At 42.3% G+C, this 72,089-nt stretch overlaps 2 protein-coding genes across 2 annotated transcripts; one reads left to right on the forward strand and one right to left on the reverse strand.

The window, feature by feature from the left end:
• Positions 1-1,404: 1,404 nt before the first annotated feature.
• Positions 1,405-2,525, reverse strand: LOC133626288 (basic salivary proline-rich protein 1-like). Its single transcript, XM_062004218.1, has 2 exons — positions 2,402-2,525; positions 1,405-2,312 (listed from the first exon to the last, which is right to left on the reverse strand). The coding sequence occupies exons 1-2, from the start codon at positions 2,523-2,525 to the stop codon at positions 1,405-1,407; spliced, it is 1,032 nt and encodes a 343-aa protein (XP_061860202.1).
• A 61-nt stretch (positions 2,526-2,586) lies between these two features.
• On the forward strand, positions 2,587-37,278 carry PTCHD1 (patched domain containing 1). Its single transcript, XM_061988590.1, has 3 exons — positions 2,587-2,952; positions 16,153-16,813; positions 34,943-37,278. The coding sequence occupies exons 1-3, from the start codon at positions 2,602-2,604 to the stop codon at positions 36,595-36,597; spliced, it is 2,667 nt and encodes an 888-aa protein (XP_061844574.1). The 5' UTR covers positions 2,587-2,601; the 3' UTR covers positions 36,598-37,278.
• Positions 37,279-72,089: the final 34,811 nt, after the last annotated feature.

Below are 72,089 nucleotides of genomic sequence, written 5' to 3' on the forward strand. Positions count from 1 at the left end.
GACAAAGGGAGGCAGAATTTTGTGGGGTAGAGCCCCACAGCTGCCTTTGGAAAGACATTTCCACCACAGCTAATGGTGCAGTCTGCTGCCAGTTACCACAGGCAATAAAACAGGTACTGGTCTGGGAAGACAGAGGAGCATCCAGCAGAACTGCTGATACATCGAGTTTCCTTTCTGCCCCCACAAAATGGATATATTCTTCCTGGGGTCACCTATAGCTCACCCAATGTTCACATGCTTAGATCTGAGGTCTGAGATGGATGTCAGGTCCTCAAACTAGCTTTCCTGAGGTACCCTGGAGAACTGTGAATCAGCCACTGGATGGTTACTTGAAATAATTAATAATCCTTTTCATTTTTGATACTTATAAAACACGTTTAATGGAGAGAAAAAGAAGAAAAAACAGCATAGATGATACTGTCAGCAGCAATGACAGAATGATGGTAATGATGTAAAGCGTTAGGCAAATTTTGATGTTCCTCCCTGATATACAACAATGTGACCAAGCCTCTGCTGTGATCTGTGTGCGGCTGGAAATGTGCAGTGAGGAGAGAGCATGGGGCAGGGATATGTGAGGTCTGGTCTCTGAGGCCTGACCTGACACCCAGCTGCACCCAGACTTGGCCAATCCTCTCCCATGCCATTCTATTTCCATGTTTGAGGTTTTCTTCAAATAACTTTTTTTTTCCTTGAACTGATGATAGACTAACATAAGCAGTGGGGACCCAGTTGTATAGGAGTGGAACTGAGCAGGAGCATGATGATGTCTCAAACCCCATCTCCCCGGATCATGGGGACCACAGTGGCTATAACCAGGCACTCCTCAAGCAGCCCGTTCACTGGCTCACTACACTAGAAGCAATGAAACATGCAGGAGTTTCGCATTCAAGCAGAGTGACCTCGCTGTGAGTGAGGAGACAAGAATGATGTCAAAGAGGTTTTGTGCATGAAGTGCTTGTGACAAAACATTAGCTTAGGTCAGACGCTACCAAAATGTAAAAGGGAGGATGACTGGCAGCCTATCAATAACCAAACTAGAGAATTGCTGCTGTTTCATGCAGCAACAGGTGTAACAGCTGTCAAACAGAAACTTCCTTCTTGCCTTTTTGTAAAAGCAGCGGCCTCGGTGGCAACTGGACCAAACGACACATACCAACACCTTCGGTTCAGAAATAACAGCTGGTAGTGCCGGTGGCCAGCGGCAGGAGCCGGCTTGCCAGACATGCCAATAGGCAGCCACAGCTGACACGACAACAGGAGCGTTTCTGCTCGTTTCTGTTCTTTAATCGCATTTCTGTTTAAAGACGAGGTGGCCTCCCCGCTTGCACCCCGCGGCGACAGATGTACCTGCGCGCAGGTGGGCAGAGCGCTCAGCCGCACTTCGCCGGGGCTGCCGGCGTGTGATTACGGGAGGGGATGGGCATCTCCCGGCGCAGCACAGTCCCGGCGGCTGCCGGGCTCCGCGCGCAGGGCGCTGCCGGGGCAGCCCGGGGCGGCTCCGAGGACGGTGTCGGGCGGCAGCGGACCGCGGGGTAGATAGGGGCAACCTCGCCGCCGGCGCCCAGCTTCCCTAATGGGCATGTGCGGCGCGGCTCGCACATGCCCACTCGGGCCGCGCGGTGCCGGCGGGCTGTGCCGCGCTGGCGGAGCAGTCGCGGCGGGTTGCGCGCTGAGACCGCGGGACGCGCCGTCGGACAGCCCGGGTCGCCGCCCGCCCCAACCGCCGGGGGACAGCGCCCAGGCAGTTTTCGGCGGCGGGTTCCCGAGCCAGAGTGCCCCACGAAACACACCCAGCCCCCGCTCCACCGGGGGGCGACCGCTCCGTCCGTCGGGGGAGCGGGCAGCCCGCGCGACACGGGCAGCCCGGGGGCGGCGGCCTGGGTGGGGCGGGGATGTGTCGGTGCGGCGGGGCCGGCGGCGGGCGGAGCCGGGCGGCAGCCGGGCGGGGCGGGGCGCGCCGCGGCGTCCCGAGCGCGGCCCGCGGGGTGGCCCCGGCGGGAGGCGCCGCGTTGCGCCCCGCCGCCCCGTGCTAGGCGGCGCCCGGCGTGGCCCCGCGCCCCTGGGCGGAGGGCGGGGGCGCCGCGGAGGACTTTCCGCGCCCGTGCCGCGTGCCGGGGCCGGGGGATTAGTCAGCAGTCTGCGGGCAGCCCCGCTCCCGCGCAAACTCCGCGGCGGGGGCGGGGAGCGGCGAGCGGCGCCTGCCCCTTCCCTTTCCCGCGGCGAGGGGCGGCGGGGCCGCGGCGGCGGCGGGGCTTCCCCCGCCCCCCGGCGGTCCGCGCCGCCGCTCCGCGGCCGCGGCGAGGGGCGGCGGGCTTGGCAAGTCAGGCAACGAGGCGCCGGGAAACTCCTCTCGGGCACGGCGGCGTTGCAGGAGGACGAGCGCCCGAGCCGCCCCGCGCACGCACACAGTCGGGCAGGCGCACACACACACACACCGCGCACACACCCGCACACGCGCGGCGGCGGCCCCCGGCCCCCCGCAGCCGCGGCCGGCGGGGAGGCGGCGCCCGGCGGGGCTGCCCCATGGTCTTGCGGGGGCCGTGGGGGAGCTGCGGGGGCTCCGACGCGGCGCTCGCCCTCCTGCGCGCCCTCCGCACTAGGATGTTGCGGCAGGTCTTGCACAGGGGGCTGGGGACGTCCTTCTCCCGGCTCGGCCACTTCGTCGCCAGCCACCCGGTGTTCTTCGCTTCGGCGCCCGTGCTTATCTCCATCCTGCTGGGCGCCAGCTTCAGCCGCTACCAGGTGGAGGAGAGCGTGGAGCACCTCCTGGCCCCCACGCACAGCCTGGCCAAGATCGAGAGGAACCTGGTGGACAGTCTATTCCCGGTGAACCGCTCCAAGCACCGGCTCTACTCCGACCTGCAGACGCCGGGGAGGTACGGCAGGGTGATCATCACCTCCTTCCGTAAGGCCAACATGCTGGACCAGCACCACACCGATCTCATCCTCAAGGTAACCGCGGCGGGTCCCCGGCCCCGGGCACAGCCACCCTGTCCGCCTGGCCCGGCGCCCCGCATCCCGCCCCGCTCCCCGCACCTGCGCGCCCGCCCGGAGCCACTCGTGCCCGCCAGCCTCCGCCCGCACGCCACCCGCGCTGCCACCGCAGCCACCCGGCCACCTCCCTGCAACAGTTGGGATGCCAGCCCGCCGCCGGGAGCCGGCACCGCGCTCCCTGCCAGCGCCGCGGGCTCCGTGGTCTTCCACCGCCGCCGCAACCCCCGCCTTTTTATTTATCACTTCTCCTTTTTTTCCTCCCTCTTTTGGTTTTCTTTGCTTTGGGTGAGCGACAAGAGCAGGATGCTTGCTTAAATATTTTGTCCGTGCCTCTGTACTCGCCTAGCAGTCGTGCTCCCGAGTTAAGGCGACGTGGGCTTTTATAAACTCAAACTTCAAAAACAGTTAGGTACCAATCTGCCAAGCTGCCGGGACCACTTTTGGGGGCTGCCGCTGTGCCTGGACTGCACTTCTGCCTAGAGAGGGGTAGCACAATACCTCCTTCTCACTGCTTATGAAGGCAAATGACATAACTCAGCTGATTATTTTTAGCTGGTAGTATTTTTTCCCCTCCACTCTCAACCCACCATCACAGAAAATGCTGGTTTCATAGATGGAAGAAAAATCCAGCCGAGCTGCAGATTGCAGGCATGGTGCAGCAGCCTGTGCTGCCAGTTCAAGTTAGAGCGGGCAGCATCTTTCCCTGTCACTTCAGGGGCACAGAGCGTGCGAGCCACAATCTAACAGGACATCTCACTGTGCTATATGTCATAACATGTCAGAAATCTGCATTTGTTTAAGCAGGTACTCCTAGTTTACACCTCAGTAGTTTTGAACAATCTCGGAAGGAAAAACAGGGAGGACAGATAGAAAAACTGCATTCTTAGGAGGGTCAAGTTCACCCAAGAAATAAGAAAGGAACATTTGCAAATAACCAGAGGTGTGGCAAGCTCAGTCCTGCACTTTTTCACTGTTGTCTTATGGAAACCCCAGAGACTCAGCATTGCTTTGGGTTTGATTTTTTTTTTGTTTTATTGAATGTCAAACTGTCAGTCTATACAGAAGCCAATGTTAATTCTACTTGATAGCTTCAGGGAGAGTCTTTTTTTAAAATGAGATAGATGTAAATACTTATTGTATTTGGGGAGACCTCACGCTTTCCTGAACAAGGAAAGCACTGTTCCAGTGGATTTCCTTCTATTTCATTTCCACTCTAGCCAAACACAGAACTATATTTCAGAGTCACTCATTTTATGTTTTCCCTTTTTTTTTTGCTGTTGATATATTACCCAATGGTAATCAGCAAACAGATTTAATGAGCATCGACTCACTAAGTACAGTACCAGGAGCGTCACTGGCAAACTCCAGAGAAACGATTTTCATTCCTTCATATTCTTGTTCCGTGAATTGTGTTGGCATCAAGTAGGTGCACATTTACTCAGTCATAGGATAATAATGACAATGGATTTTTTTTTCTATTTACTGCTTTCTCTAGAGATCAGTAGTTTTATCAATACTATTGTGACACACAAATAAATAGTATTCAGAATCTTTCCTCAAGCAAACTTCTGCATAAGATTTATCGCATCAGCGAAAGAGCTATAACTTAGAAAGCTCTGTCAGTATTTAACACTGCCTCATTTTTAATAGCCAGAATTTGCTAACCAAGTGATTATTTTTCATTTACTAAGATAATGAACACCATTGCCATTTGACTTTTTAGTCTTACTGTTAATCTCACATTGTCAGGCATATTTGATGCATTATTTCCAACTCTTTACTTATCTAATTAATTCCGATATGCCTTGTGTAGGATAAATTACATCCTTTGTCCTAATTATTTTTCTGTTTGTGGGCAGAGCCAGGCTCAAGACAACTGCCTGTCCAGCCCTGTGGATGGTCCTGTGGGTCAAAGCACAGCAAAACAGGAGAGAAGGCTCCTAGCTCCCAATATTATTATATCTGTAGTGATACAGGGCTACATCATTTTGTGTCAATAGGACTCAGAAAGTGAAGAAGAAAGGGAAAAGTGGCATTTAGGGTTTTCCTATATAAATAAATAAATATATATATATATATATATATATATATATATATGTAGTTCCATGCAGGGAAGAAGTGAGCAAAGGCAGCCCCAGGCCCAGTCCAGGACCAAACAACTCGAAGTGCTATGCTTGTAAATAAGTGTTCTGGGTGAAACTGTGGAGTAATCCCACCTACGTTCCTGAAAATGCAGCTATGTAGGCACAATCAGGGCAGAGAATCTATACAGCAGCATTTGCTTGTCTTTTCTAGAGAAGGTTGACCTCCCTGAGGGAGCGGTTTTGCTGTAGAAAAGGTGTCTGGATGGCCATTGACTTCTCCTGCATGGTTGTTGCTGCATCTCTACCCACTAGCAGGAGGATGGGAAACCCAGGAGAGTGATTGCCCCGGGCATATGTTGGTTGTTCTTGCAGCATCTCTTCTTGGTTTTCTTAGCTGTCATATCCCACCTTATCAGGCAAAATGGGAAGGGAATGAGCATTGAACAGCTACAGCTACCTTCATCACCTGGCAAGAGCGGAAGGTTTTCTCTGTTTTCAGTAGAGGAGGAGGTCAGTTTCCATTATGGTCCCCTTAGTAAAGGGATACTGAGTTTTGGGGTCTCAGCACTTGAAAGAGAGGTGATATTGTTCAAAAGTTAAATCACTCTAACATCCTAATTAATTAGTTAATGACATAACTTCTCTGGTGGCATCTCTAAAGTACTCTGGTTAGCTTACTGCAATTCCTTATGGGCGTATTAGGAGCCCGAGGGGCTTGCCATTAACCGCTACCGCACGATACCCTGTTGACTGCCTGGCAAGAGACTGAGGGAATGGCTCAGCCTCAACAACTGTCTCGGGCCTAGATCTCAAGCCGCACTCCCAGAGCAGGAGCTGCTGTAGGGCTCCCCGCTGACACTGTGCATCTGCCAGCACAACGCTGGCTGCTCACATGACAGTGCCAGGTCTCACTAAATGTACGAGCTGCTCCACACAAGGTCTCTCCTGTTCATTGGCAGGGAGGTGTGTGGCTGCCTTATAGAACAGTTTTGACTTGGAGATGATGACGAATACCCTTTGTTTTCTTTCCTTTCATTTTTTTAAATATAAATATCCGTCCACGATTCTCATATATCCCTATAAATTCTTAAACCATTCTATGCTTGCCATCCAGATGTTGCATTTCCAGCTGTCATAAAGAAGAAGGGGAGAAATCTAAACATATCCTAAATCTCTGGCCTTGAATAGGTCATCCATCTCAGCAGAGTCTCAGATGTGGAAGAGATTCATTCCAAGTCTGAGATATTGTGGGAAGGCAATAAAGAAATTTTACTTGCTGCTGTACCTGCTGTATAGCTGAGCACAGGGCTCTAGTGTGGTGTGCAGGTGTGCAGGACCTTTCTTCCTTGATATTTCACTCTTTCAAGAGAGACGGAAGTAGGAAGTAAAAATACCTAACTGAAGAAAGTGTGCTTTTTCTTCCTGTATCTCCAAGAAGTTCTAGGAGAAACAAAAGTAATGGAGGATTTGGTGTGGACCATCGTACAGAAGTGCTGATGATTGTGGAAAGTCTGTAAGAATCATGTAAGCCTAGAATTTTGCCGAAAATTAATGCTAAAGCAGACCGCTACCATTTCATGGTGTTATTCCCACTTGATAGCTAAAAACTTGGTAGATTGAAGACATACAGATTCACTGGATGTACAGACCTAACCAGATTTTTGAACACCAGAATTTGAGACATCCATCCTTTTGAGTCTGTTCATTACTCTATACTTACAGTGAGTTACCTGCATTATACTACAAAAGAAGCTGTTTTTTTTAATGAAAAGTTTCCCTTCTTTTTCAGAAGAGTGTCTTCTCTTCCCCTTACATTATTGTGTTTTTAGCAATAATACAGTACTTTTTTTTCCTTTTTTTTGGCAAAATCACCACTTAAGATGACAAGATGCAAAGATGAAAAGAGATCTTACATTTCAACATGCCTTACTGAAAGGGATTGTATTTGCAGATTGCTTCTATGAAAATATGTAGATGAGGGTTTATTTTTTTTTAAAGAAACCTGTCCTAACTACATACTTTCAGATAGTGCTTGTACATCACCCCTCTCATATAAACTGGTCATCAAGAGACATAGATAACCAATTAAATGTCAATTTGAACATGTGAGTAGGAAAATTAGGTATTTCTGTTTAAAGACACATTTATTTAAGAACTGCACAACTTCTGATTACTGCAGAACAAAACAATTTAACTCCAGAATTTTGTAGACCTCATACTTGTTAGGGTTTTATTTCTTCTCTCTGCTGATAATTCATTTGCTACGTCCCTCTTAATGTGTGTGCCTGCACGCTCTGTCTGTGGTCTTCCCAGATTTCCTCACTTATTTTCTACGTATGAGGAAAGTTGTGGAGGAAATAACCGTAGTATTTATGTTCCCACGTGTGTGGTATTTAGAATTGCTTTGCTGTACAAACATGGCACACTTAAGCCATTCTTTTCAGAGTCGGTGGAGGTGTGTTGTGGTTGTTCAGCAGATATTAAAGCTGGGTCTGTGGCAGTCCTGGCTACCGCAAGGTGCCTGGTATTTTAAAACTTCAGCTACTTCTGAATGCCTGGACATAGGCAGTCGGTTGTGGATCTGACAGTGGGTATCATAGGTCTCCACCTTCTCTGGGTAGCTTCAGTACTAAAAATACTTCAGGGAAACAGTCAACAGAACAAATAGTGAATTCTGCTAAAAAAAAATTTAAAAGGATGAAGTCATGTCTTTAGAGCAAGGCTGTAAGATGAGGGGAAGAGTCCTAATACAAGAAAAACAAGGGTGTGAAAGCAGCAGAAGTGCAAGCCTGTTGTCATAGCAGCACAATGCTGCAGGGATAAAATGTATCTTATGCGAAAACAGATGAGAATTAAGATACACAGGTAAGATCTAGGCACAGCCAGGGAAGAGGGAAGATAAATAGCACACTGCAAGGACAGCGTGGATGCGTGTACAGAACCCACCCCCTACCCGCCCCCCCCCCCAAGCTCCTGGTATCGGCAGCAGCAGCTCTTTGGCATAATTCCTGCAGGCAAGAGGGTTTGATCTTTCCGCAGGCACCAGCCAGCAACTGGACCAGAAGTCCTGAAGTTGCCCATTTCTGCAAGGATGACCACATTCTGCTGGTCCCCACCATCCCCTTGTCCTGTTCCAAGCAGCACTGGCTGGGACAGGGCCTGTTTGCTCTCCCTTCAGCCTCATGCCATGGTGCGATGCTCCCTTAATACTGTGTACCTTGAACACCCCATTTGGCATCAGTTTCCCTGCCTTGCAAGTTCAGACCTTGCCTCTTGTCTAACAAACAAAGCACACAGGGGACAGGTTTTCTTAATATGTGCCTGGACATGTGTGATGAGGGACCTCACCCCATTGGGTGACCCTCCAGAGAGCACAGCAAGCAGGCAGGGCAGGTGTTGGAGGCCATGGACCTCTGCCTCACAGCCACCGAGGCTGGGCCACTAGCACCCCAGGCAATGCCACAAGGCTTGAGGAGAGCTGCAGGAACTCCCCAGCTACCACATTTGGGTTTCCCAAAAATCATAACTGGACCCTGCCTTTAAGCCAGGGTTTACAGGCGGAGAACCCCCTCTCTGCTGATGGAAGGGAGAAGGAGGGGCCAGGTCGTGAAATAACATGATGGACTGTGAACTTACAGCTATTGAGGTTTCCCTGCAGTGAGGAAGGGACCATTTGTCACCTTTCTGCCAGAGAAGCCCTTGGCAAGAGCCTGCACCGCTTCTCCAGCCCCCTGAGAAGCAGTGTAAGGACAGAGTGGTGTTTATGGAGAGGTCTGGGGTGCAAAGAGAAGGCCAACAGTGGTGAAGCTGATGCAAGATCAGCTGCAGGGGTGATATTTTCATGTGTTTTTTCCCCCATGTCAGACCCACCCCTCAGGCTGCGCTGAGGGGTTTCTGCTGCACAGACATCCCATCCTCTGGCAGCCGTTGGCCCCAAAACTGGGGTGGGCTTCTCTCAGTGAGACAAATACAGGCAGAATTACCAGGGTAGTTGTCACAGTTTAAGGCGATATTGATGAGAAAAACTTCCCTGCTTCAAATTAGAAAAAAAAAAAATCATATCTGGCAATTTTCTACCAAGAAGGCAGATGGAAATGTAAATGCACGCACATCTGCCACTTCGAGCACTAATAGTTGTCCCTCAGTTGATGACTTGTAGTTTGAACAATTTTTGGAATTTATTTACATGAAAATTGTTTGGAGAAAATAGAATTCACCATGTTTTGGACAGCTGAAAATAGTTGCAAAAATACATAGCTTGCATAATTAGTATCTGAGCATCTCTTCAGGAAACCTGCTTGTATGACTACTAGAAAAAGAGCCCAGCTACTCGAAGCAATAGGTCCTTGCTGCACGCTCTCCAGCTGCAATTTCTAACATTTATCCCGAGCTTTTAGGATCTGTTGGCTTCCTCTGCTGGTTGTGCACATGCTTTCCATCCCTCATCAAGACTGGCTTGGTCAGGAGGCAGCAGCCCACCAGCCTTCTTTAACGCTCTGCCCTGAACCAATGGTCTCTGACAGCAGGACACAGCCCATTTTAGGCTCCTTTGCCTTCTCTAGCTGCACCTTCTGATGAACATAAACTCTTCACAGTTTAATTCTGCCTATATCTTCAAAGCCCACGGTGTTTTCCGTGAATTGAGTTGGGAGCTGTGTAAGTCTTCTCCCTGTCATAACCCTTTTACGTTTTGACTGAGGCCATCTCCTAAAGTGAATAAAAAAGCACTCTGCAAGGATATGAAATGCCAGAGATTACTGAGATCATAGGAAAAGTGGAGAAATTTACAGCTATCCATTAAAGGCTTTTCCTCCTCTTTGTTTTCCTTGACATAAGTTACCTGTAAAAATTACCAAAATAATGAACCAGCTTCACATGAAAATGAAGCCTATATTTAAAATAATTTTCTTCATCCTCCTTTCTAGTTTTTCAATCTTGAACCCAAACCAGTGATGAGATTTTAAGCAGTAGTAGATAATGAGGTCATTCTTCACTTTATTTTTCAGCATTCTCTATAACCATGAGATCACACTTTTCTTTTTTCTTTTCCTTTTTTTTAAATGGAAGCTGAGATTTTTATTTTTTTTTTTTAAATCACAATACTTCAGGCTGCAGAGCTCAGAGTAAAACCAGACTTGGTGAAAATGCCAGTAGAACATGGTAAGAGTCGGCAACACTGTCTGGAGTGAAGCTCATTTTTAATTTGAACCATCAGATGTAGACTGAAAGACTAAGTAGAGTAAAATAATAACAACAACAAAGAAAAACATAGTGTGACATTACAAGGATCTTACTCCTGCGAGTAAAACATGTCTTTCTATGTGCCAGATCATTCACGGTACAGGAGGACATCTGTATAGCTGACTAGTTCTGTCTAGTCAACTATTCATCAAGTGTATATCAAGTAACAAAACACAGTCAAGTCCTTACAATGAGTGATGTCCCCTATGAAACACTGCATTTCACCACTCAGCAGCAAAGCCATACATATTTTTGTGGTATATATGATAAGCAGGACGTAGTTGTACAAATCCTTAGTATTAATAATGGTGTCTGCAACTCTAATCCAGCTCACACAGCAGTTAGACTGTCTTTTCATGAGCTGGGAATGAGCTTGGCAAGACTGAAATGTCCCATTGCATGCATGGTGCTGTTGCTCTCACCATGGAGTTTCCCTGGGAGCAAGGCAAGATCCGTGTGGGACACCAGTAGCTATCATTGGGTCCTTGTGCCTCATCCCCTTTGCCCATAGTTTTGATTGGAGGAGCAGATTATGTAATGTGGGCTTAAAGGATTTCCAGGACTGGACCTTTCTGCAAATGAATCAGTAGTTTCTAACCCTTCCCTGCTGGGATGGGATCTGTTTGCTTCACAGGGAAGCTGCAGACCTTTTTGGTACCTGATTAAATTGACAAAATTCTGGTAACATCTGCTCACTTTTGAATTAAGGAAAGGACTTCTTAGCGAAACAAAAGGGCTAGAGGTTTTCCTCACCCCTTCTTGTAGTTCTCTGCGTGTTTTGCACGGACTGACAAATCAAGCTCTCCTTTCTGTCCGGAATATACATCTCCAAGTACAGCCCCTTTGCCTTCAGGTTCAGCCTTGCTGCCGCTGCTGAAAGTTGTGCCAGGCTCTGTACAGCAAAGAGCATCTCACAGAGCCCAATGCAGGGCTTGGCCATCACAGGACAGGCAAACTGAGCCTGTTGGGGGGGCTCTGGTTCCTGGCGCCTGCCTTTCTCTACTGATGGCAGAGGTAGGATGACCAGCAGCCAAAACCAGCTTGAAGAAATCTTTGCAGCCGTGTCTCTCCAAGACCCTGGAGCAAAGGGTTTAGCCCAGGATAAGTGAAGGAATTTTATGCTTTGCCTCCTGGCATCCCCTCCTGGCTTCACCGCCTCTCATCTGTCAGCTGCGCCACAAGATGAAACATGGCTTGGTGTGGAGGTGTGAGACCAGTACAGCCCTCACCTGGAGGTATTTGCAGAAAGAGATTTGTCTCTCTGATAAAGCCATCTTTTCTCTCTACCTAAAATAAATAACTGAGTGAGCATGAGACTTAGAGTAAACAAAGACCAAGACCAAGATGTTACCAACTGCAGAGGGAAGAAAAAAACTGTTCCAGAAGTCTCTCGCGTGGTATGAGGCACACATACAGAAACACCATTTTCGGAAGGGAGAGGGGAATTTAAAATGATGGTCACCGTTTAAACAACGATGAAAGGGAGAAGTGGAAGTTACTGTATCACGCCTGAGCACTTTCAGGGACAGTGTACCACCATCACAAGGGAGTTTAGGTGGTGCTGTGCAGCTCTCTTGAAGCAGGGAGGGCATCTCAGCAGTAAACTGCTTTTTAGTTCTTTGCACTGTTGGCTAGCTGAAAAAGCTGGGAGCAATGAGAAAGCAGCATATCTCCCTTGAAGAAAAAAACATTCATTCAGCTCTTGTACCTTTAAATCTCCCTTTCTCCTAATAGGATGGGTAAGGATAAGAAAACAGATGGATGAATGAGGATCTGGTGATCAGTTGTTTGTCCCAGTACTAGGTGCCAGGTTTATTCAAAATATAGTTACTTGCTATTAAAATCTACTGCACTGAGGAGCACAATATGCATTGTACGTTAGCATATTGCTAGTAGTGTCCCCACCATAGTACAGCCTTTACCATTTCCTGTTAATGAACAAGCATTCATCAACAAGCATTCATTGGACTAGATGATCTCTAAGGTCCCTTCCAACCCCTAACATTCTATGATTCTATGATTCTAGTATAAGTTTCCTGGGGGTCCTCCTGGTGTACCATAGGCAAGGAAAGTTGCAACGTGTGTCATCCCTTTATCTTGTAGGACGTGCTCTTATAACCTCTTGGACCTTCCATTTTCTGTGGAAACCTGTCACTGAGGGATATAGAGTGGAAAAATCTGCGTGACCACAGTTGAGTCCCCAGCATGACAGCAGAGAGTGCCATGGGGCTGCAGCTCTCAGTGGGGAAGAGGTGGCAGTCCAGGCTGCCACGGGCAAGCAAAAAGAGAAGGACAGCATGCAGCCATGCTGCAGCACACCCCTGCCCTGCGCTGAGGCGACAGAGGGGTTTTTTTTTCCTAGGATCTGGTCCGAAAAAAGCAAAGTGCAGGTGTAAAGTGATGTGTTTGTCATGAGGCTGAAAGTCTGAGTCAGGCTTCCTGGAGCTGAATCCTCGGGCGCACTGGGGCAGTGCTCAGCACACTTTGCTGGAATAGAGGGAATGGCAAGTTTTCCTCCTCTTGGGCTCTTTGCCTCAAATTCAAGACCAAACGTTGTAGCCACTGGCAAAGCTCAGAGTACATCTCATAGCAGCTCCAAACTGCATGAGCTTGCAGCCAGCTCTGGGGGCTGCCTGGCTGCCAGGATGTACCAGAGCTGGCTGCCTGCTCCCCTCTTCTCCCTATCAGCAGGAGGCGTGATGGGTAGGTCCCTGCCATGCAGCGCCTGGCCCAGCCCAGCCCAGCCTCATGGGGAGCACGGGGCCACCACCACATAACCGGCTTCTGAGTCTGAAATGATCATTTCCCAGAATAAATGAGTATTTTAGATATGACATTTAGTTTCTAGCCTTTTGCTAAAGATGAAGTAACAGCTGTGACAAATTAGGTTATTTTGTAACCTAGAGTATTAAAGCATTTTGGCTGTAGAAGGAAGGAAATGCAGCAGCGAGGCAGGGTAGGTAAATACCGACACACACTGAGAAAAGTTGCGTGACTGTTCAGTTTCTTCTGTGTTGTGACAGTCAGTGACTCTTCTCTGGAGCTGTATTGTGAACCTAACACAGGCAGGAAACTCCTTCTGTTCCTCCTGGATGTCCTCATCTGTGCTTCTTCATGTGACATCTGGTTTTACAACTATTGTCAATGAAAACCGTACGGTAACTGCCATTGTAAAAAGTTAAAAATTGGATATCTGTCTTTGATTTGGTACATCAAGGCATTTTCCCCAAAATGTAATGACACACATTTGAATTTCCGGCCCTTGATATTCTATGATTCTGTGATTCGTACCCCAAAAACAGCTCTTGCAAAGTGGAGCTTTGCAAACACAAACAGAAAAAAACAAGAATTCCCTGTAGAGGTTCATTTTTTTTGGCACGTTTCCGCAAATCTTTTGTTTTAGAAGAAAGCTGTGCAAAAGCCTCGAATTGGTTGCAGAGGTGGTTGTTTGTTCTTTCACCACGATGGAAAATTTTGCTTCTCACCATGGCCAGGTACTGTGTTCTCACAGTACTGTGAAAATATTTATTAGTGCAATTCATTTCTCAAACATATGTTTGTCAATATTGAATTGTCGTTCTGTCAAAAATAAAAAAATGCTCAAATATGGAAACTTAAAACCTCAAGCTGCTAGAGAAGCAAGTTGAGAATATAGGAGATTTGTAATCTTTGCCTATATGATGTCATACCATCCTGAGGAACAGAGACAACATAACTGAATTTATACCCATCACAGATTATGCAATGTAATCACAAAACAATTGGATTCACAGTCCCCTTTAAGTGGGAGGGTTTTGTCTGCAGATAGGTCTGAAATACAGTGCAAAAGTCACTATGACTATTTAATTTCAACAGATGCAGGATTTTAGCCATTTTTATTAGACATTTTGTCCATGGCCACCAGATGAGTATATAAGATCTACTGCTCTCAGGTACGCTGTCATCTATTTTTCAATCAGTGTTTTTCTTCAGAAAGGATTCAGTTTGATTAAATATCACCTAGTCCTAGTCTCTTTACTGGGCATAAGAGCCTCCTGCCCTCTTTGGACAGTGGGAAACAGTACAGGCAAGTAGGCAAAGAAAGGAATTGTGTAGAGACAATGGTTCTCTGTCTTGTCTTGCTCATAATCTGAAGGTAGAAAATAACTATTTCCTCCTTACGGAAAAGAAATCCATGTTCTTAATTTGACTCTTCAGCTCCCTGCAAGAGCTGTGGTCTCCCCACTTCATAGGTGGAAAGCTGCTTCTCTTTTATCAGCCCTGCTTTTGTCGCAACAACTTTGCAGTGCTCCTGTGGCCATTTCCCTCAGTGTGAAAGGGTCCAAAGGATAAATCTGTGCTGTTCCTCAGCAGATTTCCTTCCTCCCTGGGAGCAGACATAGCCACCCAAGCAACCAGGCTGTGTGGACTGCCACACCCATGGGGTTGTTGGGACTAGGCAGCACATGGGGTGGACAGCCTTCTGCATTGTCCCTGCTCACACCTCAAGAGAATACCACGTTTCACCGAGCCACGCACAAAGCACATACACAGCATTTGGGATGTTGGATGCACCCTGTACCGCCTAGAAAAGAGCCGAGGGAACCCCCTACTGAACTTTGTAGCTACCCTCCGTGAAGAACATCGCAGCTGCAGGGAAAGTCTGCTTGGACTTCTGACAGTGGGTAACAGTCGTGGCCCCAGCAGCATACCATTCTTACAGAAGGTCTCGGTACTCTCTACACAACTAGAGCAGCAGACAAGGAGTTAAATGTTGATGCTGGTGGGTGAGGCCTACACATTTTGCAAGAAAAAATGTGCAAAAAGCAGCTTGCATTTTTACAAGATTCCCAACATTAGCAAATTCAATATTTTACTTTTGGAAAATACTGCAGCCCCAGCCTATCCAGGCTATTCCCTTGCCATCTTTTAGATTTCGTGCGGCTTCTGTGATGACTAAAATGGATTCAGAAAAAGGTTGCAAGAGTTTTCTGTATTTTTTCAAGAAGAGGAGGTAATTTTCTGCCCTTCACTTTGAGTCAGTGGTCAAGCATGGCAAATTTCAGAAGGATGCAAAACAACTTAGAAATGAGGCTGCACTAGGAGCTGCTAGACCAAACAGTAAGTGGTAATAACTTGCAGGCCCAAAAATTAGAGGGCCTTCCGTGATTAACAGAACCTCTCAGAGAAAGAGAAAGCCGGTGTCAGTCTCTGCCATTGCTTCCTGCTCTCAGACTCACTGAGGGTTTGATGGGGGAAAGAGGGAGGGAAAAAGAGAGCAAATTAGTTAATGCCAGCTATCTTATTCCTGCTATGCTAACAATCTCTACACTTAGGACATACAGCTGTGGCCTGTCCTTTACTCCAAGCAAGTGCTAGTCCCCTGCTGCTGCCAGCTGCCAGGTGCAGGTGGCACCCAGGTCACATTACTCTTCTGCACCTGAAGTTTATCTGTCAAGAGTCATTTGACAATCCCAAGCATGACAGTGTCTGCAGACACAACCAGCTGTAACTCTCTTTCATGTTCACCCAGATCTCTTGAAAGTGGAGGTCCAGGGCCTTTTGAGTTTCTTTATGTAGAGAGGCTGCACGGCAGATGTGCGTGGCACAGGTGCAAGTCACAGCACACCTGAGTTACCAGCGAAGGACGCAGGGGAATAGAACTGCTATTTTAATGCATGTTTCCTTTTTTCTGCAATGAGTGTGTTATTAATGCCGCAGTCACCAGAACTTTTGTTGTCGTTGCTTAGATCAAATAGGAAAGGGACCGAGGTGAGGAGCCGCTGTTGTTCTGGCTGCTACTGTGCGAGATTGAACTGATGAATAACGTCTGTGATTTCTTTTTCCCTTGTAGTTGCACTCTGCTGTGACCAGGATCCAAGTTCAAAGACCTGGTTTCAATTACACGTTTGCCCATATATGTATCCTGAACAATGACAAGACATGCATAGTGGACGACATAGTGCATGTACTGGAGGAATTAAAGGCTGCTCGTTCTTCTAATCGAACTAATTTTGCAATCACTTATCCGATTACTCACTTAAAGGATGGCAGGGAAGTGTATAACGGGCATCAGCTTGGTGGGGTTACTGTGCACAGCAAAGACCGGGTGAAGTCTGCAGAAGCCATTCAGCTCACCTACTACTTGCAGGCAATCAACTCCTTGAATGACATGGTGGCAGAGAAGTGGGAATCCATTTTTTGTGACACTGTTGAACTTTTCCAGAAATCCAACAGGAAAGTCAAAATGTATCCTTTTACTTCTTCTTCGCTGAAGGAGGATTTCCAGAAGACGAGCAGGGTGTCAGAACGCTATCTGATCACAAGCTTGGTCCTTGTGGTCACCTTGGCCATTCTCTGCTGCTCCATGCAGGATTGTGTCCGCAGCAAACCCTGGCTTGGCCTGCTGGGATTGCTGACTGTGACCCTTGCCACCCTGACTGCAGCTGGGATCATCAATCTCACTGGTGGGAAATACAATTCCACCTTCCTGGGAATCCCTTTCGTCATGTTAGGTAACTATCTGCTGTCTCCTCACTCTTTTATGTGTTTGTGCCTTCCTGATGCATTTCCCAGCAAGCAGAGAAGCAGCACTGCATGGCTCCTGGTGCCTCCTCCCTGCAACACTGCCCCATGCCAAATCCACACAGCCTGTTTTCCTAAACTGTACTGTGCCAGGATGTTAAAAGTCACGCCCAGGGCTCCAGTGTGGCACAGCACTCTGCCGTAGGATGCAGCACCCGCGCGCTAGCGAGGAGTGAGGATGTGTGAATGCCATGCCCTGTGTAGAGGGGAAGCCCAGCTGCTTCTTTTCTGTGTATGTTTGATTGTGGTTTTGGTGGCCAGTGTTGGAGGGAAACAGAGGGGACCGTGCACTTTGGGTGTTTAGAGAGCTCTAGCTCCTTTGGAGAGCAGAGCAGTGCTATGCCGGCTTGGCAGGTGCCTGTCTGTGGGATAAGGATGGCTGTCAGTTCTGGGTTGCCTTTCTCCTGAAGCCTCTGTGTTGGCTGAGCAAGCATAGGGAGGGTTTCACAGCCCTGGGATGGAGAGCCTTGCCTCCCGACGTCAGGAACAGACCCGTTCAGTTAGCACCAGCGCATCCCACAGCAGAGGGAAGCGGCATCGGCTGCTCCCTGGCTCTGCTGCATCTTTATCTCCCTGGTTTTCGTAGCGCCTTCACTCGCTGTGCAGTATGGGGTGGTTTTGTTTTGGTTTATTTTCTTCAAGAGTAGGAAAGAGCTTCCAACCTGAAATCAATGCCCTCTCCTATTGGCACCAAGGTGTTTGCGGGGATGCCTCTCATTGTATCCAAACAGGGAGGAGGATTTAATGGGAGACAAAACGAGAGCTCTGGAGAGTTCACAGCCTCTTTGTGTTTGGTTCGTAACCAGTGTGAAAAGCTTTCTGCACTGTAGGTGTTTAATATGTCCTCATTCACACCATTACTCATTTGTGAAGAATAATACATGCATTGATTTGACCACAGCTTCCCTACCTGAAAATCAGTGCTTGGTAATACTTCAGGTCTCAAGTGTAAGAGTGTCTCCTCTGACTTAGTCACATCATGTAGTGATATGACACCTTTCAACACAGCTTTTTTTATATCCAGCACCAGGTTCCTATGCCATGCTCATAGTGTAGCTGTGGTGTTTGTTGTACTTTGTAATTAAAGACCATGCTTCAGTGCATCGCACTACCAGTTAATACACGGATTATATTCAGTGACAAAGGGAATCCAGCTATATAATGTCACCTCTGATTTGCAGATGACATCCATGAAAATTAAATGGTATCATCATCTAGAGGAAATGCAGCACAAGAAGGTCAGGGTCAAAAGAAGGCTAGCATTCTGACCTGAGTCTTCAGTTTCTTCTGTGAGTTTTTATGTCTGTGCATGTCTTACAATATTCAGTTCCTCAAACTAAATAGTATTTTTTACATATAATATTGCACATGAGGGGATTTCCAGATGTGTTGCAAGAGTAGTAGAAAAGCAGTCTAAAATCCAGGCATATGAAGTGAAAGTACCTGGAGAAAGCGACTCAAAAGTATGAAATATTAGCTCTGTTTAGGGATCAAAGCATTTGCTTACTGGGACAACCTTTCAGATCTTTAATTCACTAATAGTGACTATGCTGAGACTTGACATCCTTGAAGACTTACAGATAACTATGAAAAGTTTCACACTTCTATTTTAGTTCTTCTTTAACTGTCGAGCTGTAGAGCCAACTCTGCTCTTTTTTTCCTTTTATTCCCCGGTTTGGTTTTGTGGGGTTTTTTTGGTGTTTCTTAGTTGAAGTATTCCACCCTTACAAGGATCAAGTTTGAAATATACATCTCAGCTCTCACTGTGAACAAGTCAAGACAGAGCAGTCAAGTTCATGTGAATCTTGCATGCTTCCCCAGCTGCATAAAATCTCCCAAGGAACAGGAATATCAACAGGTAAACAGAAGGCACTAAAGGCATTCTGGAGTTCTTAATAAGCACTGATTTAAACCAGCGGATAGCTAGAAGGGCAGGGCTTCCTTTATTTTTTTTTCCTTCCTGCGTCTACAACAGAAGGATTCAGCACGCATTTCAGAATTTATTTCATGCCTATACGGGTTTTTTTGCTTATAAAGGATGATTTAACTCAAGGTAACTGAAGGCTAGAGACACAAACCACCCTCCATTATAGCCTGCTGAACTGCTTCTACTTAATTTCAGTGACCATCAGATTAGATCATAGATTAACTGACCTTTAGAAGGCTAAAGGATTTTTGGCTAACAGTATAGCCCCACAGCTATTACTCATAATCTCATGGCTAAAAGCAAAAATTAGGTAGAAAAAATGATTACAGGGGACACATTTCAGGCAAGGCTCCTTTCCTGGTATAAATCATTAATGAAGTTTCCCTGGTTTATAGCAGCTGAGGATTTGTAACTTTTCATCAGCGTCACAGAGCCAGAGGGAGAACACCACACACTCTCCAGACATCATCTGCCCTCTGCCAGAGGACAAGATTACATCTTTCCTAACGTATACTTCTCGCTCTGCACTTTGTCTCCTGCTTGGGCCACTTCTCCCTGTATTTCACTGCACTACTGCTACAGCATTTGCATCATGTCTAACCTGAATTCCCCTTTTGCAACTCAGCTGTCCTCCTTATTTATCCACTGCATCCGGAAAACAATTTCTTTTCTTTTTCTTTGAATGTTTGGAACCATTCCCACTTGCCCAGTCCTCTTCCCTTTCATCCCAGGTTTCCGCAGACCATGCTTACCAGCAATCTTCTTGCTTTTGGCCACTCCACATTATCTGTGGAGTGCAGTGCCTAAATCCAGGCACAGGATTCAGGCTGAGGCTTTCAGCAGCAAGTAGAGTAGGAGGATGATTTCGCACATCTTGCATATGGCACTCCTGCTCATACATCCCCATATGACATTAGTTTTTTTCTAAGCAGTATGAAATGGTTGGCATTTGGTTAGTGGCACATAGTAATTCACAGATCCTTTGTGTCACTTCTTACCCTGTTTGCACAGTCAGTTATTCCAACCAACACCTAGAAGGTTACTCTCATCCTTGCTGTTAAAGCTTGTTTATCTCGCACCATTTTGTTCATTAATTTCATCTTGATATCATCACTGCCCTTCCAAGATGCATTAAGTAAAGTTAGTCAGCAGTGATTTGCAATTACCTGCTGTATCATGTTTTCAAAAATTACTTTCCAAGTAGTTTAAATATCTTGCTCAGTCATAAGCCCCTTCTAATAGTTCAGGGAATATGTCTGCAAAATACTCTGTTCAATGTGTTCTTTAATACCAGATTTCGTTCATCCTGTTTTCTGTAACATCCCTTCAGCATCAGCCTTTTCCAAGAACAAACAAGCTCTAGTGGAGCATATCAGCCTTTGTAGGTGTTGAAACCTTAGCTTTTGTACTAATTGGACAATTTTAAGTTATTAAATTAACATGTCTTACCAAGTTGCACTTCTAAGCTCAGACTGAGTAAGTGTAGGCAGGAACATCTTTTGACTACCTCACCTGTTAAATATGGCTTCCTGGTTTAAACACTTCATACTGTATTTTCTATCACCTCCGTGGTAGTTTATCCTAATGGTATTTTACTCTTTAATTAAGGTGGGTTACTGTAACCCAGCTCACAAAAGTTAACTCATTAAGTCAGATTAACTCAGTCATTGATGAGGGAGCAATTGAATGGACTGCTCAGACGGGTTGTGGAGTCTCCATCTCTGGAGACATTCAGACCCCACCTAGACAAGTTCCTCTGTGACCTGTTGTAGGAGATCCTGCTCTGGTAGAGAGGTTGGACCAGATGATCTTTCAAGATCCCTTCCAACCCTTAAGATTCTATGAATCTGTGATTGGTGACCGTACGTAGTCTGAGTATGTCACTACAGTGTCAATTTTTCTGTTGTAGCAGCTTTCTTTTTAGCCCTCACTGGTTGCCAACAGAGTGGCAAAAATTGAAGACAGGAGAGATGTTGCCAGAGACCTCTCTCCTCAGTGGATGCCAAAATAGCAGAAGTCCCCTTTGGTCACTAGAGACCCATCTGTGAAAGCAGGGCAGGAGGTAGTGCCTGGGGGTGAGCTAGCAGAGGAGGGCAGGCTGGCTGCAGCTGCTGTCTTCTCTAGAGACAACTTGTCAACTCAAACTCAGAACTTTTCTTCTTCAGCTCTGCATTTATACAGGTACTTCTAGCTTAAAACCTGTTAAACTTGGCAGGCAGCCACCATTCGTCTAGGCATATTTTGAATTAGCATATGCCTCCATGGTTTTTTAAAACTATCATCTGCATTTATCGGTGTGTAAGCAAGGAATTTAAGGACAAGATTACTCACAGGCCTAGTTCTTGTGTAATACTTTTTGACCCTAAGAACCAAAAAAAAAAAATTCTTCCTTTTAGCTCAATTCAAAATAGCTGATTTATAGTGTCAGCTGAAAAGGGAAATTAAAATTCTGATTTCCTATTGCCTGCTCCATTAGAAGCTACAGATGTTTGGTCTGGCACAGATGCTAGTGTATTCATCCTAAGTTTCCTTTACGCAGTAAATGTTGTTCAATAACTGCCAGTCATTTTAAAAATACCACTTCCCTCAAAAAACCCCGCAGTGTTACCAAACAAACCAACAACAAGCAGCACTGGCTGAACAAGTTTTTGGCTTGACCTTTTTTGACTTCCCAGAGGTGGAGCACAGCGTTTAAGTTAGGGACTCAAAAGAAAATTGCAATGTTACCTTTTGCACCAAAGACAACACTAGCAATCTGTTTCCTGTTCCTCTAGAAACTCTTACAGCTTATTTAGGGAGAGGCAGTTCTCTTCATCTGCCAGGTTCGTGAAAAGCATTGGCTCTGTGAAATCACGGTGGAATGCCAGGAGCTGCCAGATATGGGCAGGGACACAGGGCCAGCTCCCTGGGCTTGTACTTTGTCTCCAATGCTGGCAGGAGAAAACCAGTTAGCAGTTATGAGCCTGCAGAGTGTTGTAAACAGAAGAGATAGCCAGCCTTGCGTGAAACTCATCAAAAGAGGGACGCATGCAAATACGTCTTCTTACTCCTTCCCTCCATCTTCCCATCACTTCCCATCGTGGCAGTACGCCCTTTCTGGGAATAGAGAAGGGGATCATAATCAACAGAGTAGACTCAGGGAGGGATGACTGGGAAGGAACAAGGTGGGAGTGTTGAGTAGGGTCCTCCTGAGGTTCGGTCATGGGTAGGAAAGAGGGCAAGGGGAGAATGAGACTGCACAAGGCAAGAGGGGGCACAGAAGGAAGAGAAGTACCAGGGCTTGTAGGAGCACCTCACATATACAGAGAAGTGCCAATCACTTCTCAGAAAAGCAAATTTGTTGGGCACACATCTTCCATGTGCCTGGGGAAAAGTCATGCTAATGGAGGAATGAGCTGAAATATCTGCACAAGAGGCTTTATGGATTCCAAAAGTTCAAGCAGCAAATACGGGATCTGAGGTCAGATCAGAAGATCGGAAAGAAAACAATAGGAAACAGAAGAGGGAAGGTTAGTGTGTTTGATCATGGGACTGAAAGCTCAGGAGGGCAAATGAGAGGACTAATGAAGGTCAGGAAGCATGAATGCAACAGGTAACTAAAGCAGAGCAGCTAACAAGCAGTGTGAAACCCAAGAGGATAAGGGCACTTGGGCCAGCACGTGCCAGCACATGGCAGCTTGTTGAAGCTGCACCTCAGTGCCAGTAAGGTGGTCAGCCCTGCTCCTTATTCACTTTTCTGGAAGAACATGCTGGTAGGGAATTGCAACATATGCCAAATTTGTACGCCCTAAAAGCATTCATTATCCTCCCTATCAAGCACCCAAGTGTTTGGTATATTCAATAAAACTGAAGTGTCAACATTAATTACATATAGAGAGTTTCGAAGAGAGAGAACCAGCCTCTGCACAAGTCTCCCCAGTGTCCTTCGGTCCACACACAAATGTTTGACTTTCTATAGTACTTTTCCACAGATTTTCTTGTTGTCAGTTAATAAAAATGTGGAGCTTACTGAGGTTCTTTTGTTTTCATTCCACAAGCTAAGCTTTCTCACTCCCCCTCTGCCATCTCTTCATGTTGGGAAGAGGCACATCCTCCCTCAACTGGCTGCCTCAGCTTGCTGCCCTCCTTCCTCTTTTCTCTCATCCATCTCATTTAAAGTCACTAGTAACCTCCTCTAGCAGGTCTCTCCAGTCTCTCTGCTCCAGGTATCTCCTTCCTGATGCCTGCACATTGCTCAACATCTTTTGGTCTCCTGAGACTTCCTTCATCTTTTCTCCTGTTTTCACCACTCCTGCTAATGTGTTCCCTCTGCCATTGCATTGTGGGTTTCTTTGAAAGTTTTCTCCCTTGCTTTCCTCTCTTCAGCCATATATGGGCCCATTGCTCCTACCCTTTTGCCTGTATTCTTGAGTAACTTCCATGGCTCCCAAACAGGTGCCCACCATATCCTGCAGTCATATCTCAGCTGCTTCGGATTTCCCAGTGACTTCCAGCATTCATCCTTTCCTTTCTTTTCTCACTGTCGAAGGGCTCAAGAGTGTCCTGGAAGTACACTTGTTTTTTTGTCACTCCATCTGCTCAGCCTTCCCAGTTGAACCCTGCATAGCTCAGTGATACTTCTAAAACATTTTGAGTTTTGTTCCTTTCATTCGCTTGTTAATAAGTAAATAAAATTATGTGGTTTTATCTACCTTGAGCAGAATCCAAAGCTTGTCATTTTCCTAGTCATTCCTTTGTCCTCTTGTTTTTCTCTCCTTAGCTTCTCAGTCTCTTCTTGAGCTGTGTAAGCAGCCATGCATCTTCTGCAGTCCTTCAGGCATAACTCAGCATTTCAATTCCTCACAGGGAAGATCAGAAGTAGGCCCTCAGGCCATCCCTCCTCACTCAATGTACCAACGAGTGTACTCACCAAAGTCAGTATTTTCCACCTGAAGGCAAGATTATTAACCACCTCCTCCACCTCTATCCAGTTCCCTTCCTGCAGGATGGTACCCCAAGCCGCTTGAGACACCCAAACACCAAGAAGACATTAATGCATGGGGAGGAATTAGGCTTAAAATACAAATAGTGGCAGAGTATTTTAGACACTTGTACCCGTCCTTTCCCACACAGTGCAAAAGCATCAAGTAAAGAAAGTGCAGCCAGCCATGTGTCCATGTTTCCCTTTCACCACCACAAACCCTGGTGAAATCCTTGCACTCATACATGCTTCTTGGCTTCAGAAGAGTGGCGATGACTCAGGAAATATAAAGCTTTTTGGAAAAAGAGGAGCTGTATCTGTAGGAAGTCAGTCCAGAGAACAGTTTAATATCAAAACCAAGTACTGTACAATCATTGAGTGAGATCAGGCATTACCTCTTGACTGATAGTGCTCCAATATGCACTTATTTCATATGAAAAGTGTATGACAGGTGATGCAGTGCATTTAATGAGCGTTCATTTATGCAAACAGTAGCAGAAAGCTGACATTCTTTTACTGCGTGCATTCTTTTAACTGCAGAGAAGTCAGCATGTGTGGTGGTTTAATGGAAAGGCTTGTCAAGGGAAGTCCCAAACAGTCAAAGATACTGAGAATTTGGCTCTGATATCCCAGTTTTCTTCAAATAGTGGAAGTCCCTCAAGAGAAACTCCCACATATATGAAAATATATTGGAAGTTCACAGGTTAGAGAAAAGAAACCTTTTATTATCTCTATATATACATGTAGGAGATAGATATATATATATGATAGAGATAGATACAGATATACACGTACAGGTATAGATGCTTGTGGTCTGCTTTGCATACTGGACTTGGATGGTCAATGAAGACCTGGGGAAAGTCAGCAGGAACCGATGTGACTTTTGTTTCTGGATCTTCCTGTGAGAGAGATGGTGCACATTTTGTGCGTCTAATAAATGACATCCCCTAAATAAGCAATAGCTGAAAGGCCCTTGCAGTAGGGACAGTACCTGCCATTTTCAGGTCATAGGACCTCTGTTTTCTGGCACAGGATGCTGGCAGAGTTGGATTAAGTTCAACTGGAATAAGTGTATTTTCTTGGTGGAAAGCCCAGGCTGAGTTACAAACTTGCAATGTTTTGTTTTGCTTTGTTTAGCATTTTGGTTTTGTTTTTTTGGTCAGTAAAAACAAAGTCTCGCGTGCTTTAACAAGTTTTACAACTCTTTGAACACTGTTTCACATATAGTTGATCTATACATTATGAGTAAGAGTAATGACAAATGTTGCTTAAACAGGAGAATATAAGGATATGCATGAGATGTTTTGGTTGCATATTTCTCAGCACAAAAGGAGAACTTGAAATGTGGTAAACTAATCCATATTCCACTAGGAAAACAGTCCTAGAAGCAATTGGTACTTTGGCTGTGGGCTTAGAAATTTAAACCAGATTTAAAACATGATTTTGCCCCAGATATACTCACTGTGTCTTACTCTGTCTTTGAGGGATGTCACATACTCTATGTCACTTGGCTATTTTGTAACATGGTAAACGTTAACTTTGCACAGATGATTGCAGGTAGCTTTCATTTACCTTTAAGTTTGGGATTTTTCTACACAACATGCATAAAAATCTGTCAAAAAATCACTTTGTGGGGAATATCAGTTTGCAATTTTTTCTGCTGCAATGAATCTAAGCATGTCTTATGTGAGACGAGCCCTGTAGTACTTCACATACAATTGCACATCTAGCAGCCTTCTTGGCTAGTGAGGCTTGACGTATATACATCAAGGGGGAAATTTGTCTTGCTGGTCACATCAGTCATTCCTTTACTGTCCTGCTATCCCATCCTACTCAGCTCCCCTGGTGCAGAGGGTGATCCTGTTTCCCCCCATGCACCCCAGGGTCTGTGCCCTGTGCCAGCAGTGGTGGTGGGCTCAAACACTTTCAGTTCAGATTTGCACAAGATCTAGCTAGTCAGTAGGTTGAGTGTCCTATGCAGACATAAATACTCCAGCAGCTAAGACCAGATTCGCTAGTGCTCAGCTCCTTCTGTTGCGCTGAGTGAAATGTGACTTAATTTTGCCAGGTCTTTCATAAAAACAGAGGAAAGCAAGTTCCATGTTTAAACAAAATTGACAGCCTGCTATTTCAGTTCCAAAAGAAGCCTTTAACAATTCTTAAGTGAAATTAAATACCCACTTTGTATATAAAAGTAGAATTTGAACTATAACTGGCTTTGCTTATCTCTCGTTCTCAAAGGAGCCACTCGAGTTTTCTTTCAGTTGTTTTTCTGTTTTTAAAATGTGCTTATCTGACATTGTTGCTACCATTATAACAACAAAATCTCTATTATTATATTGATCTAATACTACAGAGGTGATTCAATACTAAAAAAGGTGGTACTAAAAACCCCAGTATTTTCCCAAATTCAGTAATTTTTACTCTGTTGAAGTCAATGGGACTTTTCAAGGTTAACCACTGATGTACTGAATTACCCATATAATCATTATAATAAGAAGCTATTAATTTAAATTGAGTTTGGTATGGTGTTTAAAAAACTCCTTCGAAAATGCAATATTAAGTGAGAAGATTTTTTTTATATAATTAGTGGCTTTAAAATATACATGCTCCAAGAAGTGGTGAACCATGTTACTGTCATTACTGATTAGGGATCATGGCAAAGATTAGGACTGTGAATACTGAAGCATTGTTTAATTCTGCTTATTTAAAGTAATTCTTCTCCCCTTTGTTTATTTTTCTCCTACATAGGCAGAAAAATGGCAGGAATGTTTACATGTCTTATGTATATGTCTCTATTTCTTCAGAGCTAGGGATTTATAGGTAGTACAATTTTCATTCCAATAGTGGTGTGTAGATCATGCTTTTAAAATTAGCTTGTGACTTCTACCATTTTCTAAAAGCTGGAACACAGAAAGTTCCGTTTAAATATAAGAAAAACTATTTCACTGTGAGGGTGAGGGAGCCCTGGCACAGGCTGCCCAGTCTTCTTTCTTGGAGGTCTTCAAGACCCATCTGGACATGTTCCTATGTGACCTGATCTAGGTTGTTCTGCTTCTGCAGGGGGGTTGGACTAGATGATCTCTAAAAGTCCCTTCCAACCCTACCATTCTATGATTCTATGATCTGTTCATTGTTACCTGTTTACAATGATAAAAGGTAATACTGGGGAGGATATCATTGGGATGCATCATGTACCCCAAGTATCGCTGATCATGTCCCGACCATTGAAGGTGAGACCAAGAGCATGAGGGTGATTTCTTTTTGTCAGTGCATTCTTCGTGCCAACATATATGCTAAAGGGTGATACTAAAACACCCAGTTTTAGTTATACTAAAAAGTATAACTCAGAAAGGGCTGCTCCTGACCAAAACAAACTGTTTCGTAGGAGAACAGAGAGCTAATCCTATGTTGCAGTTCCAAAAGTTAAGTTTAGAAATGGAGAGAGTGTAGAGTATTATGGCAGAAGTTCATTGCCAGAAGACTGGGATCAAAATGAATGCACCCCTATGAGTCTTGTGAGGAACCTATCTGCCTTTTATGCTGTGCTTGGCAGCGCTACAGAAGACCTAAATGAGGCATGAACCTCATGCTGGATTTCCTGCCTGTGCATTAAGCAATTTGAGCACAGGCTTAACAGCCACGAGAGCCTTTCTACAGGATCTACAACTAAAAATAATGTTGTGGTCTCATAGCATGAAACACTGAGCAGCAGTTGAAGATTTCTTCTCTGCATGCACCAACCGATACGGTGTGTTGTACAGGGACACTTTCTCTTCAGCCGTGTGCTTCTGTGGGCACAGCCACCCACAGCTGTGAAACACAGCAGATACTCAGAGCATATTATTAAACATCTCAGTTTCTCTTATTTTGTTGCCAAATAGCTATGGCACAAAACACAACTCCCTCTCTGGAGACTGAGGCAGATTTTTATCTGGTGTCAATGCTCCAGGACACTAGTGGTTTTGATCCCAGTAGTAAGCTGAGGAATACATGGGCATGCCTGAGGCTTTCTGATTGGGATAGCCAGAGCTGTCGTAAGCATGGGTGGAGAGGTCAGCCTGACAATTGAGGGTAAATTGCTAACAGTCAAATGTCAAGCAATCCCAAAGGCTGATCTGCTGATATTATGCCTAGATGCCTAACAGACAGATACACATTTCAGTATGTTTCTGTTTTGGGAAGATCCCAAGTTCAATGCTAACATCTACAGGCATAGTACACCTTAGTGATATATGTATAAAATTTAGTAGTCTTTAAAAGACCAGTGGTGAATACTGGAGCTACCCAATGGCATTGTTGTCATTTTTATGAGGTATGCTTTCACACCTGTAATTCAGTTACAGTGCAGACGTGTAGGGTCTGTGTGATAGGAGATAGAGAAAGTGTTGTGGTATGTTTATACCAGTTTATACCAGCAGCCTATATTTATACCAGTACATCCTATCCCCTGTGACTCTTCCTGTGTTCTCCAGGTACCATGCTTGCATGTAGCATTCAGGCATACTTGCCCTTTGAACCTATGCTTGGAAGTACAAAATGAAGTCACACTGTGCTTGGGTGGCTGGGACTTCACTCCTTTTGCAAATGAGGATGTATTTAAGACTACTCAACTGTCTACAGCCCTCAGTCCCCTTGCCACAGTTCTCCTGAGATGAACACTGCTGCCTGGAAACACAGCTGATCAGATGAGTGCCTTTAGGATGTTAGTATTCTATAGGATTTTACTCTACATGGTGAACTGGGGTCCCAGAAATACTCAGGCAAGTGCAGAAAAAGCAAGTAGGATTTGTAGTGCATTTTCTGCTCTCAGCAGAAATGTTTAGGATGGGCAAATCTGTTCACAGTGGGATGTCTGACAATATGCACCCTCTTTGAGGTCTTTGAGCGAAGTTGTAGTGTTGCAGCACCGCTTATGGACCACAAAGGTCGCCACTGGTTAGGGACACCCACAGTTTGTTGGGACACCTCAACTTTTTGATTTAACTCTTTGACTCAACACAGGCCACTAAATGGCTATAAACTCAGTGAAAACTGTCATCCAAGTTAGGCTGGGTGCTGATTCTGTCTGCATGCTGAAGGATCTCAGTTAGCTATAGTAGTTTGTTATTATAGAGAGAACGGGGTATGAAGCCAGATGTTTGCTTCAGCTGAATGCAAATCCTCTCTCTCTGCCTGCGTATTCAGTAGCACATTGAAACCTACTATATGTTCCGAGTTAAAATTGTGCCTACTGGGAGAGGCCATGTGAGACAGGTCACGTATTTAGTCAACAACTGGTTGATTGCAACTCCTGTGACAAAGGGAGTCTGGATTAACAGTTTCACTTGGCTTTTCAGAAGATGGGAGCTGATGAGCTCACCGATCTAGCCGGAAAAAATAAGTCAGCAGGGAGAAATTATCTCAGCCTCTTTGTTGACATTACTGTGGAAAGCAATCCCAGAGTTGAGCAGCATACATTGTTATTTTTAATACTATCAGCTAGGAAAATTCATTGTGCCTTCATTATGTCATATGTTATTACAGGTATCGTTTTGGAAAGGGCAGTTCATGAGGTATGATTCTGATCCCTCATGTACTAATTTTGCACAAGTGCAGTTCTTGACACCTTGCCTGCATTGGCAGCAAGCTGGGATATGAATTTATAGCATCCCAGCTATTTCATGTTAATTCATCCGGTGTTTGTCTCTGCAGATGATATTTCATTCCACTTTGAATGTGAATCAAGCTGCCCTTCACAGATTTCCACCAAGAGAGCTGGTGCAACATAGCTAGCCCTCTGTAAATTCACACACTCTTTCACAGCACACTAAATTCCCCTTGCAGACAACTGCTCCTATTCAGTGGGATGGTTTCAGGCTTAAATCATCCTAAGTGAGACAGCATTCGTCCGGCTGAACTGGTAGTGTTACAAGGATGCATCCATTGCAATACAAGCAAAAACCTTAAATCAAAATCCGGACTTAACCTCAGTAACTCCATCTGGGCATGCTTCCACTTTGAGTTTTTTGGCCTACCTAGTTTATAAGGCTCCTATACATCCTAACATGACTCATGCCCAATGTCGTCCAGCCTTTTGTGCCATCAGCATCAGGAAAAGCTTTGAGATTAAAAACTAAAGCTCAAAAAAAAAAAGTTGCTGATGTTTCTAATCCCCACCATTCCTGTAGTCAAATTTAAACTAGAAACGGGTGAATTAGTAGCAATGAGAGAGCAGCAAACTTCAGTAGGGGAGAAGAACTCAGTGCCTGAGAAGGGGGAAAGACCCCATAACCCATCTTTGCTGCTAGATAAGTCTTCCCCCTTAGGAAGACCGTTTGGTGCTTTATTAGTTTTAATTCTGGCAGTTAATCAGCGACATACGTACCGGTGCGTCATTCGGCCTCACTGAGGTGGAGATCAATCATTATTAGCCTTTTGTGTGCCACTGCGTTAAAATGAGATGAATAAGATTAATTACCCCTGAAATGTGACCTTCCACACAGAAGGCTGGAGCTTCACAACCTGTAAGTGGTACTTTATTCAGAGAGGTTTTACTCAAGTATCAAACACAAAGACGTACAACCTTCAAAACAGTAAAAAAACCCAAGAGGCACAGTATACTGTTATTCTCTGCTTTCATAGATAGGTAAAACTGCAAGAAGAGGAACCAAAACCTTGTTCTCAGTCATTCCCCTTTCTACAGAAGAAGTCTATCTGAATAGTCAAACTTCGTCTTATCAGGAGATGAAAACCTCACTCGATTTTAGCGTAAAATTGAATATTAAACAATGAAAACAGGCAGCAGCCTGGATTTTAGGAAAGTTATTAAGCCAAGCAGACCGAGACACAGTCTGTGACTCTGGTGACCAGGAAGTCACTTTGCTGCCCTTCCATAGGCTCTTGGACTGCTTTAAATCCCTTCACCTCTCTCTGCTTCAGTCTCGATGTTTGGCAGCAGGAGCGGAGCCAACTTTAAGTCTAGGCTGCCTATGCCTGTTTATAAAGGCCTCTTGCTTGAACGACCACTTAACCAGGAGAAAGGATGCATTTCTTTTCTGAGATTTTAAAATGGTAGTAAAAAGAATGCTTAAAGTGCCTGCACATAAGTAAATGAGGTAAATAATTTGGTAATTTTAAGCAACAGAAAATTTTGCCTTAGTTTTCACAACTTCCTACAAGTGGGGTTTTTTTTCTCTCCTACATGCTGTGCATTGATTTTGCAAAGCACGTGTAATTGCTGGAACTTGATCCTGAAGGAGGCAAATGGAACTTTTTATAGCATTTTCAGGGTACTCATAAAAGCACTGTCTTTAAGATGGGCATAATTTATTTGGTTTATTGCTGGTATTGTTATTACTTCTAAAATTAAAGATGGCCCACCTCAGCCTATAGAAAGTTTAAGCTCCTCAGAAATAACGGTCACTATCTTCATTTTCTTTGGCTACAAGAGACATAATTTCTGTCTTCAGTCGTCCAAGACATGTGGTAGGAGTATCTCCTACAATGCAAGGTAGCAGAAAAAAAGAAGGAAAAAAAATTTGGTCCCCACATTGTCCAACACATTTCTCCTATTCCTCTAGCATTTCCCTTTGCCCTTCCAGAACCTCTTTTCCTTGAAGAAAAATCCCATCTTTCCGTGTACTCCTTCTTCTTAGCTCGTAGTTGTACAGTCTGACTGTAGGGCATGACCAGTGAATCATAATAGCAAATGTCAACAGGAAAAGATCTCTAGTAGCCCATTAGCTATTTGAGTTCATATTTATTATTTACTGAATGACTGTGAATAATGAACAAATTGCTCTAAATCATTACAGATTTGTGGCTAAATCTCTATTAAAAAGGGAAAACCAGTTAAAGCAATTACAGAATTTGTTTGCAGGAAAAAATTGCCACTGTCTTGTTAATATTATGTAGAGTAGACATAGCACCAGAGAGAGGAGTAGAAGTAATTGGTACAAATCAGTTAGGAATGCAAAAAATGGACACTCTGGAATTACAGAGAAGACAAAGAAATTCTCACAGAATGCTTCCATGGAGCTCCCTGCCCTAATCTTTCTGTGTTAGGTTTATATGAACATCAGTGAGATAGACATTGAAGATCTAACAGTTTGGGATTTTCATTCCAAGTTGTGCTTGTAGTCAGTATTTAGAGGTAAATCCCATTCTAGCTAAATAAGGCTAATCTTTGGACTGCCGTGCCTAATTTCTGCATGACTTCGGGATTAAACTTTTTCTCAGAGAATACTGGATCAGGTCAGTAGTGCTACTGATGCAAAAGGTATGCAAGTTTGTCATTTAGGCCTGTCTTCCTAAAGGTAAATGAGATTTTTGTAACTATTATACAGATGGACAGAAGAATCACAAATTGTACAACTGCAGGAAAATACCAATTCCTAGCACACAGATGGTGTAGCAAACAAGAAAAGGAACCTATCCTAAAATAGAAGAGTATCTAAATGTTTTTCTGTTGCCTTTGTGGAGGACATGCAGTGACACTTCTTGAGCAGTTCTTTAAATCGGATTCCATTTTAAGGTAGTCTCAAAGATTATGTAAGAGCGAATTGTGGGTTTATGTTTCCTACCTATAGAAAATATGGGGTACCAGGAGTCATGTAATCAGACATTATCCAAAATCTTACACCCGTTGAAAAGTCATACTCAGCTTCTGTAAATAATTTTTTTCAACACAAAGTCCAAGGCTTTCCAAATTAATGCATCTGTTTGAGTATTTTTAGGCAAGAGCCTATTAGCACTGAAATGGGTTTTTTTACAAAAACATGCTATAGCTAAAATTCATGATGGAAGTAATTTGTAATAACCAATGACCTCATTTTATTCTGTTTTGCTCACTCAAAGCTAATATATATGATGCCATGTGAAATTCTCAGACAAGCCTGTCTGCAGGACTTATGGGAGCCATAAATGGATTAAACCTCTCACTCCCTGCTTTGGCAAGTGATCAGTTACATTTAAATAAAGGTCAGTCTGTCTTTACAAAGAACACACTGAAAGCAAGCTTAATAGCTTTCCCTACTGAGCCTAGAACATAACTATTTGAAGCATAATTAGCAATGGAGTGCCAGTCACTGATTGTGCTTTTTGCTTGATTTTACGTCTGGGGAGTTCCAGTCTTTCCCCATTAGCTTGAAGAGGGGGCACAGTGCTAGTTAGCAAATTGACAGTCTTGACCTGGCCTCTGAAAGCAGCTGTAAAACGTTGTTTGGGAAAATTAAGATGAATGCCAAATGCCATACCAAAACCAGGACTGTAATATTGCTCTGAATTGGTCATTCGTGGTCCATCCCGTGACTCCAAATAATAACATAGGTAAGATATCTGATACACATGAGAACACAGACTTTGTTACTCTAAATATCAGGAGATACTGTCCTATTATCTCACCTTATGAGCTCTTTATTTTCAATCCTTTATAAAATATCCCGTGCCTATTCTTTTCAGCATTAGCAGAGAGATCAGATCTGACATCTGTTAAACTACAGATAGGATATTCCTTGCAGGAAGCATGGACTGAGTCAGCTACAGCTGCCCATAAAATAAAAGGTACTGACCACAAAAGGGTTATTTTGTCAAGTCAATTAAATATTTAGCTTACGTAAAGCATTTAAGAATAAACCTAGTCACAGAATCACAGAATGATTTAGGTTGGAAGGGACCTTTAAGATCAACTGTTTCAAACTCAAAGATATTTTCTGGTTTTCTGGTTCTTAAAAATATCTCATTTGTTTGGGGGTTTCTGGACCGATATTCATTGCCGTTGTGGCGAAAGTGGTAATCATCCACAGGTGGAGAGAACAGAGTCGATACAGCAATTTTGGTTCACTGCAGACAGCCTGAAATTCTAGCAGAGATCTGTGAATTACCTTGACCTGCCTGACTCAAGCATCAGCTTCAAAGGTCCAGTGATTGCTCTTCAATGTCATCAGCAACTAATTCAGCCCTAGTCGTTTTGTCTATTGTTATCAGGGAATAGGCAAGAGCAAAACACTGTGGACTGGCTTTTGAGAATTTCTGGAGATGGTGCAAGAGCAAACCACAGAAGTAGACAGAGGACAGCAAAACCAGCAAAAGAATAAGGAGGAGTAATTAAAAGGCTTGCTACTGAGGGTAGGATTAGATGGAACAGATCTGTTAAGATGAACATAATATGAATTATTATGAGAAAATATTAGAGTCTTATACTTTAGATGTGATGCAAAGACACTATTTTTCCATTCATCTCTGTGAAAAACATCGATCTACGTTTATCTCAGCCACTCTCACCTGATAGCTGGTCAATGGCTGTGTTCCCAGGTCAGGTTCACTATGAGATAGCTAATCAATCACAAAATAGAAACCATAAGAGGAAGATGATCAACCAGGGATTAAGATAAAACCATGCTCTTTTCCCAGTTTTCTTGCATTTGGAGGCTAAACATGGGATTTTAGGTCTTCACCTCCTTTCATGAACACTATATCCATTTTAAGAGTTAATTAAATACATAGCATGTAGAATCTGCAAAGAAAAACACAGCCATATAAAGTTTTTCAAGCCCTTAGATATACTGAAGTGAGAAGACCAATACCTTAAGAAGTTCCATACCAGTTCTACCGTTCTGCATCTCTAAAATTTGTTTGTGCTTTTTTTGTTTGTTCTGTTTCTAGGGTTTCTTTTTCCTGACAGAAAATTTGTGTGGGAAGTGGAGAAATCAGTGACTGGTTTAATTGACAACTTTCAGCTTATATGAAAGTTTCATTTTTTACAGATTTTCTACAAAGCAGTCAACTAACACTCTGCTTCCAGCATAGGAAGTTCGAGGTTGTATTTCTTTGTTTTCACCACAGGTCAGATCGCATCACCAGCAAAAACTAATTTAAAAGCATCTTCACTCACAGGCACTTGGAAATAATGAAGCGAAAAAGACAAGGAGGAAAAAAAAAATCCTTTTTCTTTAACCCTGCACTAGCAATGCAGAAGTCCCCTCAAGCTCTGGCAGTGAGGTTTGTTAGCCAGGTAGTGAATGTGCTCCTACTATGGCTTAGACCTCCATCATCATTTCTCTCTTCTGCAGGACATTTAGTTCAAGCATTGGAAGTGGCCAGCTGTGTCTCCCTTGAGTCTTTTAGTCCATGTTACGTTTTACCATGAGTTGATTGGAGTACTTTAAACACTCACTTTGTTCTCTATTGTAGGTCATGGGTTATATGGGACTTTTGAAATGTTGTCATCCTGGAGAAAAACTAGAGAAGACCAACACGTTAAAGAGAGGACTGCAGCTGTATTTGCAGACTCCATGCTCTCGTTTTCTCTCACCACTGCCATGTACCTGGTCACTTTTGGAATAGGTGCCAGTCCCTTCACTAACATTGAAGCAGCCAGGATTTTCTGCTGCAATTCCTGTATTGCAATTTTCTTCAACTACCTCTATGTACTCTCCTTTTATGGTTCCAGCCTGGTGTTTACTGGCTACATAGAAAACAACTACCAGCATAGTATCTTCTGCAGAAAGGTACCAAAGCCAGAGGTATTGCAAGAGAAGCCTGCATGGTATAGGTTTCTTCTGACAGCCAGATTCAGCGAGGACACAGCAGATTCAGAGGAAACGAACACTTATGAGAGTCATCTTTTGGTATGGTTCCTGAAACGCTATTATTGTGACTGGATAACAAACACTTACGTCAAGCCTTTTGTAGTTCTCTTTTACCTTGTTTATATTTCCTTTGCCTTAATGGGCTACCTGCAGGTCAGTGAAGGGTCAGACCTGAGCAACATCGTAGCGACCGCGACGCGGACCATTGAGTATACGACTGCCCAGCAGAAGTATTTCAGTAACTACAGCCCAGTGATAGGGTTCTACATCTATGAGTCGATTGAGTACTGGAACACCAGTGTCCAGGAGGACGTGCTGGAGTATACCAAGGGCTTTGTGAGGATATCTTGGTTTGAAAGCTACTTAAATTATCTTAGGAAACTCAACATATCTACCGGATTGCCCAAGAAGAACTTCACTGATATGTTGAGGAACTCCTTCCTCAAGACCCCTCAGTTTGCCCATTTTTCAGAGGATATCATCTTTTCCAAGAAATACAACAATGAAGTTGATGTCGTGGCCTCCAGGATGTTCTTGGTGGCCAAGACAATGGAAACCAAGAGGGAAGAACTTTATGACCTTCTGGAGACCCTGAGAAAGCTCTCTCTCACCTCCAAGGTGAAATTCATTGTTTTCAATCCATCGTTTGTGTACATGGATCGTTATGCCTCTTCAGTGGGAGCCCCCTTACAAAACTCCTGCATTAGTGCTTTATTTCTGCTCTTCTTCTCTGCATTCCTGGTGGCAGACTCTCTGATCAATGTCTGGCTCACTCTAACTGTTGCCTCAGTTGAATTTGGAGTCATAGGTTTTATGACCTTGTGGAAGGTGGAACTAGATTGTATTTCTGTGTTGTGTTTAATTTACGGAATTAATTATACAATTGACAACTGTGCTCCACTGTTATCAACCTTTGTCCTGGGCAAAGAGTTCACTAGAACTAAATGGGTGAAAAATGCCCTGGAAGTGCATGGGGTAGCTATTTTGCAGAGCTACCTCTGCTATATTGTTGGTCTGATTCCTCTTGCAGCTGTGCCTTCAAATCTGACCCGTACACTGTTCAGGTGCTTGTTTTTAATAGCATTAGTCACCTTCTTTCACTGCTTTGCCATTTTACCTGTGATACTGACTTTCCTGCCACCGTCCAAGAAGAAGAGGAAAGAGAAGAAGAATCCTGAAAACCGTGAGGAAATAGAGTGTGTTGAAATGGTGGATATGGATAGCACCCGAGTGGTTGACCAAATTACAACAGTCTAACTTGTTTGTTTGTTGCTTTTTTACACTAGGTCTTACTGAGGAAAAAAAAAGGAAAAAAAAACCAATACTGGCTAAATATTGAGAAGAGGAAGAGGTTTGGAGGTTTTCCCTCCCCCTTCTAAGCTAAATCCAGGAATATTCAAAGTGGTGGGAGAAATTTAAAATCATTTTTTAAAAAGAGATGGGAAATTTTACCTTGCTCAGCTTCTGTAACAGGCATTATGAGAGAATTTGCACACATATGCAAAGATGGGTTGAATTTTAGACGCATGAAGTAAGATCTAATGAGAGAAGTTGGGTTCCTAAGCAGCCATCTGCATCGCCTGTACTGCAGATGCTGCAATTATTGTGGCTAAACCCAATCATATTGAAAGGTCAACTGTCAAGGCTGAAGTAGCACTAAATGTTCACTGGATGTAAAGGCTTTACGAACTTTCTGCACAGCAATAACTCAAGTCAGTGAGTCAGCTCTTATAGGTCTTAGCCATCACATTTAATTTTTCTTTTCTCCCCTAATCTAAACATTTATGCAAGACTGTACAACAGATAGCAAACTGTACTGGGAAGGAAGGCAGTACACAGCAACCAAATGCTTTCCAAACACTTATGTGTTATAAATCACTTCTTTTTTCTAAAAATATCATTACTTTAAAATGTAAATCATCCCTTGTAACATTTTTAATCATGGTTTTATAGCTGTTTCTTTTTCTTATAAAAACAAAACAAAAAAAAAAAAGAACAAAAAATTCCCAGTGACTCTGTCACTCTAGAAAATATATAATTCTATTTTATACGTGTCTTGCTACTAGTTAAACATGTAATCTGCTTTACCAACTGTAATTTTGTTAGCACTCTACTAACACATGTGAGTGGATCTAGCAGCAGACAGAAGATGGTGTACTGAATATTTCAGCACCAAAATCCATGACACAAACCTCAAATACTACAATATCATCAAGAAAGTGAATGTTAGGGCTCTTTTAGTGAGAGCCTATTTCAGGCCATTCACTGGTAATGCACACTAAGAGGATTAGTGGGTAGTTTTACATAATGTATAACTTAATCCCTCAATCTTCCTAGAGTACCTGTAAAGCAATAGACCTTGCAGCTATGGGCTCTTCCAAGAGACTCTGAGAGTTGCGTGGAACAAACCGAAGGTTGATACTGCGGTTTAGCAGCAGAAAGTTTAACAGCGTTCCCAAAGAGCCCATATCTAAGGAGTCTATTGAAAACATCACATCTGAGGGAAGAAAAAAAAATTCTTAAAAAGATTACATTACCAAGTCTTTTTGGAGCTGTGAGTTCTAAATCAATAATACTGTCAGCATCTGTGATGTGGAGTAATACAGATAAAGCAGCATCTCTTTCCTCCTCCACCCCCTCCACCCTTAAGAGCGACAGGCTCATTACTGTAAGGTTTTATCATGTGGTTGAACCCCAGTGGGGATATGTAAGCCAATTCTGTAGGTTTTGCTGAGAGCATTCCGACTATATGTTGCCCGTGAGAACCCAGTTGCAGGAAGCTGACTGGTGTGTCGGGTGATTTCATGAATATACGGACTGTTGCTTTGTGATGCAAGATGAATGTATGGTAACCGGACGCCTTTTTACAGCTCATCCCGAAAGTACAAGTACCAGAAAAGTTTTCAGCAGTTGGCACAATGTTTGCCTCAATGACAATATCTGGAGGGGTATTGCAGGAGCCATGAGTCTTGGACCACTGGGAGTGCCATGGCTCGGGAGGCTGCCCATGTTAACCCGTGTGGTAAATAGCACATCTCTGGTCACAAACCCAGGGTATGCTTCATTGCATGAAACTTGTCTTTAGCGTCCAATCCCAGCGACACACCCCCACCCCATCACCCCTTCCCCAAATGCCCTGTGCAAAAACCACAAATGTCACCTAGTGAATATTAATTTTCAAGCAAAGAGATAATTCTGAAGCTTCCTCCTTAGCAGAAAATAACCAGATACTGTGCCCTGAACAAAATGTTACGTACTGGCTAGCAAAACAAGTCAGCAGTGCAGCTGGTTAATGTTAACTTTCCCCTGGATAAGTCCCTTCTCTGACCAGAAGGAAAGGAAGCTGTGTCCAGGAATGCACAGGCTCTTTGCTTGAACAAACAACATTTGCTGCAGTAGCAGCTGGGAAGCTGTAGCAACAACTTCAACCTCGGCAGAAATCAGACGGACACCTTGAAGAGAGCCAAATGAATGTGAGACATGGGGAAGGATCTATCTCCCCTCTTTTCTTTAAACTCAGGCTTGGGGCTATGTTTTCCAGCCAAAAATCATTCCTTAAATATACTTCACTGTAGATTTTCTGTGACAGTCATTATGTCATTTAAATAATAATCATCCAATGGTCTACTGGCTGTTCAACAAGCAGCTGCAGTGGCTTTTAAACTTCTGAGGTCATTAGCAAATTAGTTGAGAGTTACAGAGGAGTTGCAAACTGCTTTTGACAGCAGCAATCTACTGGCTTGTGGGCCTCCTGGAAATGGGAGATGTGTGAAAGAGGTTGTTTACACACTGCAAGGAGGCATACACAGATTTTACACCTCTGCTATGCTTGATGCTGTCACTTGCAAACACCAGACGCAAAGATGGCTTGCCGTAAACCCCTTCACACCTAATTGAAATGCATAGATGGGAGCATCCTTAAAGAGATGTCCAAAGACAAGCTTGGAGTTTCATAGACGTCTCATTAAACTTCAGCATGGGAGGCCTTCAGAGATCTTCAAGGAAGGTGATAAAACCAGTGATAGAATTACTCCTCTATATCCAAACCTGTCAGAAAAAGGATGTGGAGGCACTCTGGTGACAAAATGCCACAGGATGTACTTGGGTGTCCATAGAAGACAGATGAGAAGTCATGCAGCCCACTCCTTTGCCCGAAGGCAGAGCCAATGACATTTAAATAGTCTCTGAAGGATGTTTGTCCAGCTCATTCCTAAAAATCTTTGTAAGGAGATTCCTCCCCAAGGACAGATTCCCCCCAGTGCTGTGTTATCTCCACAGTAACTAGTAACTCTGGCTGGCCGCTTGGGACTGAGAAGGGAAAGAGGAGCTGTTCCACTGCACAGGGAAGGAGAAGACAGTCTGAAGCATCCCCAGAACAGAGTAAACTGAAAACAAAGTGAAAAACAACTTATGTTTCCCACTATGTTTCACCTCAAGCCTCCACTCCACTCCCCACCTCCAGGCTTTGCAAGGCAAAGCCATGGAAATGTTCAAGGCGTACTAAGTCCAGGTCCGTGAGATTTCTGCCCGAGTCCTGATGTGTCTGAGAGATGCACCAAATACTGCTTTTTTACAGGTAGCTTGAATACCTCAACACGAACCAGAAATGGCATGTTCTCAAGGTTTCAGACTATGCTAAGCCACTTTGGCCTTCCTCCCCTTTGACTTTTTCCTCTGGAGCAACTATCTTCACCAAAGTCGATTGGTCTCAATGCACCAACAGATTAACAGGTGCAGGTACTGTGCTCTCAGTCCAAAGCACTCCCAGTGGCTAACTGTGCATAAGATTTTACCCTTACTGGTGAACCTCCATTTTGAAAGACTACCTAGGCTTAAGCAGTTGTTTTTGTCATACTCTCAAGTGGCTTTTTAGCCCAGGTATCACTGTGGTTTTGTTTGCAATATAGATGACCCAATTTTTATATCAATTCAGTGAGTAGAACAGAACACTATATGCTGTCAGGCACTGACTAAAATCTAACAGCAAAAATTTTAGCTAAGGCTAACAAGACTATATAGAACTGTGTCTCACTGAGCACATATATCTTCTACAAACATTAACATTTCCATACAGTAAGGTATGGTGTACAGTATATTTTTACTATGGGGAAAGAGAACCAACCTAAGTGCATATGACCACCGAGATCAATCTACTTTTCTTCTAATGCAATTCCTAATGTTGTCTTACTAGAAGTTCATTTTCCATTTGGAAGTATTCTAATTGGAGGGAAAAAATGAAGAGATAAAACTTGGTGTAGCTGGAATAACTACACTATAAAAATTAATTGATGAAGCCAGAATTTTCTGCCCAAAGCTTGTAGTGAAAACGTTCCAGTTAGATTAAAATTAAAGCTGTGATGGTTAAGAAGAACCTATCTGGCAAAGAAAATTAGCTTCTTTTTCAAAGACAAGCAAACACACTTACCGTGGTCAACTGCATGAACCAGGAGGGAAAATGGTACCAGAGGGGCCTGAGGTTATGTTGAGCCACGTGAGGATTCGCATCTGCTCTCAGCAGCTTTCTGAGCCAGCGCTGAGTTCAGGTAAAATGTGCACTGTAAATTGAAAGGTGTACTGTTAAATGCTTTTCTCTAGGCTGACTGTCCTTCTGTTAGCCACCAAATCCCACCTCAGCCAACACCTCGTTTATTTTTATTCAAAGAGAAAACAAAGCAGAGTGGTGTCATGACTGGGCAGAGTTCAGAAGAGTCAGAAGAGAGACCATGACTTCTCTTAAAAAAGTGAGGAAGCCAGAAACGGCTCTTTAGCAAGTGGGTTTTGCGAGAGAAGAACTCACTGCTTCAAAACGTAGCAAACTAGTGTTTCTCCTGTTTGTTAAGTTTGGAAGCTGATAGCATGTTCAAGGAGAAGCAGGGAAGAGAAACAGAGTTATCGGGAGTTAGCCTTGTCTTCACTGCGTACTCCCACTTACAGTAGCTACTCTGGTGGGATAAGGAGCTGGCAGCAGGATGGAGGAGCAGGGATGGCTGTGCTGACTGTGCATTGGGGATGCCAGGTTTGGTGCCATTGCCCATGCCCTCTTCCCCACAGCCTGGCCCAGCGCCTCCCAGGACACACGTGGTCATACAGCATGCAGGAGCTCCCGAGCATGGACAGCTAGCTCCTCAAGTGTCTCACATTGTGAGGGCACCGCTGGGTTTTATGTGGTAAGGCACAATCCCCATGGGAAGCCACTTTTTGTAAGACCCTGGTCAGAAAGGATTATCCAGAACTTTTCTTCTCTGCCTTCTCAAATGTTAAAACCCTGACCCACACAATCAAATTGTACAACTAGCTACATAGGGGCAAAGTAGTTCTTCCATGGCTTTAACCCTTGCTTTTTGTTTATTTTCTTATAAGTATTTTTCAAGAAGTAAGCCTTCCTGGGGCACACACAGGCCTGATTGGAAGTAGGACATGGAGGGAAAAGAGCTCTTTCTCTTCCCTAAAGGTGGGCAGCATATTCCACCCATGGCCAGACACCATGCCATCACCACAGGGCTTCCTCAGAGACTGTTCCTGCTCAGTGCAGGAACAGGGAAAACCTTTTCCTTCCTCATCCCCTTCCCAATCTCATCAGAGAACAAGGAAGAACTTCAGCTCCAGACTGGCCCTGAGGAAGCCCTTGTGAAAACCATATGCTGCCAGGAGAGCACAGGGGAGGACTTTTGGAGTTGGTGGGTTTTTTTGAGAAAGACATAGCAAAGGCGTCCCAGGAGGGGATTCAAACACATATTGCTGCCCATGGCACAGAGGCTTGGGCAGAGTGGCATGCCCCAATGTGCTACCACTTGCCCCGTCGTCTTCCTGGCACAACTCTCTGCCAGGAGAGAAGGCACCTCAGCATCACCTGTGGCTGCCTGGGGCAGCTGCTTTGTAGACATGAATTGGTCTGATGTCGCTGGCGTTCTGCAAGTTATCACATTTTTTTAATTTGGGAAAAGGGGAAAAAAAAAATCAGCATAAATAATTCTAGGTTATTTAAGCTCCAAGAAGTCTTAATTTGTGCATCAAATAAACGGCTTGCAAAATGTCAGGGGGTTTCATTTGGGTTTTTTAACCTATTTTTACTATTTTTGTATTAATTTAGGGGGAAAAAAATTGTATAATGAAACTCAATGTATAGCATAAGCCTAAAATAAAATGGCTGTCTCTCTCTTTGATTCCTGTGCTCCCAAACTGCTACAGAAGTCCCATGCCATCACCAGCCTAACAAACTGATTTACTTGGCCTAACACAAATAGTGAGGCTGCATGTCCTCTCCAGCTCCCATCAGAGAGGTGTGGTGCACAAGTTTATGGGCACCTGCTGCATCATGGAGCTAGCAGTGTCCCAAAGATGAAGGTTATACTACTTCTCCAGTAGCCCCTCTTGTCACAGGCTGCACACTGCTCAGCAGTGAGCACAGGGAAAATACATTGGCTTCATAGCTATTAATTTACATGTTATTGGGATCCAAATCTTTTTCAGGGGGTGTTCCTAGATAGCCCAGCCACAGAACCCCAGCCCAAGAAAGCAAACCAACAGGTAAGGTAAAAAATCTCAAAGTGATTTGATCAAAAATCTAGGGTTATCTGCTCAATAACTAGATCTACTGAGATCTGTTAGATAGACCTCAAGTATTACTATTGAACTGAATTATCACTATTAAAAATCTTCTTACCAAGGTCTTGACCTTAACACCTACAAACTTAGGAAGCCCCATCATCAGAGACCCACTTCTCCCACTTCCCAGCAGAACCAGGTCCCCTGTCCCAGGATCTTCTGAGGACTGTGGTCCATCATTATCTTCCCACACCCAGGTAGACCACTCATTTACAGCTTGTCCCGGTGTTTCAGGGAAGGGGACCAGCATCCCTATAGACCCACCTTGATCAACTGCTTTAATGCTGAAGCAAACCACCATGCCAAGTGACAAGGGTAATACTTACAACTGCTCTGTCACATGGTTGCAGTAATGAGATAAATCGGTGTACTAGAAAAAGCTGGTGAACCAGACCTGAGACAAAGTCACTGCAAACAGTAGCAGGCCTGAGAGCTGATGGGTGTTTGACTGCCAAGTGCTTCCAGCTGCTTTAATTTAAAGGAAAGTTTGGGTCTGCAATTTAAAGGTGACTCCTGTCACCTGTTACAGCTCCTGGCATTGTCCCTTCCAATCTTTCTTTCTTGCTTTGCCTTAAATTTAGGATCTGTGAGCACTGTTAGCAAAATTCTAGCTGAAACAGACAATCAAATTACATCCATTTTCTAATTTCTAACCCACATAAGAGAGGCTACATCTAAGCAGCACACAGGAACTCAGAGCAAAACTCCCATACAAGGCTGGTGTGCCTCATTTGTCTGTTTTAGCAAGAGCTCATTCGTGCAATTCTCTGTTGATCTAATTTACAAAAATCAGGCTTTCCAAATGTGTAATCAGTACATTTTATTCTGAAAATTCAGCTGTATGTATAACTTCAAAAGAGAATTGTGTTAAATCTGATTTTTAGGTTATCAAGAAATCCAGTCAAGCCCAACAAATGTTGATGAACGACATGTCTTGAGTTCCACATGCAACCTTTACACTGCTGCATACGAATCAGAGTATTGTCATTGAAAAATAACACGTTTCTTTTTTTATACAAGTGACTTTCACACAGAAACTAGGCAGGATTATGTCCTCAAAATAGTAAAGTGTGCTCACATTTACATTCATCCTGTAAATACCACTTAAACATGTAAAGGTTAATGGCAATATAGAACTTATTGAGGAGACTGGAACTTGTTTTGCTGATTTCAGTTTACTGGTAGGGAGTAACTGAAATATATGCTAAGCATCTAGCAAGAAAGAACCAGGAAATAAGGCATTTGAGTCCATCAGCATAAATAAAAGTCCACTCGAAAATGTATAGAGAATCAAGTTAAAGACCTTAGTAGCTGGGTATCCGGACTATATACAACAGAGTACGTTATAAATGAATGCAGAATACTCTGTTCTGATTCTCTTTGGCCGCATTGAATCCACTTAATTATTCTATGAGCAGGCATTCTTTTGAGCAAGACTGACATTTGTCTTCCTAGAAATTACCAAATTACGCAGGTGAAGTTTGCTGGAAACAAAATTTTAAATGTATACAAACAAATTGATGCCAGAAAACACAATTTGCAAAAAATATGCCTTCACATAGTGATTATATTTCATAATAAGCAATCTGTTCACTGATGCTACAAGTAAAAATGATTTTATATTTGTCAGCTATATTCAGAAAAATGAGATGCCTTGCTAATGTATATATAGTGCATACACCCCCATACCAATTATGGGGTTTTTATACTCCCAACTCGAGTTGGCTCCATAAAAAGAGGAGGAGAAGCCAGCCTAGAAATACAGTTGAAAGATGGTAGGAAGAATAGTTTAGCTGTCCTGAAATTAGTAATGAATCGGCAGGGGAGGGGCAACAGAGAAGACGATGAGGAGTTTAGGAACAAAGAAGCGATCTGCAGAAGTGCAGAGCTGTTAGAAAGGAAAAAACTAGGTTTACATTGTGTCAGGTGGATGAGAGAGAAATGATATAAAAACTTATGAGTTGCAGAGAGATGGCAGCTCTAAGGTAGAATGAGAAGTGAGTAAAATGATGTGAGTGTATGTAGGATATGCAGCTGTAAGGTATATTAAGGCTGTCTAATAAAAGGGTCTGTCCATGTATGGAAAATAAAAATTCATAGCTGCCTAATTATATGAATTCAAATATAGATTGAGCACCTCATTGCTTTGAAATAAAAGGGAGATATTCATAATCTAATCTGGACCCCAGAGCTGGAGATTTTAGAGTGATATGTATACAATATTGTACAGAGAAAGAGATCATTAAGATGGATTCTGGCTCATCACTTACTGAAAAATAACAAATGGACCCTCACTCCTTCTTGCTACAACTCTTACTTAGAGAAAAGCATTTGACTTTTAATGTTTCTGAAATTCTGATACTTTCCTGATAATATACTGATACATGGAGGGATTTTTTTTCTTTTCTTTTGAAGATGCGATCAATTTTCTTTCTGTTCAAAGGGAGCCCTCAGGCACATTACCTACAGTGAGAAGTGTGAAATGCCACCTCTCTTAAGGTGATTCCTGAATGAAGAATGTTTGCAATCGAACTTCTCCCTTTTCTTTTCTCTCAGTATGCTGTTGCAAGCTGTTCCAGACTAGTCTACTGACAGTTTTATCAATCCATATACCGTACCCCTGGCTGCCAGACAGATGGGATTCTGCTGAGCTTCTCCTGATGTTGGCTCCAGAGGCAGCAGCCACATTATCATTTCAGGATTATGAATGCTCATTAGCTCTTCTAATGGAGATGTTTCTGTCAATAGCTTGGATCTTACTGGAAGGGTGGCTATCACAGGAAAGCCAACAACATTGTGCTGGTCTGACATAGCTCTGATATATACGAGTGTCATAACATGTATTATTAGATATAGAATGGAGAAGCATTCAAAGCTCAGTGTCAGAAGATCATATTGTATTTAATATCATTGTCTATGTGGATGCTATACAGCAGATTTATAACATGGAAGTTGCAGAAACAGAGAGGAGAGAGAGAGAAAATACCATTTAAACTACTCATTCAGCACTCTCCAAACCTCTCCATCAAAGGAAGTGTTATTGCCTTGCATTCAGTGGTGACACCAAGCCTGAAGAATCATTTATAGGAAGAGGTTAAAAGAATTGGGCTTAGAAAGGGGAAATCTGTAGGAGAGGTACGTGACTTGAGAATTATGGAAAGGATTGCTAACACTGGCAACTTCCTTTTTTTTGCTCAGCATGTGCTTCAAAAGCCAAGAAGCAAGAATGCAAACCGTTTGAAGTGAAAAGCAAGTAATAAATTTATGGAGAACATTTCACAGGTAGAAATGATAAATAGATATTGAAAACTGGAACGTCAAGGGGGGACGAATAGTTGACTCAGATGAGAAATGCCTAAATTTATTGCAGGGAACTACATAAAAACCTGCACAGAAAAACTCCCAAAGGTACTCACAGCCCTGGAGAGCACTTCAGGTGGTCTGTTCCAGCATCAGGCTGAAAACAAGGTAAGAGTTTTAAATTATTGACAATTGCAACCAACAGAGCTTTAAGCTGTGGAGCCTGAGTCAGGGAGAAATGGGGAAAATAGTGTAATGTTCTCTGTGTACATCAGCACCACTCCACAGACTACACAGGTGATACTGGTTGAAAGCATGGCCCATCACATTCCAGAGGACTGTTTTCCTCTTTGCTTTGAAGCCAAAGGCTGAGTTTCATTTTGTCAGTCTTCTTTCTAAGGCAAATAGTTCTTCTGACCCTACCTGAGTGACTGTGGACTTGGGACACATAGACAATCATAGACCAGCATGAGTGTAATGGGAAACAACCCATATTTGAGCTACTGCAGGGCAACTACTCCATCATAGAGCTGTGAAAAAAAAAAAAAAGGAACTGATATTTTTAATGTTGGTTTAAAGCTTATTACAATAATCAGCCTCTGGAGTACTCTGTAGATGTGCTGAGATGTAGATGCGCTATGGATGCCATCCAGGCATACTTAGGCCTGAGTTTTTCTAGTGCTTGGTAGCCCTCAGCTTTTGACTTCATGGCACGCGGCCCATCTGAGATTCATATTGCGGGTTTTATTGAGATAACTGTTTGGTGAAAGAGATTTTGTTTAGTTCAAACAGTTCTTTTTAAATATGAAGTCTTTTATTTACTCCAGAAAACTGTCCACACCTGCCACCTCTGTCTTCCGTTAGTACATTTGGAAATGAGGGTGGCCACAATGGGAAGGAGAGAATTGGAAAGTGAGTGAAAGTCCCACTATTTTTGCTAGGTGGCAGCTGATTTTAGGAGGTTCAATTACCAGTGGTTTTGTGAGCCTTGTTTTCCACTACCAGATTTTCAAAAGGTGCTCAATATTTCACTCCTAAGCCAGGAAGAACAAGGGATTTTCAGTGTACTCCGAGCAGAGTAAAACAGCTGGCTTCAAAATACTTTGCCCAGAGGAAATAAAACATTGGAAGGAGGAGGCGAGGAGGATAGAGTTGTTGGATTTGAGATTTTCATCAGTTTTTTTTTTTTTTAAATGAAAATTAAAAGTTCACGTTTTTACCTTTGTTCTGATAAGAAAAGCCTTACTGAACCTGACAAATCCAAAGCATATAAAATCATTTACAAAAACTTCTATGCAGGACAGGAGATGCAGTAGGTGAGCTGAGAAAAAAACACTTCTAACTGACTTACCTAATGTCTCAGCCTTGTGACAGATCCAAGTATCAGCAGTATGTCCATTGTCAAAGCAGTGGTGTACGTGTGTTTGGATAGAACCATTTTATAGTTCACTGAGAAGGCAGCTTATTTCAGGATGCTGCTGAAGGGAAGGAAGGTATTAAGCTCTGACTCTATCAGCCAGGGAATATGGGGCAAGTGAACCCTAGGTGAGCAGCACTTTTCAGGAAGGCAATAGCAAATGTGATATTTGTACAGAAACATACATTCGAATGCAGAATCAAATGTTACCAAAAATCCCCTGACCCAGGAAAAAAAACGAAGTCAAGGAAAGATTGTCAAAGTCCAAAACATCTCTACAGTTCTTGTTATCGCTTACATGTAATGTCTCCATTTTCCTGGTGCTCACACACCATTCAAATCCATAAGAGTTGCTTTAGATGTAGTTCCCATTAATATACATTGTCAGCAAGTGAGCAGATATAAACCATACCCAGGTGGCCAATCACAGATCTCAAGTAGTCAAGAGTGATCTTTTACAGCTACTCTCATTCCTAGAATAGATATGAAATACCTGTATTTCACAGAACAATGGGGAAAATCTGTGAAAAATTCTAATCCACCTGAAAACAAAAATTTGCCTTAAACAGGCCAAAGAGAACACAAAAATTATTCCCAACAAATACTTTTATAAGCTCTAAATGTGAAGGTAAAGTAGCTCTGTTCAAGCCTTTTGAAGAGAATTAGAGAGAACAAACGCGAAAAGGCACATGAAGTGCAATTTAAAGAAGCAAGCAAGCAAGTCATGACCACAGTATGTCTATAAAACCTTGGCAGTTGACCTTCACTGGGTTAGGATGGTAAGTGGTTTGGAGAATCAGCATTTCATCAAGTGGTTGAGTATATTTTTACCGTTATCAAAATATGAACTAGCTCTTCAGGTAAAAACTGATCATGCAAGGTTTGTCCATTTGCCTGCTCTCAGTGAGCATGAAAAAAATCATATTCCTAAATGAACCCGTGGTTTCTGTTAACCACTAAGGGGAAGAAAATTAGAAATAAAAGTTCTCCAAAGCTTTAATACTTTTTATGTTCTTGAGAATCTATTCTGCCCCTCCCTTTAGCTTCTTTTTTTTGTTATGCCAGACCTCTCTTATGAAATTCCGCGATTTCGGCCAATAGGTTCAAGCGCTCCCCTAATACACTCTTGCAAATTGTAAGCACTCAGGGGTTCCACTAAAAGGGTGGCTGGATGCAGCTTCAGGACTAATTGTATCCTACGACTTATAGAATTATGCACCAACAGCTGAAAGAACACAATTACAAGGTGAACTATTGTGACACACACTGTGTAATGTCATACAATCAAATGCAATGTTTAGTAAACATGAACCTCTTTGTCATTTTGTATTTATTTATACAGGTTTAAAAAAATAAAGCACACATTTAAAAAAAAAAAAATCCCTTTCTCCATCGTGTCTCTGCAGCATTATGCAACTTCTAGGCAAGGTGGATGGGTAACCAATGACTTCGTCAGTGCCTAGGGAACTAGGCCGTGACTAGAGAGGACTATGCAATACCTGTTTGGTTGAATTACACCTGCAAAAAGAGAGATTCGGCCTAGTGGAGAGAGGAGAAAAAAGGAACAGCTTACCAGGGGTTAGCTAGGAGCTGCCTAGGTGGGAAAACGAAATTTCTGCAGATGTAGGAGCCTTAACTAGGTCACTGGTTAAAGGGCTGCATTTTTCCAGCAACGTGTTTATGGCCCATTGCCTGAGTAATGAAACACCAAAGGGTTTCTAATACCTGGGCTCTCTCCTCGACCACAAAACCCCTGGTAAAGGAAAAGGGAAAAGAGTCTTCCACATGTGGCTGGATAACAGATAATTTTCCAGCACACCCTAAAAGCAGGGAGGTCACACACAGCTTTGCAGAAAACAGCTCCTGTCAAATTGGGCAAGGATCTACAGATGGTTCCAAGTCTCCATGACATGTAAAGGCACTGCTTTGCAGACCTCCAGCAGGACTGTCCTCTGGGAGTGACAAAGCACTTTTTCAGACAGTTCTGTCTTTCTTTACAGAAAGATTTTCCTGGCACCTTGCCCTCCTGCACTGCCATCCTCCTTCTCTCCCCCTCATTTATTCTCATTCTCATTTATCCTACACACATGCACATAAGATATCCCAATGAAAAAGGGTGCTCTCAGTCCATTCCACTCCAGCCTAAGCCAAGGCCATTTCCATTGGCAAAGGAAAGCAATTTGTAATTCTGTCAAAATTAATAACTTTCTACTTTCCTCAATAAACCACAGAAACAGAGAAAGGTGATATAACAATTGATATCCAAAATACTGCTGATGGAGCAAAGGGCAAGCATGCTACTAGTCTTTACCAAAAATGTACTGTAAGTCTAGTGTAAGTACAAGGAGTTCTGGAATTAAATCTTATGTGGAAAGGCCATATCATAGTTTTTTTCCAATGGCTATGGAATTGTAGTATTTTTTATTATAGCAATTTTGGTCTGTGTTTTGAATACAAACCAATTACAGTGTCAAGTGTCACTATAAAGTGTGACTTTGAAATTTAAATGTGTTCAAATCCCAGAGTTCTTCTGGCACTATAGAAATAAACATAGCAAATCTAAACTCCGCCTCCGTACTCTTATCACAACACATATGTATGTGTGTATGTCTGTGTGTGTATGCATCTAGTTTGCATACTCAGTGTTACCCTTCACAGACACATAAGGGAGAGAACCCACATGGGGTGTCCAGGCCCAGATCTATTTGAAGTTTTCACTGCTGCCAGCATTGATAGTGGAAGGAAGAGTGTGTCAATAAAATATTTTCTAAGTCAGGAAGGACTGCAGAATTTCAAAAGTTGAGAACAGAATTCAAAATGCACTAGACCCGTTGGAAGAATTATTTGAAATCAACAATAAGAAATTCAGGAAAGGCAAATCCACAGAGGAGAGAGCAAATAGTGGTGCTACTACAAGATGTGGAAAATTGGTTAACCAGCAGTTCTGAAGAATAGTATCTGACATCACACTTGGTCACTGCCTCACCATGAGTAAAAACTATAGCAATGCTACAAAGCCACCATGTCTAATCTGTACCGAGTTTATTGAAAGAATAATAAACAAAAGACACAGAAGACACTTTTGTTCACTCTTCTTGGAACTGATGTGTCTTCATCTGAACACTGTGGGCATGACACTTGGAAAGAGTACAGAACTGAATCGAGGAGTTAGGAAAATACACCTTCTGCAGGAAGGGCTCCTTAATCTCGGACAGATGAATTTGAGGAGAACCACAGTAACACTTTTCTATATGAAAAGAATGTATAAGGACAGGTATAAAATGTTTCCTATGTCCCCTGAGGGTGGGACAAGACAAAATCAGCTTAATTTGCAGCAAATATAATTCAATTCGCATATCCTAATTCCAAGAATAGGCATACACTGGGAATATGACACCTAGGCTGGCTGTGGAACCATCTTTAGCAGGGTTTAAAAAAGAGGTTACACAAAAAAAAGAAAAAAAAATCTGCTTGAAACAATCTAGATACTGAGTCAGCCCTTTTTCTACAAGAATACTGTATTTTCCAACTTGAGTATAGTGCAGCAATTTAAGTTGCCCCAAGCTATATCCCTTTAAATTGGGTCAGATTGAGTATTCAGAAACAGAGGCACTTAGACTTGTTAAAGTTGGATTCTTGGCCTGTAGAGGTTGGAAGGGGTTTTTTTTAATAACAATAAAAAAAAGAATATTTATGAATCTGTAGCTAATACTTTCAAGTATGATAATTTAAAAATTTGTAGCAGTTCAGACACAAGTTAAGTGGAGAAAATGTGATGTCTTCTACTGTTTTCTGATGCACTTTAATGTGTAGCTATGAAATTCAAGCTCTTTGGCTTGCAGAAAAACTTCACAATAAAACATTGAGTAAAAATGGTCTAGGAAGCATAGAATAACAGCAGAAGAGACAAATTCATTTGCTGGATAGACAATTATTGGAAGTTTAAGAGAGGAGAAATACCAGACCGAAAACTTTCTCCATTTCTTTCTTGCAAATCATTCTTTTGGTGTTTAATGAGTTCCTATCAGCCTATGCAAATAACTCACAATGAATAATTTATCTGATGATCTCTCTCTGTTATTGCATATCTAAAAGCAAATTCTTTCTCTCACACATATTCATTACCCAAAATCTGTTAGCACAGCTTTGGGTGAGTGTGTTTTTGCTGCAGTTGCTTTGCTCCACCATTGAGTATTCATACCACTGACCTGAGGCAAGCGTCCCACCAGATTCCCTTTATCCTCAACGCAAAGATTCCTTCAACCTGAATTAAGGTCCTGCTTTCAACAGGCTCTGCACAATCTCTCTCTCCACTGATGCAGTGGAGGTAACTAACCTCCCAACTTGGGCATCTGAATTAGTTGTGGGCATATGGATTAAGTGGGCCAGTAGGAATCACTGCCAGGGCTAAACTAGGGGCCCTCTTGGGCTCCTACTTTCCAAATTAACCAGCTGAAAAGAAGCAAGACTAACCAGGGAAACAGAAGGAGCACTCCTCCAGGCATCTCATTTCTGACATTTATGTCCCCCATATCTTCCTTGGAGGTCTTCAAGACCCGCCTGGACATGTTCCTATGTGACCTGATCTAGGTGAGCCTGCTTCTGCAGTGGGGTTGGACTAGATGATCTCTAAAGGTCCCTTCCAACCCCTGCCATTCTACGATTCTGATTCCGTAGTTTTTCCTGACCTGTTCCCATTCATGATTATCACGGAATCATTTAGGTTGGAAAAGACCTTTAAGATCATTGAGTCTAACCATGTATTACATATATGCTTACACTTAGTTTGGATACAAGTGTTAGAAAAGGATTATGATCTCAGTCTCAAATCTCATTTTAATACTCCCTACCCAAAGGAAAGTACTGCCATACTGGAAGCCTCCCCTATTTCAGATCAAAAAGGATGGTAGGGTACCATCAAGAGGAACTCTCCTTCTGCCCCTTGGAAGAATAAAATGCTTGTGTGGAGAACTTTCAACTCACCTCTGTGATGGTACTTAGGGATGACAGACAGACAGGCAAACACAGCAGGCAGGTTTTTTTTGTCATGTAACACATCAAAGTTGCCAAATAATGGCAGATAACTGGCAAGGTCCTTCAGCAAGTGAATTTTGAAGAGGAAGGAAAGGTTAACCAGGACTGCAATGGTTTTTCCAGATGTGCTCAGATCCTTTGATGATCACATTACATGGAAATAGTTCTATAAATTTCTCAATTTAGGGTTTCAGGAACAATTTAGGGTTTCAGGAACTAAATACTATGAAATATTTGTATTGCAAATAGCATTTAATAGCGGGACTGACTGTACTAGATGCTGAATGCATCCAGCTCCACCAGATGCATTCTTTAAGCATGTCTTCTTAAACTCTTTCAGAATGGAGAATGTCATATATACCACAGCATTTGGCTTTGCACAATCTTCTTCCTCACAAGTCTACTTTAGACTTCCTCTTTCACCATTTCAAAATGCTAGAAAAAGTAATTCAACGTTATCAAGAACATTTTTATTCATAAATGGTAGGCCCATTTTCTTTACTGCAAAAGACAGGCCATCTAAAACTGCTGACTGTTTGTGGCTGACCTATGAATGTATAAGTAGGAGAGCTTGCATGTGGGAGATAAAAAGGGGTAAATGAAGGAACAGAAAGCATGCAAGGAGAGAAAGAAGATCCACAGAAGACGGGAAGAGACAAAGAAATAAGAATAGTAAAAAGGCAGAAAAAGAAGGCAAAATATACCTTAGGTGTGCCTCCAGTAGCAAGGAAAAAATAGTAAAGAAAAAAAAAAGGATATTGGGAAAATGGAGGGATGATAGCAGATCACAAAATAATTCTGAGAAAGTAAAAAGTGATGTCAAGATCCCCGTAATTGAATTTTTGCCTTGAAAAGCCAGTGACAGCTTTGCTTAAATGTTTAGCCACATGAAATCAAACTCCACTTCTCGGACTGCATGTATTTCTCAATGAAGTCAAGGAGAATCAATAGCAACAGCAGCATGCAAATCTATGTTATTTTCATTGCAGAAAATGTAAACACAATACTCTTTCCATACCTGCACCATTTTTCTGTCTCTTTGTAGCTTCTAATGTACTCCTAATATATGTCTATCACAAAACCACTGTTGTTAGGCTTCCTCTGTTGATGGCATCCAGCTGAAGAGAAGCCAGAAAGGGAGAGTTCACATATTGTCTCTTCTTAATAAATAATCATTAAATGATAGATCAGCAGCACCACAGCATTCTCTACCACTTAGTCTATTTGCCTTGAGTCAGCTGCACTTTCTCCCTATTCTTGCATAATTGAATACTACATCTTTTTTTTTTTTTCTGCACAAAGTCTGCTCTTGTCTGAAGGATATTGTAAACTCATTCAAATTTCATGAATGCACACTGGGCCTAATGCAAACTAGCCAGGAAACAATACAAGAAAATCAAGCAAATGAGTAAAGTGACACCTCTCCACTACCCATCAATAGTTCTTCTTTTGCCATTTCTTTTAACTGATACCCAGACCTGTCTAGCCTCTCCTACTCCTTTTGCAAGGGGCACTGAAATATTTATGAGTAGCCAAAACTTACTCAATCATTTCTTCCTCTTTAGCTTTAAAATGCACTACATAAAGTGAGCATTCAAATGCTTGAATCTTCACACTGAGACCACATTTCTTGGACCATTGATGTTTCCATCCACCTACCAGATGGGTCTGATAAGACAACCTGCAAACAAGGGTCAGACAAGGTAGCAATAATGTCACCATAAGAGAGAAATGCTTCATTGGTGGCACCAGTTCAACAATTTCTTGGCAGTTTAGAGAAAAACTGAATATTGCTATCATAAGTGAGCATGCCTCCTTTCAGACAGCAGGGAAACTCAGGTAGTGGTGGTGCAGGGCTATGGGTAATCACAGGGGGATACAGGTTCATGGGGTCTATGGGCAGGTAGCTATCAGCATGAGTGAGAAACACCAGCCTTTGAAAGAACACCCTAAAATGTAATGGGCTTGGGTCTTCAAGTCCATCTTGTCAATCTAAAAGCCTAATGATACTTCATCTTAATGTTAGTCTAGATACCAGAGCCACAACAATCCATAGGGAACTATCAGGCTTGTAGACTTCTCTATATGCCTCATTTGACATAGGAAGACAAATATTATGCAATCATATTAATTCTCCAGAAGGAGGGACTTACAGTCTTGTACACCTTGTGCTTTGAGTTCTGACCACAGTTAAGCAAGGAAACAAATTCAGATATGTTCCTGACTGGCTTATACCATCAAATATGTCTATATCTAGGGTCCAAAATGGGAAGAGAATTTGTCTGCTTTTTAGAAAGCAAGCTCCCCAGGCACATGATACTGAAGGAAACAAAACTTGTTTTTTCCCTCTATACATCTTTTACCAAAAGAACGTGCCACAATAATGTACAGCAGGTACGGCAAGAAAACAAGTTTTATAGAATAAAAACACTGAATAAATATTCTTTTTAAGGACATTGTCTCACAGTATTTTTTGTTATGTTCCAGAAGCATATCTTTGATTTGCCAGATATGAGCCTTTCCAGAAATACTGCATTAGTTTTAAAATGCCTGATAGGGCCTGAATTTGCAGCATGCCACCCCACATGAAAAACCTCTAAAATGTGCTTGTGTTGGATCTACTTGGGCTGAAAATTACGTACTGTTCATAATGTTGCATCTGAAAAGATCAAATCAGTTGTATGCTCTTGCAAAATTTGCTGAAGGGCTGTTCCCAATTCTTTCCATTTTTGTCCAATCAAAGCATTTTAATTTCAATTTCTGTCTTAAGCATGCTCCTTCTGTATTTTTCACCAGACCTACATGGGTCCTGCCTGCCTTTCTCATGCAAGTTCACTTTGGTGAAAATATTGAAGTAAATAAGGCAAGCAAGATTTTCCCATTACCTCAGGGGAATTCATCTGCTGAGGCTTCACTCTCCAAAATGTCCAGCTTCTGTCTCTGACCTCCTCCACATGCTTGTGCACCAAGGTAGGATGAGAATCTGACTTTTTAATGCACTGCTTTTTCTTATTGTACACCTGCCAGGATGGTGCTGCATATTAGCTCAGAAGGCAATCACTAAACAATAATGCCCGCTTGTTGTCATATTGCAGCAGGAAAAGCCACAGCCAGGTTCGCAAACTTTTACTCTTTGTCTGAAGTTCCTCAGATATTTCGATGCCAGCCATATATCACAACTTTAGGAGCTGAGGTGACAATTCAGAATATGAAAATCGTTGCAGAGTAAATGAAGCAAATGATCGCTTTTGACAAATACACATGAGTGTGGCACTCATAAATCTGGCTTGAATGTCTCTAAATAATTAAATTTATCTACCTCAGTAACTACATTTGAATTGAAAATTAATTCTCCAACTCAGCCTTGCCACATATGTGCATACATACCAGTGCTCTGAGCTCTCACTGGCTGCTATCTGTAAGGCACACAGGCACCTTAGGGCAAAAGTGTTTCAGTGCAGAGAGCAACCAGGGTTGAGGACACTTGGCACTGCTTGGCAAAAGTGCTCGAGTGAGCACTGCTAGAGAGCTTACGGCAAAAGAGCATCCAATGCTCTTCAGTTTTTCCAACTTTGTTCAGTGCTCCAACAATACCTCCCTTATTACAAGTTACTTAAATTCCATTGTAGAGACAGAATTATCCATCTCACTCCATACTCCTCAGTGTATAAGCATTTTCCCAGAAATGATGACTTTGTTCTCCCAAATGTCCTGCGAGACAAGGATACTTCCTTACATCCATTTTACAAATAGAGGCTTGAGGCACAGACATATTAATGTCAACAGAGCTAACTCATTTGAAACATTTACAGTTTGACTTTTGGGGGGAACCTAGCATTTTATTGCACTATATTTCTCCAGAGCAAAGCAGAGCTCTCCTGGTCTCCATTGGAAACTCCGAGTGTTCTTCATTTCATTTCAACAAGTCAGGCTGAAGGGCTGAGATAAGAAATCCAGAAATTGAAGAGCACATGGGCATCACCTGTGAAAAATGTCAGTGAAGTGACATGATTTAAATCTCCATTGAATTTAGGCAGCTTTAGGAAGAAAATCAAGTTCTCCAGGGTAGTATTTAACAGCCTATCCCAGGAGACTTCCCTTTACTTCATCTTATTCAATGAACACTTTTCCAGTTCCCTCAGCAAATAAAACAGAGGTCCTGGAGATGACAGCCTCTTTCTCCTTACAGCTGAGATACATTCCTCAGACCATGTACCTGAGCTATTTGCAAGTCTGTGGAAGGTGCTATGTGTGAGAAGTTAACCCAAGGCTGCACTTGTTGCTATTCAGGACAGTAACTTGAAAACTAACTTTTTCTCTTGTCCAGTGTTTCCCTCTGGTGCTGTAAACAACCCCCTATGACAAGTGAGGAAAGGGCTAGCAAGTTCCCAGGTTGCAAGCTCTCAGCTTCAAACTGCCCCATGGGGCAGGAGTAATCCTACTCAGGTGTCACAAAAATGCCAATAGAAAATGGTCATTCTGTTTTCTTAGCAAAGGAGTCACATTCTGCAAAAGCAGTAAGTGAATGTTGACCTTTGCATCTCTTACCCTGGCGTCTTCTATTCTTCAGGCCACTTTCAACCCTCCTGGCAACTTGTGACTCCTGATACCTTCCATCTCAGTCCCACCTGAGCCTCCTTCCCAGTCCAAAGGGCTCAGTCCTGCCTCCTGCTCCTGACTCCTCATTCTCATCAACCATTACCTGCTCCCACCTCCCTCTCAAGCATGGACACAGCCCCATGCATGCAGAATGAGATTAGACAGCAGAAACTGCAGTCTTTCAGGGATATTTTCACAGGAAAAGTAAAGAACGGGCTCTGACACCAGCCCAGTTCCTCAGTTTTCCAGCCCTGCTCTAGAGCTCTATCTGTACTAATATATTTGGAGCTTTTTCATTTGAGCAAAGCAGTAATCTCTCTCTTGAAAACAACCAAATTGTTTCAGAGAAATCATGCACACATTTTGACAGTGAAAGTTTTAAAAATAGACTCTTAAATTTTGGCAGTTGATAAAACAGAAAAACAATTATACGAATATTGCTCTACCCTAGAGTGAGGCTTCATTACCCAGCTACATTAAGAAAAGTTTCTGCAAACAGAGAGAATTTTATGTGGGTTCTGAGTAATCAGATAACCTCAGCCGACAAAACTGTAACTAAATGACCACACTATTAAGTGTAATTCTTTCTGTCAGGAGGCTAATCCTCTGATAGTCAGAGATTGCAGGTTAAATTGTCTCTATAGCGTCCTTTCTCTGCATCCAAAAGTAAAACACAAAGATTTTTAGCAGCACTTCCAAATTATCTTTTCCACTAACAAACAGGTGGCACCCTCTCCAAAATGTTTTCTTCTCTATGATACTAAATTACAGGGACCTAATCCCAACTGGATGAGATGATTCTGCCTATCTGTACTGTGGAGGAACTTGCTGACAGCTCCACTCAACACAAGCAGCATCTGTTCTGCAAACATTGTAGGTGCTGTCCACACCTAATAGCATTTAGGCCTGACTGACAAGCATCATTTGTATATTGTTAGCCCAAATGTATACTATTTGTTTATATAATCTGTTTTATATCTTTGCATGTATTTATTTATAATTTATAAATAATATAGTAATATAATAATCCATTGTATGCTAATTATCATAGAATCATAGAATGGTAGAATTTATATATATGTGTTTCCAACCTGCCCATTGTACTATACTTTTTTGGATATTTGTAATTCTTATAAGGACCATTTTCTTCTCTGAGGTTTGGTAAAGAAACGTTCATGCTCCAGCCTAGTTTAAAATTAGTCAGTGAGATTCATTTACAACTAGCACAGTTAATTTTGAAAGACCTGTTGCTATGCCATAGTTAAGCTGCATTATGTTTTATCATGTTCTTTAACATGTAAATACACAGTGTCACCCTCAAACATTTACCACATACTCTAATTTTAAAACTTGACATTTATGAGCTGTTTCAAAAAAAAAAAGTAATTTAGGCTCTAAGTGCTAAGTAATTGAAAATTAGTCCAAAAAAGCCCATGTTTTGAGTTTTGTGATTTTTTAAGCCCTTCTACATTGGCAAGGTCAAAACAGAGTTAGAGAAAATAAGCAAATACTGAATGTTTGGTGGTTTCTCAGTGGCTCTGGGCTTATTTTACTTGCTAACAGCAGCTTTTGAAATTTAGACTTTCAACAGTCAACCAACAAAAACCAAAATTTCTGATAGTTTGTCCCATTCTTCAACACAATTTGAGAAGCCATCTTAACCAGGTCAAGAGAGAAGTATCATCGAATCATAGAATCATTTCAGCTGGAAGAGATCTTTAAGATCATTGAGTCCAGCCTTTGTCCCAGCCCTATCAACCACTAGACCATTTACCTAAGTATAACATCCACCAATCTCTTAAACACCTCCAGGGACAATGACTCCACCACCTCCCTGAGCAGTTGTTCCAATGCCTGACAACTCTTTTGGTAAAGAAATTCCTCCTCATATCCAGCCTGAACCTCCCTTCGTGCAACTTGAGGCCATTTCCTCTTGTTCTGTGGCTTGTTACTAGGGAGAACAGACCAACCCCCATCTCACTACAACTTCCTTTCAGATAGTTGTAGAGTGATAAGGTGTCCCCTGGGCCTTCTCTTGTCCAGGCCCAGATCCCTCAGTCTTTCCTCATATGAGACGTGCTCCAAATCCTTTACTAGCTTGATAGTCCACCTCTGTATCCTCTCCAGCACCTGTAGAGAGAGACCCAAAACTGGACACAATATCTGAGATGTGGCCTCACCAAAGCTGAGTACAGGGGAATGATCACCTCCCTCCTCCTGCTGACAACACTGTTCCTGATACAGGCCAGGATGCCATCAGCCTTCTTGGCCACCTGGGCACTCTGCTGGCTCATGTCAGCTGGCTGTCAATCAACACTCCCAGGACCCAGTATGATGGGACCTACTCACACAGAACTCCCTTGCTAAGGCTCCCTGCCTCCAAAGCCAAAGAAGTGGAAATAATCTCTGCTGGACTTTTTTTCTGTAATACCAAAAATTGTTTGGGGGGTATTTGCTGATTGTTTGTTGAGGATAATGTGACGGACCTGAACTGGCTAACAACTAATTTAAGCAAGATGAATAAATCATTGATCAAACCTTACAACACTCTCATGTCCCTTAGATTTATAGCACACCAACTTATGCCTTGAAACAGCTAAGTTCTTTGTTCTCTCTTCCTGAAATAACTGAACAATAAAAACAGCCATTAAAAACAAACAAAAAAATCCCCTTTTTCAAACAATAGTGACCTTTTCTCAAAAAAATAACAATTTTTATTAAAGTTTTGTTGTTTTTCCCAGATTTCTGGTGACCAAGGAACAAAAGATCATACTCCCACTAAAGCATTTTTCATCTGAGCAGTCTCAAGAGGACAGAGGTGACAACATCAGTCTGAGCCAGCCCCAGCCCTCCAGTCCCAGTGCCCACCACCATGATCCCCCAGGTTGCCTCCCCTCCTGCCACAACACAAAGCAAACCCAACAAAAACCAGCTTTGTCTGCACCACACTGCCAAAAAGCCCAAGAAGAAGGAGAGGCTCTAACAAAGTGAAAGACCTTTTTTTCTTTACACAAAAAATCTATGAGCTATGTGGCTTTATGAAGAAAATTGGATGCAAGGTAAAAAAAATCCCAAATCTTTTCCACCTAAGTGACAGTTATGATTAGATACACCCACTTGAGAAATTACAGTACATGTCAGGAACGTGGTACCAGAATCCTTTCAAAAATACTGGTGGTTCCAGCAGGGATCCCCTCAAAAGCTTCACTTGACCCCATCTTCCTCCCAGGCTTACTGTGCCCTCTTTACCACTCCTCACATCAGAAGGTCCCTCATCAACTTTCCTGCTCCTACAAAAAATGCTCCAACACCTTCTACTGGCAACAGCAAGAGCAGGAAGCCTCACAGTTCACCAACCTGAGCCCTGCAGCCTGGAAAACAAAGGGGAAAAGCAACAGCAAAGGATATAGCAACTTTCACAGAGCAGGGGAACATGGGTTACACCAGGATATAGATATTGCACCAGAATACCAGATAAGCAGTTGAACTAGGTTTGATGTGGAAACTTGTCCACACCTGTTGCCTCTGCAAAGTTATAATTGGCCAATATGCTTGTAGCTTCTGGTAAAGTTTATTTATAGACCACTTTTTCATTTTTGTTAATGCACAATTATGAAGTGCTGAGAGCTGAATTATTTGCAGCAAATGGAATTTGAATTGAAAGGAAAAAAAGTCCATCCTGATATCCCCTTGAAAAATATGTTCCTGGTGTCTATAGCCAGAGTCATCTTTTCAGCACCTCTTAAGTATGCATGAGTTTGCAGACTGATGTGCTTTGCCTAATTGTGGAGCCCTTTCTACTGTTGTACTTCTGCCTTTTAGAGTTATTAGAGGAAGCAAAAAGCTCACCAATGCGTTCTAAAAAATAATTGTTATCTGTGTATGTGAATGTCCTCACTAGAGAGCCTAGTCACATCAGTCAAATCTCAGTATAAAGAATACATATGCAACCCACTAGGTTGATTGCAAAAGCCCAGTATACAGGATATCATTGGAAAAAATAGATAGATTTGCTGCATGTTGTCATAATGTTCAACTTGCTTCCAACTAAACTTTCCATTTTCAGGAAAATTAGAACAGGGTTTTAATTCACCAGTATATCCAGAAAAAAAAAAGATTTATACTTCATAGCTTCATATTTATCATGTTGATGGGTAGAAACAAATTACTATTGTCACATTCTGTCACTGAATAAAATGCCATGAAAGCCAAATGACACATTTAGAATTTACAAATTTTTATTTCAAGAGAGAGAGTAATTGTTAAATACAATTAAGAAAACAGTAAAGAAATCAAAACAATTAAATAGAGGTTTGGGGTTTTTTTTTCATTTTATTACTTCTAGAATTCCAACCTCTTCTATTTAACAGCCAGGGAAACAAAGACCTGCCATCTAGTATCTTCATAAATTACAGTTGAACCTATAAATATAAACTGAATACTTGATTTAAAGTTGAGGTGCTTCTATTTTCTATTTAATACTGTTTCATGCATTCATGTGCTAATAAAGGTTAAACCAGATGACCCTTCAAGCTACATTCTACACTTTATCTGCCAGAGTTGTAAACGCCAAAGAAAATCAGTGCATTTATTTTGTGAAAAGAGAACTACTCCAAGCATTGTAATGAAGTAGGGTATTTCTTCTAGTGTATCATTTCAGCAGCAGTTGTTTACAACAAAAACATTTAGACAGAACTGGAATTTTATGAGAAATCCTCATATATTACTAATCTTCTGCTGACATCAAACTGATTCCCCTGGATCTTTCATTTGCTGCTAGTGAATCACCCTTCTCATAAAGCAAATTGCCTTGTCCTGACTTTGATTTCCACCTTGATTTTCAGTGTGGCTTCAGGTATATGCATCAGTTTACCCTTGAGAAAATTCAGCAGAGTCATGCGAGCACAATCTTCATCCTAAATTAACAAACACAACCATTGTACAATGAACAAAATTAAAAATGGGAGGAAATGAATCTTAAATACTTCCTCTCTAGAGCAGCCATCTTACCTCAGATTCGAAAAATGGAACCAGATGCAACATGAAGTACAAGATAGCCCATGAACCACACAGGAGAAGCAGATAGAAGTTTCTATCCAAATGTGCTTATCCCTCTTGACTTCCCAGCATTGCTTTCGGCCTCCCTAAAAATCAACAGCTCCTCCCTTGTACTGTAAATACACTGTCTCATTTTTAACTCTCTGGGTAGTCTGAAATATATATCAAAAAAATCCTCTGCGGAGTCCCACAATGAACCTGTGGCCAAAAACGCAGACGACTAAAGTCACCTCTTCAGACCTCTATATCCTTAAAAAGATAAAAGCAAGATCATAAACATAAATGGTTGGTTTGGATGAGAAGTGACATATTAGAAGTGCTGTAAAGAAAAGACTTAATGATAACTTTTATAATACATAGGAAAAAAATGTCAGATTGCCCTACAGAGAAAAAGGAACTGAAAAATATGGATAGAGAGTCTGAGTTTAGTGAAAGTGTTTCCACTGTTTCACCAAATAATGTTTAAGCAAGATAAATGTGATCTAGCAAATCTTGATGCATCTACTGATCAGGCTAGAGAAAGAGTTACCATTACCAAATAAATTATATTCTTCTTTGGGCAGAGTTAGTAAACAGCAGACCACAGAGAAGCAAAAAAAACCCAAGCATGATCATTTCAAAGGAATTACAATAAAAACTCTATGTATTACTATAATGTTTCATGATCACAAAGGATGAGCCAACACCAATTAAAGGCTAAATTCTGCTTTGAAAGTACAGGCTAGTCTCCCATTAACAGCAACAATGATAGAAGAGGCAGATTTGGCCATGACCTCATCTTTATTAACGTCCTAGGTTCCAGAAGCCAGATTTACAAAGGGGGTTTTTAAGCTAAAATTGTATATGGGCACATTGACACAAATACAGGATTTGCAGGAAATTCTCACAGGATGCCTTAAGTGGCTTTTTAAATTTTTAATCACAAACAAATGAATCGTGTTAGAAACCATACACAGAAAGAGCTACTACCATCACCACCAGCACTGATAGTTTTAATAAACATAAATTAAGTTGGTCAATTCTAGAAACTGGAAGTTACTTCTCTCTGTCATTTGTGTGAATACACATAGCCTGACAAAGTACCCCAAAATTAAAACACAGATTTAAAAAAAAAAAAAATATATAGACAATGCCAATTTTTAGAAAAATCTGCCACAGTAAAGTTCTTTATTTTCTCATCTTTTCAATTTAATCAGAAAAATGTACATCACAGTAAGACCTTCTCTCAATAACTTTTCTATACATTCAATGTAAAACCTATAATCAAGGCAAATCTAAGTTTTTCCAACATAAATATTCTAAACTACTTCTTTCCTTTTTCATGTACATATATTGACTTAAGTTGATTTTTGCATTTGAATTGGAACAACCGAAATTGGAATTGAGCAAAACATTTCATTTTCTTAAATCAACAGATTCTTTACACTTTCCAAAGACGCTTCTATTATTTTGGGGGAACAATGTGAGCTATCCTTACCAACTCAGACTAGGTCTAGTAATTTCCCTGTATGGCAGTCTAATCAGTAACTCTTTAGTCTAGAAAACACATCATCTTTTAAAATACTATTATGTTCTTTGAATGAGGTTTTTCATCATGTCACACTAGGGGTCTTTTTTCCTCAAATGTCTTCTTTGAATCCTCTTTTACCTAAGTTGGCAAAACGGAGATTATCTAATTTCCTACATTTATCTGCACCATCCTTCTCTACTTACTATAGTCTACAGACCAACAACGGCAAGTGCAAAGTCCTGCACATGGCTCAGGGCAATCCCAAATACAAACACACGCTGGGCAATGAGTAGACTGATAGCAGCCCTGTGGAGAAAGACTAAGGGGTATTGATGAATGAATAGCTGTGTACGAGCCAGCAATGAATACTTGCAGACCAGAAAGGCAATGGTATCCTGTGCTGCATCAAAAGCAGTATGGCCAGCAAGTCGAGGAAAGTGATTCTCCCTCTCTACTCCATTCTCTTGAAACGCTTCCCAGACTACTGCATCCAGCTCTGAGACCCTCAACATAAGAAGGACATGGAGGTGTTGGAGTGAGTCCAGAAGACGGCAATGAAGTTGATCAGAGGGATGGAGTAGCTCTCCTGTGAAGACAGGTTTAAAGAGTTGGAGTTGTTCAGCCTGGAGAAGAGAAGGCTCCAAGCAGACCTTCTAGCAGCCTCACAGTACTTAAATGGGATCTACAAGAAAACTGGAGAGGGATTTTTTTACAATGGCCTGTAGTGATAGAACAAGGGAAGATGGCTTCAAATTGAAAGAGGGAAGATTTAGATTAGATGTAATTAAGAGATTCTTCCCTGTGAGGTTGGTGAGGCACTGGGACAGGTTGCCCAGAGAGGCTCTGGATGTCCCATGTCTGGCAGAGTTCAAGGCCAGATTGGATGGGGCTTTCAGCAACTTGGTCTAGTGGAAGGTGCCCCTGCCCATGGCAAGGGGATTGGAACTAGATGATCTTTAAGGTCCCGTCCAACCCAAACCATTCTATAACTCTGCATTTGACAGCAGTACCAAGCCACTTACAGAAAAAACATTCTGACTACAGCAAGATGTTGAATTCATGTACTAGAGGCTTTCTGCATTTCATAATTATTGTTTATTGTTTTGAGGTGGTGTCTACGGTTCCCAACAGCAATCTGATCTCTTCTAATTATCAGGTGATGTGTAATGAAAACTGAGAAGGAAGCTGAGAATAATAACTTGTTGACTGATATTTTTTTCCCCAGCTGTCACTTATGCCCATGCTTTCTTTTTTTCTTTCTAAGTCAAATGTTTTAATTTTGACCAAACTTATGCTGAAATACAACACAAAGCTATTTAAAACATTTAGGGTCCAATCTAACTCCCATTCAAGCAGATGGAAGGAAAGATTGATTTCATTTCTCTTAGAGCTGGGTTCAGAATAAAAAATGTTCCTGTATTTCTGCTAAGACAAAGGCCAGAGCAATATGTCAAACTGCTACATTCAGTCATGTCAGAAGCATTCACCGTGCATGTCTCAATAACACAGCATACTGATGAACCCAAAAACCCTTTTCTCAAGCAACAGCACCAAATCAGAGCCATCCCAAGCTCTTTCTCAGTCCTTTCTGAACAAGTCAACTGCTCAAAGTCTTGTCAACATTTTTTTTCGATTTACTTTCCTTGTATTCAGTGCACAATTTAAACTGACCTTGAAATGAAGCAAGCAAAACCATTCCTTTTTGTCTTGCGAAGAACAAAGTGGGATTTTTTTTCTTTTCCTAAATCGTTTTCACATGCACAATATTGGCAGTCCTAGGGTCAAACTGAAAAATCTACTGGCAGGACTAAGCAGCAGTTCTTAAATGAACTTGCGTGATTTTATTGCTAGTGCTTTCTTTTTCCTGTCTCTATTCTCTCTCACTGCCTCTGTCTCCAGTACCAACCACTTACACTCCTGTTATCACACTGTAATTTAAGAAAGCTCTTGTTCTATAGTTTAAAAAGCTATTTTTAAGACCATCTCTATTCAGGTATATCATCTTCAAGTCTTTGTGCTATAGCTATTGAAGCAAGCAGGAGTCTCAAAATGTCTGTGGAAAGTGGTTATTAAAATTGTTACGTCTAAAAAAAGACTCACTAAGAAATATTTTCGCAGACTTTGATTCCACGAAGCAGCCATGATCTTCCTCCAAAATGTGCTGATCAGACAGACACAAAAATATGTTGAGATAAATCAACATAAGAAAAAAAAAAGAAAAAAAATAATGCAGAAAACACTGCCCTGAAGCAAAATTTACATCCCAAAAAAAGAAGAAAATCCAGGAAAGTGTAAAATTTACTAGGGTGTATGTTGTTGACATTGATGTATAAACACACATCTTTGTTGAGATGAAGACTAGTAATGCAGATCCATAAGAGAAAAACAGGGCAGACCGAAATCTCTATTCTAAGCATAGACTTCAGGATTGCCCAAGCCATTATGACAGGTCAGCTCTGGATCAGGAGCATGGGAGATCTTTCCCACCACACTGCAGTAGGGGCCCTGTTCCACTCCACAGAAGTGTCTTTTGAGATATGACAGGAGGAAAGCTGATTACCTCCTCTGGCATGAAAAAATGTTCTTTAGCAACCAACTTGTCATATGTTACAAGTTTCCAAAACATGTATCCCTACATGTCAAGAATAACATGGAGCCAGACACCTGTGAAGTAGGAGCAAGAAGTCCATGGCAGTCATTCCTCAGTTATGGTCTCCTCACATCGCCAGAAACATCTACTTCTAGCTCCCAATCCAAAAGATGGGACACTAGAAAGAGGAGATGGGAGGTAGTATCTTGAGGAAGCTCTGCTTCCAGAACAAACTAAAGCATCTGTGGAGAACAGGGACAGCAGACTATGTACATCTGAGTCCCCACCTGCTCTATTGTCCCTGTGTGCACATTGAAGGAAATCCATTCTTCACATCTGCCTGCGGCACAGTAGCTCCCACAGTAGTGGGCAGGTTTTGGTCTGTCCTATGCATAGGTCTGAAAGTAAATGAAGTATAAGTTAAAGTTCTATCTGTAATTTGCACTGAGGTACTAATTACTTATTAAACAGGGAACATTATCCATATTATAAATGTTACATGAGTAAACAAGTTATATGAATGAGTGAGATCTATTCATCTCAATGAGTACACCTCTCCCAGAGAGTGTTATAAAGCCACAGGATATCCCCAAGTTTAAGAATTTGCATTCCTACATCTCAGTTAGATGAAAGACTTGCAAAAGCATGTGTATCTAGATAGCTCCTTAATGACTCTGCCTCTCAGGGGAATTTTGTGCATTGCTTATTCAGGAGAAAGACAGCAATAGGTTGTACCATGCACACTTACCGATAATAATTGCTACTTAAACAGCTGTTTTCTTCTGGAAAAAAAGCTTAACAGCACCTACTATAAATCCTCAGAATGAGGGAAAGCTACAGATCTTCCAAAGATGCAAATAGGGAGCAGTGGGGTGGAAACTGAAGCCATTTCCATAGCCTAAGGCTATGTCTATATTGCAATTAGAAGATAGATATAGAAGCAAACACTTGGTGCTGAGGATCTAATGTCACATTACTAAAAAAAGAGGGAATATGGAGGGGGGGATGCAGAGGGTGCAGGGGTGGTGATTTACTTCAGAAAAGCTCTAGCATGATCTGATGGACTGAATAGCCATTAGCAGTGGGAGCACTTGGCTTGATTTCATCCAAGAGGAACTGAGTTCATGAGCTCAGAGACCACCCTGTAACACAAACCAAATGACATTACTGTAGGCGATTGGAAGAGCTGTTTCAAAATGCACTCCTGATCTGAACAAACTCCCTAATGTAAATGCACACTTCTTCATCCTGTTCCTCATTACATTTGAAAACACAAAAATAAGTCACTCACAAAGGCACAACTCAAGGAGAAAAAAGGTTTCACAATGATTTCTCTTTTGCCCAAGCTCTTAGACCTTTCATGTTACTGTGATAATAAAGAAAACAAAAGACTGAGGTAGAGCTATTCAATTAAACTACACTTCATTGCCTGGTTCTGAAGAAAGAAATTTCAGGCTTTTCTACCTTACCCACTGAGCTATTCTACAGCAGAAATTCTTCTATAATTTTAAATATTTTTAAAATTTTCTTCTGCATTAATGAGAGACTTGACTCTTTTTTTCTGAGAATTTATCAGTTTTCTCAAGATAATTATTCCACCTCAGGTTTCCTTAACACACCTGTTTCTGCACAGCAGACAAGAATGAGCTGCTTTTTTGTTAGACAGTGTCTTTCCAGTGAGTGCTTTCATTGCAGTGCCGAGCACCTCTCACAGCAACACCAAACTCTTCTTCACAAACCTTGAGTGCCAAAATTACACATTGATTTGGTTGCACCAAAACTCATGATCCCAAAGCATCGTCCGTGCAGCACTAACAGGGGGATCCCTGTTCTGGTGAAGGAACTGTAACAGGGATGCACCTTTCTTATAAATAAGTCACAGATAGGGAATTATTAAAACAAAACAAAACAAAACAGCAGCACAGAAGAATCACAAAAGGTTCACAGACAAAGCACAGAATGGTAGGGGTTGGAAGGGATCGCTAGAGATCATCTAGTCCAAATCTCTGCCAAAGCAGCTCCGCCTAGATCAGCTCACACAGGAACGCATCCGGGTGGGTTTCAAAACCTCCAGGGAAAGAGACTCCATACCCCCTCTGGGCAGCCTGTGCCAGGGCTATGTTACATAATAAAGAAGTTTTCCCTCATGTTCAAGTGGAACTTCTTGTGTTCCAGCTTGTGTCCATTAGTAACCTTGCCTTGTCACTGGGAGCTACAGAAAAAAGACTCACCCCCAACCTCATGACACCTACCCATAGGTATTTATAAGTATTGATAAGATCTTCTCTCAGTCTTCTCTCCAGGCTAAACAGTCTCCTTGTAAGGTCCTTTCCTTGTAAGAAAGATGTTCCAGTCCCCTGATCATCTTGGTAGCCCTCGGCTAGACTGTCCCCAGAAGTTCTCTATCGATCTTGAACTGGGAAGCCCATCCTGCTCACCCCCCAAAAAAGAAAAATAAATAAAACCTTTATTTCAGTCCAAATGCTCACAGCAACACTATTTCTCTCAGCTATCAGGAAGGTACGTGACAGCTTTCAACCAAAGTGATTCTGATACAGACAAATACATTTGCTTTTTTCCTTGAAACATCTTTCCTGCCATTCCACAGGTATTTTTTCTGTTGTCTCAAGTGACAGGACTAGGCGCAATGGACAAAAGTTGGAATGCAAAAAGTCCCACTTAAACACAAGAAAAGGTCTAAATACTAAAGTGCATGACATCCATATATATACATACACACATTCCTTCAGTACAGAAGAGCCCCTTGAGAATTATTTAGAATTGCACTTTGCATTAACTACAAAATAAGCCAGATCCACTCTAGCAGGTGACAAGCAGCTAAGGGTGAATGAATTACATTATGCCAGAGCAAGGTAAGGTGAGCATCCTGGAAGCCCTGCCCTCCTGTTAGCTCCATTTTCTCTGGGCAAAGGAGAGGGCTGGTGATGTTGGGAAGACTACACAGCCAACACTCACACAATCCCTCTTTCTCTCCCTTTCTCCAGTCTTTTCCTTCTCACGCTGCGGCAGAGCTTTCCAAATGAAGAAGCTGTTTCCATGACACCAAATCCTTAATTTGAGGCACACATATAAACAGCCCAGGACTGTGATCACAATGCACCATCTCATATTTATTTTACTCCTTTTTTTTGTTCTTCTTTGGACAGGCAAACCTTATGAAATCCAACACAAAATCTACTGGTTATAACCAACAAGCAGTTTCACCTTTAGAGTTTTACAAATACCTTGATTTTTCTCTCTATTACATTTCTTGTCATGTTTAATAAACCTAAGAAGCAGACTAGTTGATTAATCAGACTGTATTGTGTTTGTATTTTGTACTTGTAGCCAGATCCATCTCCCTGGTGGATTTTTTTTGGTGAAGTCTGAGCTCAGTGCATCCTTCCTGCTCACTGTTTGCTTTTCCTCGAAAGCTATTTTTCAGTTGCACTCTACTTTTCTCTAGAAAGCTGGTTTAGAGGCTTCTATCATGGCTAACATGCATTAAGAAACTACGAATAGAAATATTATCTTCTTTTATTTATCTAAACATTTCTCTATTTATCTAAAAGGTAAATAAAAGAATATTCTTCTTGAATATAAAAGCTGTAAGAAAATATGTGCTATATTAAGAAAGAAAGAATCTTGAACTAATAGCCCGCACTATTGTCAGTTGAACAAAAAGCCATTTTATTTTTTTAACTCCTTAATTATGTCTACTTAATCCCATAGATTTTTTTTTTCTTAAATACTTTAGTCAAAATATCCTCAAACTGAAACACTGTAATCATTTTGACCCCCAGTAAAACAGAAGTAGAAAGTAAAGATGACAGGAGGATGATGGTTTTGTGCATTAATAACATCCCCTCTCTCACTCAGCCACTGCTACAAACGAACTGCAGTGGCAGAAGCATCATGCAATAGCAGTTAAGTATTATTCATATCCTTTGCCTTATTAACAAGCCTGAGACACCTACAGTGCATACACCCACACACGTGCTAAGCTAACAGTGAGGGAAAGCCTGCAGCTGCTGAGTGCATAATTTCTTATTGCTCAGTGCCAGTGAGGTAGCAACCCACAGGATGCAATGCCCTCAGCTCACTTCTCAAACACAGCAGCTCACATCCCACTGCCATGGGGAATGAATTGCACCATAGCTAATTCCCATGGCAGTCCTAAGTATGCAGGGAGGGACACGGGGAATATGACACGGTGGCACATTTACATCTAGTCATCATTGGTATGCTCACTAGGGAGTAGCAGCTCGGACCTTTGGGATAGGTATTTCCCTGTCCTGGAAGACATGAAGTGACAAAGAACAAAAACATTGGAAATAGCATTTTAATATGGAGGCCTGGAGATGGCTCTGGAAATCAGCACACATAAGACGGGACTAAATACATCAAGTGACCCAAAGTAAAGGCAAAATCAGCACTATCTCTTTTTCTATCCCCAGATTATTCAGAAATTTCTGTGTGCAAATGAAAGCAGCAAACTCCATGGCTATATGGAACAAGACAACCTCTGGCATACTCACAAACATAGCAATACTTAGGGTACAGGATGCAGGGCAGGATCAGAATTGGAGCAATACCACGATAAATTATGTTACTGATATATTTTCCTTGTCCATGGGGGCTTCCTTATGACATAGACCTTTCACCCAAAATAACAATGTTCCAAAATCTAAAGAAGGCAGGAAGACTCCCTGCATTGACTGACACCAGGCACATCACCAGGTAAAAAGTGCTGCAAGTGACTGGGACAACTGGCTGTACCATCACTAAAGAAACATCCAGAGAGTCTCACAGGAAGCAACAAGATGAGTAAAGCCTGAAATCCCCTAAATAGCAAAAAAGCACTCAGTGTGTAGAAACACAAAACACAAAAGCAACCAGCAAAGCCTAAGGAATGGCCTAGGTGACAACTGGAATATCTCCACACCTGTGGCACTCCATTCTTCCACATAGCTACTTCAGCCAGGTATGATTTCTCCTCCAGCCCAGTCACCAAGAGGTAACAACAACGTCCTCCAGTCCCAGCACTGCCACAGTGATTCTGACACTTGTCACCAAGGAGTATCACTAATTTGATAACCTTTTTCCTAACCCAGCACCTGCTTCCCCTCTCCAAGTGGGGTCCCTTCAGCCCTAGGTAAAAAAAAAAATCACCAGGGTCTTGGGATGGCAGCAATGGACTGACAGCCCCATTTCACCATCCCCTCACACAAAGGGCTGTATGGTCCCTAGAGGCTGTCATGGAAGAGAGTCAGTTACGTAAAATCTGAGGCAACACATCACAGAGACAGGGTGAAGAAAATATGTGGGAGCACACATGTGCCTGCAGTAGCAGGTACTAAGTGATATGAAAACCTTGCATGGGTTTGGGATTTTCAGGTTCCTCATCCCAGCCTTACAAAAGGGCTACCTACCTGTCCAGAAAATCTCAAGCAATAAGAAAATCAAGCCTGGAGGGCAGTGCAACTCAAGCCCTGCTGAAGCATTTGGATGCCAGGGTGTGTGCTCAGGGCTTCCTCATTGCTTGAAGAGAGCAGGACAGTCTCTACCGACAATTTGAGAATGTGTCAAGGAAATGGGATAATGATGCATTTGAGAGTCAGCTATAGGAAAGAGAC

Source organism: Colius striatus, chromosome 1 (assembly GCF_028858725.1).
Source record: "Colius striatus isolate bColStr4 chromosome 1, bColStr4.1.hap1, whole genome shotgun sequence".
Lineage (NCBI taxonomy): Eukaryota > Metazoa > Chordata > Aves > Coliiformes > Coliidae > Colius > Colius striatus.

Coding starts and splice junctions, on each gene's coding strand:
- PTCHD1 (XM_061988590.1), top strand. CDS start 2,602: ATGTTGCGGCAGGTCTTGCACAGGGGGCTGGGGACGTCCTTCTCCCGG. Junction 2,953..16,152: donor ACACCGATCTCATCCTCAAG/GTAACCGCGGCG, acceptor TTTCCCTTGTAG/TTGCACTCTGCTGTGACCAG. Junction 16,814..34,942: donor AATCCCTTTCGTCATGTTAG/GTAACTATCTGC, acceptor TCTCTATTGTAG/GTCATGGGTTATATGGGACT.
- LOC133626288 (XM_062004218.1), bottom strand. CDS start 2,525: ATGGGGCAGCCCCGCCGGGCGCCGCCTCCCCGCCGGCCGCGGCTGCGG. Junction 2,313..2,401: donor GCGCCTGCCCGACTGTGTGC/GTGCGCGGGGCG, acceptor TGACTTGCCAAG/CCCGCCGCCCCTCGCCGCGG.